We start from the raw sequence: 72,089 nt of genomic DNA, 5'->3' as shown, positions 1-72,089 counted from the left end.
GACTGGGAAATGTTTCACGTGGCTGCTAGGGACATTGATGAGTACACAGACTCAGTCTGCGGATTTATCAGGAAATGCGTGGAAGATGTCGTCCCATCCAGAACAGTTAAATCCTTCCCAAATCAAAAACCCTGGATTAACGGAGATGTTCGCGCGGCACAGAGCACCGCCTTTGCCTTCGCGAACACATCGGACTACAAACACGCACATTACCAACTCCGGAAGACGATCAAAGCAGCCAAACGTGAGTACAGGGACAGGGTGGAGCAACAGTTTGACAACCCTCGGAGTATGTGGCAGGGACTAAACACGATCACAGACTTTAGAGGGAAAACCAGCACACCGCAGACCACGGCCTCTCTGTGTGAGGATCTAAACGTATTCTACGCTAGATTCGACGCAGCGAACACCATGAGACCGGACAGTGTGCGCACCGCGGATGACGTCAGTGCGCACACTGTGTCTGAGGAGGATGTGCGGAGGTGCTTCAGGAAGGTGAACGCGCGCAAAGCTACTGGTCCGGACGGGATTCCCGGCCGCGTCCTCAAGTCATGCGTGGCTCAGCTGGCTGGAGTGTTCACACACATCTTCAACCTTTCCCTCTCTCTGTCTGTAGTCCCAGCCTGCTTCAAAATGGCCACCATCGTCCCTGTACCCAAATCCTCCACCATCTCCTCATTGAACGACTGGCGACCTGTAGCCCTGGCCCCCATCGTAAGCAAATACTTCGAGAAGCTGGTCAGGGACTTCATCTGCTCTGCACTACCCGACTCACTGGACCCTCTACAGTTCGCATACCGCCACGACAGGTCCACTGATGATGCCATAGCCCTGACACTACACACTGCCCTGTCACACCTGGAGAAGAGAGACACGTATGTGAGAATGCTGTTTGTAGATTACAGCTCAGCATTCAATACCATCGTTCCCTCGAAGCTGGACAGGAAACTGCAGGATCTAGGACTGAGCAGCTCCCTCTGCAGCTGGATCCTTAGCTTCCTGTCTGACAGACGCCAAGTGGTCAGACTGGGCAGCATCACCTCATCCCCCATCACACTGAACACTGGTGCTCCACAGGGGTGTGTACTGAGCCCTCTCCTGTACTCACTCTACACCTACGACTGCACGGCCACTAACAACTCCAACATCATTGTGAAGTTTGCGGACGACACTACAGTGGTGGGTCTTATCACCAACAGTGATGAGACAGCTTACAGGGAGGAGGTCAGCGCCCTGACCCACTGGTGTCAAGACAACCATCTCACCCTCAACGTCGCAAAGACAAAGGAGTTGATAGTGGACTTCCGGAGGTGCAGAGAAGTACACACCCCCATCACCATCAACGGCGCTGCTGTGGAGAGAGTGAGCAGCTTCCGGTTCCTTGGTGTACATCTGGCTGAGGATCTTACGTGGTCAGTACACACAAACAAAACAGTGAAGAAGGCGCAGCAGCGCCTCTTCTTTCTCAGGAGACTGAAAAGATTCGGCATGAGCCCCCGCATCCTCAGGATCTTCTATCACTGTGCCATTGAGAGCATCCTCACTGGATGCATCACCACCTGGTATGGCAACAGCACCGCCTACAACTGCAAAGCTCTCCAGCGAGTAGTGCGGTGCTCTGAACGGATAATTGGAGGTGAGCTTCCCTCCCTCCAAGACATCTACAGGAAGCGGTGCCTGAGGAAAGCGGGGAGGATCATCAAGGACTCCAGTCACCCCAGCCATAAACTGTTCAGACTACTTCCATCAGGAAGGAGGTTCTGCAGCATCCGGTCCCGTACCAGCAGACTGAGAGACAGCTTCTTCCATCAGGCCATCAGACTGCTGAACACGTCATAGACACCTCAGCTTCACTACTGGAACTTTAACATTATGCACTCCACACTGTACAGTAATGCCACTGTTTTGCACATGTCTCACTCTGTATATTTTATTTTATATATTTTATTTATTGTTTACTCTATTTAATTTGTAAAATATGTGTACACACACACACACACACACACACACACACACACACACACACACACACACGTAGAAAAATATTTAGTATACACATCCAGAAATGCATATACTATTATATATTGTACATATATTTATTAGTTTCAGATGTAGCCATTCTTGTATTTTGCTTGTTTACATTATTGTATTTTGCACAACTCTGTTGCTTGTGAAGCTCTGTTGCTTGTGAAGCTCGCACACAAGAATTTCACTCACATGTGCTGTACCAATGTACCTGCACATGTGATGTGACAATAAAAGTGATTTGATTTGATTTGATAGAGAGAGAGGCGTTGAAACGCTGCTCCAACGGAACTCATTGTTTTGGAGGAAAACACAAACACAGTTTCCAGTCGAGTCTTAATAGCTTACTTACAGCTGGGCTTGCGAGGCACTCTTTTTGGCTGCAGTGGTTATTATTATATTTACATGTTTCTGGTCGGTGACAACTCATAATTTTCGACTCTCCTTTTTCTTCCTCCTAGTGCTCACAGACACATAATGGGTATGGCAGTCCATTCTCCCTGCAGCACGGACTACACTGCCCATGAGGCTACATTCTTTAGGGCTATGCCTGTAACACTCTGCCTATTGCTTTCATATTAAATCATTTTTTGAATAATAATTTTTAAAAATATTTCTTCATGTCATTATGTGGGTCGCAAGCAGAGATGGGCAGTAACGCGTTATTTGTAACGCGTTACTGTAATCCGATTACTTTTTTCAAGTAACGAGTAAAGTAAGGGATTACTATTGCAAAAACGGTAATTAGATTACCTTTACTTTCCTGTAGGAACGCTGCGTTACTGCGTTACTAAAACCGTGAATCTTTTGCGAGAATGTCTCACGACAGTGACGTAAGCCAGTGCTCCGTTAGTGACAACAGCTGTGTGCAGATCAACAGTGGATCACATATCGAGTGCAGAGAGAGTATGAGCGTGCAGCGTTTAAAGTGTGGAAGTACTGACCTTACTTTGAGTTTGATTCCATAAAAAGTGACAAAAACATTAGTGTCCGCTGTGCGTGGGAAGAAAACTTCTTTTTACAGCGAAAAAAAACCCTAAACTTCCAAGCAAGCACCGAGTAGCTACGATGTAATGGGAAACTCACAGAACTGCCATATCCTTCCACTGACCGCAGCACACCTGCACCAGGGTAAACCTCCGCCTACCCAACTCCTGCTTTACAGGTGAAAATAGAGCAACAGGACCGCTGAGTCTTTGACTTTATTTATTTTCTGCTGTGTTTTACTTGCATCTATTTGAAAGACTGAGTGTAAACACACAAAATATTTTATTTTATGTGCTGGAATGTGCAGAAAATAGGTTTAAATGTTAAACTAATTTCTTCCAGTCAGAGAATGTTGCATATAATTAAATTTTTGCTTGATGCATAAAGTTAAAAGATTAAAACTAATAAAACAAGTTAAAAAGAGACTTTTCCATTTGATTACATTTTGTATGATGGATTATGTAGAAAAAGTAGAACTGGGCTGAAAGCTCTATCGCTTTATCACCTCTTCAGGTTGTAAATCGTGTTTTTAAAAAGTAACTAAGTAACTAAGTAATTAATTACTTTTGAAAATAAGTAATCAGTAAAGTAACGGGATTACTTTTTGGGGGAGGTAATCAGCAATTAGTTACTGATTACTTTTTTCAAGTAACTTGACCAACACTGGTCGCAAGTAGAGGTGACATGGGCCACAAGATTGAGACACAGACATTAGAGCCACTTAATGCGTGTGTTATTTGGGTTTCCACCAGCGTGGAAATCAAAAATAGAGAGGGCATAGCCTAACACAGGGGTCAGCAACCTTTAAGACCCAAAGAGCCATTTGGACCTGGTTTCCACGCAAAACAAAACACTGGGAGCCGCAAATACTTTTTGACAATCTAAAATGACTCTACTGCTCTTGACGAAGGCGGTCACACTTTTCTCCTCTCCTCCTCCTCTCCCTTAGCTTCCCTGCTTATCCTCTTATGTCCTTGTCTAGTCTTGTGTTTTTTGTATTACTTTTCCCTGGAACACTCTCTCACAGTCTGTTCTCTAAAACCTAAAAGAGAATTATGGATTGGAACAACTGGTCTCTGAATGCAATTGACACCCCTTCTCAACGAGAAGTCTGGGCTTGGGTGAGCCTGAGTGCTGAAGATATCTACCTATTCGGAACCATGATAACAGGGTTCTTGCTGATCAGAGCTGGCTTGGCCCTGGCTTATCGAAGAATTAAGGAAGCGGAACCGGCTGTTCAAACCCCCACAAGGCTGCCCGCTGGGATTGAAATGATGGGACGAGGCGTGAGTTTCTCAAAATGGGCTCATTGAGTGCAGCACGGAGAAGATCTTGGAGAGGCTACGGCTGCTGTGAATACTCAGAACAAGACCTCTGACTGAAAAACTGGATTACATATGGAGGGGTTAGCACGAATAACACCTTTGAGCGCAAATTCGATCACATCTTGGGGAAGTGCACTGCGGTCGTGAGTTCTCAGAACCTGCTCTTTGAGCAAAAAGAATGACAACATCACGGAACGTAAGTTTGGATAACATCATCAAAAGCTCGCGGCTCTCCAACGGGAGATTGAGAGACCAGTGTTGGACTGTTAGAACATCTTTGAAATTCATATGAGCTGTTCGCACTAAAGTAAAAAGCACCATCACTTCATGCGGATACCCTCTTGGCACCAGCTGCAGTCGCAAGGCTGGGGCCGAACAAAAAACACCCTGATAACGACTGTGTTTAGACTGTTCCTTCCCATTCCATGCAAGGCCACCTGGGTTGGCTGGAAGACTGTTTACTTAGCCTAGCAGGGCGAAGGACACTGTCTCAGCTGAACTCTGGACACACACACACACACATACATATATACACTGATATGCACACACTCATCCCGCCTCCCTTTCCAAACGCCTTCGATGCTTATTCCCTTCCGATGTTGACGGTGGATCATGAAGACCAGCGCACGCAGGCCCGGATGTACTGTCTAATTCGGCTGTCTCTCACCCTTTACCCACCCTGTTGCTTGTCATGTGTTTCTTTGGTGTATTAAGAGTTTTTTTCATGTGCTATGTGCAGAGGTGTTTTGATCTCCCTGTTGGAGCTCAGTCTGGGGGGAGTTATTTTTTTCTCCTTATCTTTCCTCATGTGGTGCATTCTCCATTGTTATACCTCTCTGACCTGTCTTCCTCATGTGATGTTTTGTGTAATGTATGTATGGTCGGAGGGTAAGATGGCGCCACCATTGCGTGCAATAGGTCGGCAGCCTTATGAAATTTCCCCTTGTGGGACTAATAAAGGTATCAAATCAAATCAATTAAGATAATACTGTATATATTGTTTTTTTTTTACCTTTATGCGAACAACTAAGGTGTGATGCTTATGAAATCCATGAAGTGCTACAGAGAAAATTACATTTTATTTATGTAATTAACACATTTTGAACTCTTAAAGAAATATAACAAAAGGAAAGACACCCAGTTAAACTAAAATGATCCATGTAGCAAACAAAAACTGTTGTGAGCCGCCACCCTTATATCGCCTTTGGGCTTTTGGAGCCTTGACCTGACTTTTAAAAAATAATTGGAAAAAAGCACTATGCTGCTAAAAAACAAAACAAAAAAAAAAAAAAAAAAAAAACATGAAAAATAGATATTTGCAAAATTCTGCCTAAATACACTCAACAAAAATATAAACGCAACACCTTTGTTACTGCTCCCATTCCCCATGGGATGGACGTAGAGACCTAAAATTCATTCCAGATACACAATATCCCTCCCAAACAGTGGTCACAAATCAGTCCAAATGTGTGGTAGTGGGCACATCTGCTATATTGAGATAATCCATCCCACCTCACAGGTGTGCCACATCAGGATGCTGATCTGACATCATGAGTAGTGCACAGGTGTACCTCAGACTGCCCACAACAAAAGGCCACCCTGGAATGTGCAGTTTTGTCTCACAGCAAAATGCCACAGATGCCACAAGCAATGAGGGAGCGTGCAATTGGCATGCTGACAGCAGGAATGTCAACCAGATCTGTCGCCCGTGCATTGAATGTTCATTTCTCAACCATAAGCCGTCTCCACAGGCGTTTCAGAGAATATGGCAGCACATCCAACCGGCCTCACAACCACAGACCTCGTGTAACCACACCAGCCCAGGACCTCCACATCCAGCAGGTTCACCTCCAAGATCGTCTGAGACCAGCCACCCAGACAGCTGCTGGAACAATTGGTTTGCACAACCAAACAATTTCTGCAAAAACTGTCAGAAACCGTCTCAGGGACGCTCAACTGCATGCCCGTCATCCTCATCGGGGTCTTAACCTGACTCCAGCTCGTCGCCGTAACAGACTTGTGTGTGTCACGGCTGGGGCGGCAGTCATGTGGAGGGTGAGAAAGGAGGATCCAATAGCAGACAATGGCGGAGGTGCAAGTGGGTTTGTTTACAGTGCACAAAACCAAGGTGTGAGCAGAACCGAACATAAACCTAAACTGGGAAAACTAATGCAAAAGGGAGGACATGAAACGAGGAGCAGAGAGACACTAAGAAACATGGAATAATGCAGACTACATGGAATTAAACAGACGACACGACAGAGAGCACAGGAAAACACAGGGCTTAAATACACGGGGAGTAATCAGGGAATGGGCCACAGGAGGGAGACACAGATGGGAGCAATTAGGCTAACGAGACAGGGGAGAGGTAAAACTGAACACACTGACATGAGACAAGAACTTTCAGAATAAAAGAGGAAACTAACAGACACAGAGAACCAGACAGGACACTGAACTTGACAGGCAGACTCATGAGCAGACACAATAACACCATGGACAGACAGAGGGAACACAGAGAAGTGGGAGCAGGCAGGCAAAGAACAGAAACCTAACAAATGGCAAAATCACAACAGAATACACACTCGAAATGAACAAAAGCATAAGGAAACAAAACACTGAGTCCTCAGACTCAGGACCATGACAGTGTGGGCAAATGCTCACATTCGATGGCGTCTGGCACGTTGGAGAGGTGTGCGCTTCACGGATGAATCATGGTTCACATTGTTCAGGGCAGATGGCAGCTGAGAATGTCCCAGTTCTTGCATGGCCAGCATACTCACCGGACATGTCACCCATTGAGCATGTTCGGGATGTGCTTGACCGGCGTATACGACAGCGTGTACCAGTTCCCACGAATATCCAACAACCTCGCACAGCCATTGAAGTGGAGTGGACCAACATTCCACAGGCCACAATTGACAATCTGATAGACTCCATGCGACGATGTGTTGCACTGCATGAGGCAAATGGTGGTCACACCAGATACTGACCGGTTCTGGGTCCCCAGACCCCCAATAGTGCAAAAAACTGCACATTCCAGGGTGGCCTTTTGTTGTGGGCAGTCTGAGGTACACCTGTGCACTACTCATGATGTCAGATCAGCATCCTGATGTGGCACACCTGTGAGGTGGGATGGATTATCTCAATATGGCAGATGTGCCCACTACCACACATTTGGACTGATTTGTGACCACTGTTTGGGAGGGATGGTTATATTGTGTATCTGGAATGAATTTTAGGTCTCTACGTCCATCCCATGGGGAATGGGAGCAGTAACAAAGGTGTTGCGTTTATATTTTTGTTGAGTGTATGTATTTTACCAGGTTAAGGTATGTGGCGGGGCGTGGTCTGCAGAGCCGCTGCAGGGGAGGCGGACGCACCTGAGCAGCACCCGCAGTCACGCCTTGCCGCCTTAACGTCTGTGCCATCTATGCTGTTGTGTTGGTGTGTGTCTGGCTGTGAGCTGAAAAGCTACAGCCGGCTGTATGCGTACAGCAACCGTGTGTGAAAAGTGGTCAATAAAGAGATGCTGAAAAGCATGTTCATGGAAACATCGTAGGGTCTGCCGTGATATGTTTACAATGGGATTTCTGCTCATGAACCTCTGCGCATATCCCATATGCGCACAGCGTCTGCAAATCGGGGCTGTACGAAGTCACTTTCATCTTTACGCAGGACTGTAAGCTGTCATCTGTGAGGCGTGAGCGGTGTTTGTTTTTAACATAGTTCACGGTGGAGAACAGCTGCTGACATAATGTGGATCCGAAGATCCATAACTGGCCTACTTGGGGTTGAAAGTCTCGATAAATGCACGGCGTTTCGACGGGTACACCGTGTAATCCCTTTATTTCAACAAAGTAACTGTATTCTGAATACCACCGGTAACTGTAACAGTAACGGTAACGTAACGGTAACTGTAACAGAATACAGTTTCTCATATTTTGTATTTTAAATACATAACGGCGGTACACGTATTCTGTTACTCCCCAACACTGTCAGCATAGCGGTGAACATGTATACTATGTCTTCCGATGATACTGCCTAAGGGAAGCATGTATAATGTGAACAGAGTGGTCCTGGCACTGAACCCTGTGGAACTTCATAATTAACCTCAGCATGTGAAGAGGACTCTCCATTTACAAATTGGAGTCTATTAGATAGATATGATACAAACCACTGCAGCGCAGTACCTTTAATACCTACAGCATGTTCTAATCGTTCTAATAGGATATTATGGTCAGCAGTATCAAACGCTGCACTGAGGTCTAGCAGGACAAGCACAGAGATGAGTCCACTGTCAGAGGCCATAAGAAGATCATTTGTAACCTTCACTAAAGCTGTTTCTGTGCTGTGATGAGCTCTGAAACCTGACTGAAACTTTTCAAATAAACCATTCCTCTGCAGATGATCTGTTAGCTGTTTGACAACTACTCTTTCAAGGATTTTTGAAATGAAAGGAAGGTTGGAGATTGGCCTATAATTAGCTAAGACAGCTGGGTCTAGAGATGGCTTTTTAAGTAAACGCAACAGGCCTGCTAATCTTGTAGCCCTGTTAACTTTTTTTTGACAACCTCTTACCAAATTTCTCCAAGTCCCCTAGGAGAGCTGCAGTCCTGGATGAAATGTGTGGCGGGAGGATTCCAGAGTGAGGACAAACAAGGTGAATCTTTGAAAGCTACACCTTCCATGTTTGAACATCAAAACACTTTGAAACAGTGTTATGAAAAAGTGTGGAATTATCAGTCCTGAAACAGCGTGCCAGTCCATCATGGGCCACCTGCATTGCAGGGATGTAGACTTTCTTTTCTCTTTATCTGTTTCCCCACACTGGCCTCATGCATGTTGATATTCTATGCAGTCTTCTTCAAAAACAAACTATGCATCCTCTAAAAACCCAGCAGGCTCAGGAGAGTTTTTTCCTGTTTCATAGAAGTAGTGAAGGACAAGCTGACTAAAGATGACACTCAGATGCTGTGCCTGCATCATGGTCTGATATAGTATCTGTTAGTATCTGTACAGTTAGCTCCACAATGCACTGAAATAATAATAAAGCAGTTAAATGATTTGTGACATTCTTGTACTGTAACTCATTGGTTCTGATTATTATTTTTTTTTGCTGTACAAGTGAACATTCGCCAATGATCTGCAGAGAGGAGGGTTTGAGTTTGCGATGTCATTTTGCTGACTTTTGGAAACCTTTTTTGAAACACTGGAATAAATGCAAACAGCCATCAAAACCCCTTCCATGTAGTCAAAGAGTGGTTAAAAAGGACAAAATAATTTCTTCACAGTACTATGGGACAGGATAGCATGAACACACTGGCTACACTGATGTCAGCGGACTTACAGGACAGTTCGATTAACTTTTGGTCATTTGGAGATTCACTTCAAGTACAGCAGGGCCCCATCTGTAGAGCTCTTGAACGATCATCACACATTTTCCTGTCTGTATATTTTCCAATTCTTCCCTCAGCCATGGTTGGTATTTTTTCTGCACTTACCAGCAGTTTTACATAGGACACAGTGTTTGACAAAATGAGTTACTTTGGGATAGAGAAACATCTGCTATAGTGTCTGATGGAAGCCATTAAAGTAGGTACAACTATTTGGAGCGAATCTCAAGGTGGTTTCCTTTGTTGTTTTCTTTTGTTTTTACACTTTAAAAGATGCGTCTGTCTATGCACTCAGTGATTTCACCGTGGATCTCAAACTTTGCTTAGCACCTGTACCACTGGATCTTAGTAACTTTACCCAATTTCCAAAATTGAAAATTTTAATGATTATTATTTTGACACTCTGGGGCAGATTCAGGAGACAAGGGTATGCAACACCATGCAATGTTGTTCTTAAGCACTTGTTGAAGAACAGTGATGTTGCTGTTACTTGGAGTCTTGTAAGTAAAACTTCTGTTGATGTGAGGTCATTGACTGACAGATAAAATGCATTTTGTTGACCACACCATCCAATAGCAACACTTGTTTCACTCCTGAATATAAAACAGCTATACGTGGAAACATTCGTTTTCACTACAGCCTTTGAATTCTTGAGGATATCACTAACAACTTCGATCAAAAAGAAGACCATAGACTAACTGGTCAGAAGTTTACTTGCCGTAAAAGACAACAGATGGTAGCTTGGCCCATAAGAGTGAAAATTTAACTTGGGAAACAGAAATCCATCTTTACTTAGGAAACAAAATTTGGTTTCCAAACAGTACAAACAGTACAGTCGTGTTGTGGGTGAACAGCTGTCTAACTTAATTACCTGCATAACACTCCAGCTCAGAAACAGTAAACACATCAAGAGCAGAGTTCTTATATTCTTTATGTTTTTGCTTCTGAATCAAGTCTTCTTCAGTTCTAGACAACTAGATGGGCATCCCAGAAGTGTGACATTTTAACTCTAGTGAGACAAGTGAATTTATCAAATGAAAAAAAGCTATGAGGACCTCATATGTTTTGATATACTGGAATATGCAAACCTCAGTGCACTTTTTACACAAATACAAGAAGGTATAATTCGTATTTTGCATACCGTTTTATTTCCACAGAGTGAAAATAAAGTGGTATAATTTCCATATTATCTTCATCAGCACAAATTAACTGATTTTTACAAGTGCTGTCTGTATTGTTAGTGGGTGAAGAAGAGCTTCATTATTTTCAAAAACTATTATAAACTCATCTTTTTATTACACCATTACTTTGGGTGAGTTTCTTCATTACTCCTAAAATTCACATACACACTTTAGCTTCAAGAAGTGATTAGGGATGTTAAGACAACCATCATAATTACAAATTAAATATCAATTTCATAAATCTTTGTGTAATTGTTGCATTTCTGGTTTTGTTTTTATGTGATAAGATCTGGAATTTGCTTTTACCATCAGTTCCAAAGCTCTGATTATCTACCTAAGTGCTGTATTTTGGAAAAGGAAGTCCGGTCTCACAGGACACCAAATGGATGGTTTGTTCTTATGTTTTATGTCTCTTTCAGCCTATGATTTTTATTGTTATTTTATTATTTCTACTCTAATATGCAGAATGATTGGATGAATATAGTCATTGATAGAAAGGCATTGGAACTGGCAGCACAGAGCTGCCCGTGGATAAAGTGGTTGTCAGAGGCAAAGGTGTTTCACTGAGGTTTGGTTCTTTTTGGTTGTTTCCCAGTTCCTTCTCTCTGTCTGATGTCTGCAGGTTGTTGTGCACACCACCATATTTTGAGTGGTTTTGCTGCTTCCTGTAAGGTTACTAAATTTATTCCTCTACATCTTTTCTTTTTTATCACCTTCTTGTTCTGCCATAATTGCTGTAGCACTATGTTTGGCATCTTTGTGAAATGGTTATTTTAAAAGCCTCATGCCTTTCTACCAAAAGCTAAAATGTGTGCGCATGTAAAACACAGTTGAAATATTTATAGCTTCCTGTAAGCATCCTGTTCTAGATCATTTACAGAAAAACAATGTGTGATAATGTGTTTGCATATTTTAAACGAATGAAAATCTATTAAATTGTGCACTGAACTGTAAATTGACGCTGAATAAAAGACGAGAAGAGTGGCTGTTTAGCTCTTATCTTTCTTCCAAACTTCTCAGTGGCATTTTGCACTTTCACTCTCTATTCTCATTTCTGTCTCTTTATCTCACCCCTCATCTCTGATCTCACCTATGTTTGCTCCTCTCCTCCTTCTCTAATAATTTTTCATCTCATATATCAAGCCAGAGAAGTGTCTCTGTGCTGTTCTTTAAAACCTGGGGAAAGAAAAAAAAATCCTTTTTGCATGAAGACTTCATGAGATGAGCTGGACATGTGATAATGCCAGAGAAGGATATTGGATATCAAAACTGTATTTCTAAAATTAAGACAGAGGAAATGAGTGAACTTGTCACGGTCTGCAGAGGCAGACCGTGCGGAAATGTGTGTGGTGGACCCAGGAGCGAACACAAGCGAGGATGCAGGAGTGGAGTAAAACAAAAGCGAGCCTTTTATTCTGGTTGATGAAAGGAACAAAACAGAGTGAGGGCAGCATAAGAGTAATAGTTCAAACAGAAACCTAAACTGGACATAAACTAAGGAAAAGCTATGGCTGGAGATCCGGAACACAGGGGGTGGTAACACAGACGACGCGACACAGACTACATGAAACACAGAGACTAAATACACAAGAGGGATGATCAGGGGAAGTGGCCACACATGGGAACACAGCTGACACAGATGAACATAACAAGACATGGCAGGAGTAAACAACACTGACGGGAGACTGTCAAAGTAAAACAGGAAGTACAGAGGTTCAAACAGGAGGAGAGAGAGCACGGGGAGAACACAGACATAACGGGCTGGGAAAACAGAAATAAACACAAGGAGAGACGAGGGCTCACAGATACACAGGGGCACACAGGAGGTAATCAAATAAGGACCATCTTAACTAAATAATCCAAGGCATGACTAGGGAATGAAATACAAAACACACAAAACTGCGAATACTGGGCCCACATGGCCCAGGACCATGACAGAACTGACTATTTAACTCCACTTTCATTTTTCACACATTTGTCATTTTCTATAAATATGATGTTTTCAGAGAGTAGTGATGAAAATGTTTTCATTTGCTATACTTAATGTCTGGTTTGCCTTTCCTGGGAAAATGAAGTGAGACCTAAGTAGAGAAAATAACAGCAGTCTAAGCGTGAGTTAAAAGTGTGGGGGACTTTTCCAAGATCAAGTCAAAATAAAAACATATGAAAACTATTTCTGAGTTGGAGAAAGCAGACTTGGTCATTTGTACCCAGACCATTTTTTATTTTTTATTATTATATGTTCCCCAAATTGCATTTCAGCTTTAGGCTTGGTGGGCAAATAAAGGGACTTACTTTGGAGAGACAAGCTTTGAGATTATATTTGCAGTGAAACAGTGAAAATTAATACTTTGTCTGACTCAAAGAAAGCATATAAATGGAGATTTTTTTAAAAAGGCGCGAGAATTAACCTGTGGGTTATATGAGAGGGAAGGTAAAGCAGAATCGAGCTCCCATTATACAGGAAAAAGAAAGACCTTTGTGATACGTAAGGGATAAGTATGCAACTTTCAGTCAAATCAAATGCAGATTAGATAAAGAAGAATTACAACAGTACACCCCCAGACTTCATAAACAATCAACTTTTACTTGACAATTGCCAAGTTCTGACTATGGTTCTCAGCAATGCTTGTATTCATGTTTGTACTTGATGATGCCATATACCATGAATCAGCAATGCATTGCATTATTCAGTATTTATACCAGTGTAGTGTCCAGTACTTTCATACTTACTATTCTTTGTCACAATAAAATGTGTACTTTTGTTGTTCCTGTTATCTGATGAACTATCAGATACCCCCACCAATTTTGCCAATAGTGACTGACAAAGTTAGGTGCCCTCTAACACCATAGAGGTTCTTAAAACATTAAATTCAATAGGATATGTGTGTATGTTTCTTAATTCAGGTCTATCCACTTGAACCCTGTAACCCAAAGGACGCTAGTGCAGCTCTGCCTGTCAACAGAGTAAGATCTGTGCATGTTTATTCTGTGTATACATAATGTAATGAAATTCTTTATTACTGTTAATTAGCATGGAGTTTTACTGCCTACCTGTCAGTACTATATAAGTGACAAACATTAATTCAGGTTCATGTTTTGTAGAGATGTCATATAAGACAGCTGATCGAATAAAAGCTTATCCCTTTCTTTCCCTCACTGGGTAATCCTCGACTTTGGCTGTGCAACAACTTATTCACACTAAAATATGTGGTTCTCATTTCAACATCCTCTTCTTTCAAGAGGATTTAATGAACCCAAAACAAAGAAAAACAGAAAATGTGGGATTATGCCAGAAATTATGGATTGAATGTTTTCTTTTTAAAAACACTAATCTCATTATATGATGAAATATGACTGTCCAATCTCCCCCAGAACCCCAAATCTATTAAGACAAGAGGTGTAAGTTAAATCACAATTGCATAAGTCCCTGCAATATATTTTCATAGTTGAGCTGTTTAAGACAAGACCGTTAACATTAATGTACTGAAAGTAGTCATGTGTGTGCTGCGGATGATAAATGTAAATGAAACTGATCAAATCAAACACACCCTCCTGCTGAGTTTTGAATTACGATTAATAGCTTAGCATAAAACTGAATATTTTTAATTTATGTAAAAGACCGATTATATTAGCTTTTCGTTTTAATTTGTTTGTTTTTACTTTGACTTCTCAGGTGTCCACTGATTTCAGTTTGTTTTAGCATACCTGAGTCTAGCAAAGACACTAGAGAGCAATTACGCACTGTCCCAAAAACAGTCACATATTTTAAAAAAATAATTAAATAAATACTTAACTTTTCAGTAAACAGAATTGGTGGTAAGTCTTTGTAAAATGTTTAAAAAACTGAATGCATTTATTTCCATTTTGGTCCCAGCTTCCCAACACTTACAATCGTATTAAAATAAGAAGTAATGTGACCTCGATAAACATGCCCAATCCCACCTTTTTTGAAATGTTTTGCATGTATTAAATTAAAGAGAGCATTATTCAAATTCATTTGAATATCCCATCTAAAGCTGGATGGATGGTGTGTGTTGATGTTTTGATTGTGGTGCATTTATTTTCCACCTTTCCAAGACGTGCCTCCAATTCACAAAGTTGAGCGTTGAGTAGATTTTTTTTTTCTCCACACCTAGCATTATCATTAAGAAGGTTAAGAAATAACAACATAAAATAAGTAACAACACCAAGTGAGTAAGCCAACCAACAGCAGAATTACAACTTTTCTACACATTAGACACCTGACAAAGGTGTGTATGAGAATGCAGCACAATCGGACTTTAACTCACAAACCTTCTATTGCAAGGTGTACGCAATCTCCCAGCACACTTGTAAGAATAGCATTGTTATTAGTCTGGTTCAGAGGCATGTATATTTTTGGATGTCGTCACCGGACAATTTCCTATGATGCTCCTATCCAAATAACTCTGTTAAAATGCCAAAACAACATGGCAAAACCCAAAACATTAAGGCTTCAAAAAGTAGAGTTCAAAACCATTTTTGTCATCATCTTCCTTGAATCAGTAGTATCAGATGGTTTTGCTGACAGTCACATCACTTTATTTTCAAAATATGTGTAAAGTTTGGCTCACCAAAGCAGTGATTACTTCTATTTTGCTTCTGGTATTAGATTCATTTTTTGGGTGTAAAAGAGAAACTGTTCACATATTTTTCATTCTAGGTTTTGTTTGTTAAATCAACATTGATGGCTCACATTTAAACTAACAGTATTTTAACACATTTACCTGGAGTTTCATTGTTTATGATTCTCAGAAAATGTTTGTCTGTTTACATTGTCTAAAAAGCAGGTTTTTCCCCCGTTTTCAAATATTTTTAAACCAGAAACACAAGACTGTGTCACGGGAAATAAAACACATCATTTCCCCCTAACATCATGACTTCATATACATTTTATTTAAAATCAATTAAGCAAACAAGAGAAAAAAGAAAAGTTGGGTTGAATGGACTGAAGGAAGTGTTAGTGTGTTACAGTGTGTAGTTTCACTTCTGCTGTTGGTTCTTCATCTTTACTCTCTCCACTTCACTTCTTTCTCCAATTCTGTTCTTCCATTCGTCTGTCCCTTCTCATCATGTCAGCCTGTGCTGACAGAGCACAGCCTGTCTGTCTGTCCATCTGTCCAAACCTCTCTGTCAGCACCCACCTCCTCCTCACACCCGCTGTCTCATCCTTGATTAGCTTTACTGAGGGATGACTTCTGTCACAGACTAAAGAAAATAAAAATAATTCTGGGATTAAAAAAAAACAAAGCAAACAAACAACAAAACTCAAGCTAAACGTAGAGGGACCCTGAGAGGACTGTACCTGTTAAGTAATGATGATAATGACACAATATATCGATGTAAATACTATTATATTTTCTTTGTTATTTACTGTGCTAAGTGCCTTCCTTTTACTTTATATCTTATACTTTTACTACAGTTATTTATTACTATGCTGCTTCTTGTTTAATTGCTGCTGGCCTCTGTGAGCTACCAAACAAATGTCATTGTATAACTACAATGACAATAAAGTTCTTCTTTATCTTTAGCTTTATCTGTGCAGGAGGTCTGGTCACAAACTTACAATTTGCTTTGCTGTTACTGGTGCTAAGTGCAGAAACACAAACAGTTTGCACTTATTTGAATGACTATTTAACCTACGATATGGGCCATTTGGTAAAAGCGAATTTTAGACTTTATACTGTATAGACATCTCAGGAGCAGGTTTTTCCCACGTATCAGTCTACTGGAATGGTATGATAGTACCAACAAGAGAAAAATAAAATACTTGATATGCAGCTATGATGTTTAAAATGTTAAAAAAAAAACATTTCAGTGACTGCCCAGCTAGTAGATGTACTTAAAGAAGATTTTTTCTGTCATCATGGAGGGTAACTTCACTAAAGCAGCATTGATCTATGTGGTTCAAATCCAGCTTGTGAGAATTTTTTGTTTCTTCTTTGTTTTGTCTACTCCTCTCTAAGATGTTTTCCCACAGACACATTGATACAAAGCAGTAATACAGCATTAGACCCACACACAGACAATTGACAACAATTCTCACAACTGTAAAGAGTTTGCAACTATTTGAAATCCATGGTAGAAAGAGATTCAGTGCGACACTGATAGCACATGGGAGTAAAGTTATCTCTTTGAAGACGCCGATTTCAAACACTGCTTTATAGATTATCCGTCCTTTAGCCTATGCGACTGGCTCAGATGTATCAAACATTTTAGGCTTTGAGATCTCACTGCTCTTCTTTGAGAGGTGCTTCTCTCATTGTTTCAGCTTAGAGGAAAACTCATGACTCTTATCTACCACCCAAAGTGCATAGGGCACAGCTCACTGTTTACTTGCCTGTACCATCTTGAGAGATTCAAGTTTTGGGAGCTGCTACTCAGTCGAACATGACTGAAACTTTACATATCTACTGTATAGCTGTATAGCTACTAAATACAGAGAAGTGCTTTGAAAATCACCAACACCTGTTTCATTTCCCACTGAGTTTGATTGATACATTAATTAATGTATGTATTTATTTATTGCCATGAGTTGATCTTTGGTGAACCTTGAAGCATAATTGTTTGCAAGCAGCACTGACCTTTGAGTCATCATTAAACCAACAAATCTAGAACAAAGGGAAAAGAAATGATTCGTTTTGACCCTGATCTGATTGCTATAATAGTTTCTTCTTTTTCAAATTTACCCAAAGGTTGATTAATGTCTGATATGGAAACAATGTATGTCATTTTAATGTTGTAACATGTTTCACTCTAAGGGCCACTGTAGCTTTTCATTCATATTATATGTATGGATGCAGAAATGTTATTATATATCAGCTGGCCCTACATGAAAAAGTATTCAGTAGTCCACAGCATTTGCTTAGGCTCTGGGACTCTACACATTCACACTAAGAGAGGAAGAAAATGGCCCAGCTACATCTGGTGTAAACCAAACACATCATTCTCGAAAAAGTACATTATACCTGAAGTCAAGCATGAAGGTGGCAGTGTGATGTTGCAGAGATAATGTCCTGTTTCAAAGCCAGGGTGACTTGCCAGAATTGAGGGAAACATGACTTCTGCTCTCTGACAGCAAATCTCAAAGGAAGACATCATGTCATCGATCTGAGCTGAAGCTCATGTGCAGCCTGTTTATGCAGCAAGACAACGAACCAGAGTAAGTTCACCCTTGAGATGCTCAAAAGGAATAAATACAAGTAGTGCTGTAGTCTAGACTTGAAGCCTATTATTAAGTGTAACAGTCGGATCTGAAAAGACCATTTCATGCTAACAAATCCTTCAGTGTGGCTCGTCGTGTGGGCCACAGTTTCACTGGAGGTGTCAGAGGCCGCGCTCTAGTTTTAAAAAAAGAGTTTGGTTGCAGTCCTTCCTATTCAACCTTGCTTTCATAACCATTGTTTAAACTTATATTGTCTTTACTAAGGTTGCCTTTGATTAATATTGAATTTCTAACACAAATATAGACACAAACATAGAAATGAATCGAAATCTATCGATCCACCTGTGGGGATGAGAATTGATAAGAGTTTAGTGATTCCGATCCCATTATTGATATCACTTATCGATTCTTTTGATTGTCATTGGGTTCTCATTGGTTTAGTTTTTAGAATCACCGCTATTGCTAAGCAGCAATAAAGAAATTACATTCCTGCAAATTAATTGCATGCTGTGGGTCAAGTGTTCGTGTATGTTTGTTGAGGCATTTCCCCTCTTTGTTGTGATCAGCGTTGGACTTGTTTTATTTTTTTTTATTTTTTTTTGAGTAACAACTATTACACATATTACACAGAAGGCTTTTCTTAAAAGTAAGGTACGTTATTTAATTATGCCGGGGAAAAAGTAATTCATTATGCTACTCGTTACATTACTTTCATGTTACTCTGTGAAATAGCTGAAACACACCTCCTCAAGCTTTTTTGTTGTTGTTTTTTGGGGTGTTTTTTTTGGTTCATGCTTCCCAGAAGGCCCATTTTGACCACTTCTACTCTGTGGTCTGTGATCTGACTACTGGCCAAACATAAACTACTTTTCAGACTGAATTTAATTTTGTGCAGAGCATCATTGCTGGTGGTGAAAGCTGTGTCTCCAGCTATACCCAAGGAGTTTTCAGTTGAAGAGCCAACAATTTTATCGGACTGTAGACTGTAAATTTACCCCCAGGGATGACAACGGGCTAAACTGTGGTATTTTTCCGTGTGTGAGAGTTCAGTTTTTACAACACCAACACAATTTTTGCACAACGACTTGACCACTTGCCAGATTTATCTCTCTGCAACCTCATCCACTTCCTGATACTGAAGATGAACTCAAAGAATCGCAGTTTTGACAGATAGGAGATCAAGCACCCACTGCAGGGGCGCTAGTGCAAGGGGAAGTTTTCAAGTTTCTTCACTTAAAAACATCCACTGAGAAATGTTGAAATAGCAGCCCTGCTGAAAACTGTTCATGGGTGCACATGCTGAAGACCTTAAAAGAATGTCCAATTTTAAATCAGGTAATATTTTGGGTTTTTTTAAATCTATTTTTAAGCTACATACACTGGAGGCAATTCAGCTAGTGGCAAATTATATTTTGCAACTACAAATACAAACAACATACTCTCTGCAGCTGTAGGACATTTTTGATCACGCTTTTTTATATACAAAAACAAAACAAAACCAAAAAAAACTGAATACTTTAACATTTTCAGCATTTATCAAGTCATTTTTCACTCTGTGTACCCGTCTGTGCTAATACCTTAATGTCTGTCACCTTGCAACAGTGTTTCCCCTGCCTTCAGTTAGCTGTATTCCCCTTTCTGTCCCTCATCATATTTTCTATCCGGACAGCTGTCAGAAGGCTACCTGGGTTATTATCTTGATATGAGATACACCATGTTGGCCTTGAGCATCTCGCTCTCATTTTACCTCTACCTCCCATGCCCCCTCCACCCCGACTCCCTGCTCACTCACTTCTTATATCAGGTAATAGGTGTATTGATCTGTGGCTACCTCTGTTGCCGGGTGACAGAAGGACTAGTGGGAATTAAGTGGTCAATCTGCATTATTGACATGCTTGCTCTTTTATAGCCCTTCATCTTGATGTGTGTATAAGTGGACATACACAAGTTCAGATAAATTCTTACATGTTTATATCATGCTATCAGTGTGCACATTTCAAAGATACTTGACCAACCCCGACCCCCATTTTTCCCTAAAAACTTTATTTTTGAGCCGCGAAAAAAAATGATCCAAGGCTGATGGTATGCTGATTAATAAGGTGTCAATTGAAATTGGACAACCTCCTCTCCATAATGAGAACTGCCCGCTTACGTCAGCTCAGAATGCCCAGACCAATTTGAAGAGACAGAAAAGAAGAGAGGTTTGCATCAGCCGTGAGTGTTGTGTCCACTGGGGAGCTCTTTACAACGCTGGCTTATTTCTTCTCCTTGTTTACTGTGGAAAGGACACACTGATGACAGCTCTGAGGGCTGAGTGTGTGCTCATAGCTCCAGGCTTCTAAAGTTAAAAAAGAATCTCAGTTTAAATAAAAGAGTGCGTTGCTTCACAGAGGTTTTCAGTACTTGGCGTAGTAACAGCAGGAGCAATGACATGTGCTTCCCCAAGTGGCTGGTGTGCACTGAGAAGTAAAATGGAGATGCTTTGCAAATGCAGGACCTCAGTGAGTGAAACATTTTCAAACAAACTGCACCGCATACTGCCAAGGATACAGACACTACATTCACTGTAACTAATAATCTTTAAATATTTAAAGAAAACTTTAACAACATTAAATTCAGAAATGACCCATCTCCCAGTGTATTATACAACACTGAGGATCATCTCAGACAGTGGGCAGCTCCAGTGGTTCTGGACAGAAACTGCCTCACAGTCATTTCCCACTGCTGTCAGAATTTTTGATGGATCAATTTTTCTTACTCTGCAACTGCCGATGAGCAGTTGAAAACGACACTAGTTAAGAGTTTTGGCAGTGACTTAAGCTACTTTGTTAAAACGTAGGTATGACTGAAGGTTGTAGTATAGATGGCTGTGTTTCATCTGGAGCTAAAACATATATATACACACACACTCTCACTATAACCACGACTAAGGAAACCCGCCATGTCTTTGTGCGACGCAGAAAAGGTGAACGGATGGTCTCTATATGCATGGTTTTCCACCGCGAAGCATGGAGGAGGAGGTTTGATAGTGTGGGTTTGCTTTGCTGGTGGAGAAGAATCAGAATCCTTTAATAATCCTTAAGGAAATTAAATCACCCCAAACACACCACCTATTTGGAAGAATCTAAAATATGTTTTGAGATATTTCACACTTTTTAGCTTACTACATAATTCCATTTGTGTTCATTCATAGTTTTGATGCGTTCATTGAGAATCTAAAATGTAGTAAACAGTCATGAAAATAAAGAAAAACCATTAAATGAGAAGGTGTGTCTAAACTTGACTGGTAGCGTATGCTAAAAATGTACAGTGATTCAAGAGTAGGCAACACTTTTCAAAGCAGTGTTGGCTCTGATATGCTGGGTCAAAACTGCAGTGAATTATGTTTAGATTACTCATGGACTTATAGTTCATTACATGTACCTGTTGTGAAGTTAGTTCACTGCCAAATAGACTGTGCCAGATGGAGTAACTTTGTGCATCAGTTATATCTTCTATTCTTTTTGATGCACTTACTTGACCATTACCCTGCGTAACGTTGTTTTGTGGTGTCTGTTAATCACATTGATCGCTTATTTTCATGCTTCATTAACATTCAGTCATAGTGTTAGCTTCAAGGACCCAATTTCACTGTTTCATTTGTTTAGCCCAGCTGTTTTTAATCTTTTATAATGAAAGCTTTTCAATCGACTATGAAAGTACGTGCACATTTAATGATTCTATCCACTGTTTAAAACAGTAGAAACTACATAATCTACAGTAAATGAAGAGAATTTCTATCCTGGGCTCACGTCTTTCTCGTGGAATGCTCTCCATCCTAAATAATGCTCTCTGTATTCTATATATTGACTTGTACATTGACTGAGTTCAGTCACTAAAAGTGGGCATGTGGAGGTCTCCATCTTCCACGAGATGATTATACTGTTATTCCACCCAGGCTCCCCAGGTACTGTACTACATATTGTCCAATGAGTTGGGCAAAGTCTATGAATTGATGGCAATCTTTTGATAGACACCTCCCATGGCAATAGATTAGGCATTACATCGCATGGGAACTATCAACCGGATGTGCTGCATTCTCTGCCTTCTGCAATGAACACTCCAACTCCCACAGGATTTAATTAATCACTGCCTTGCTTGACTAACACACACACACACACACACACACACACACACACACACACACACACACACCTCATATTACTGGAGGCTGTCTTGTGAATTAATAGCCTATCCACTATAAAGTCTTTTGGATTTGATAGGTCGTTGCCCTATCAAAATTCTCAAAAGATTATTATTGTAATTAGACAGCTATACATTTTCTACTAAGGCTAGAATTACCTTCCATTGCATACATGCTGTTATTTTTAATATATAGTTGCTGACCTTGTACTAGACTTTATAGAAAGATTGATGTAACCGTTATGGCTTCACCCAATAGTTAGTCCCTCTGTGAAGCCTTACGCTGAGTGGTTTCACCATTGCAATCTTTGTGTTTTGAAAGCAGATAGGAAGAGCAAGGGGTGAATGTGATTGAGAAACTGAGGGACACTGTAAAGTTATATTCTAGCAACTTGCCAATCACAGAGTAAATCACACCCAGCTTTAGCCTCCCTATTCTAAGGGCCTTTGTTCACTGAAAGCAATTGTTGTGCTCTCAGCATCTATTTTCTACACAAACTAAGAAGAATTTGAATATAATGGAGGTCAAAGTTCTTGCCACAAAAACACACCTGACAGTTCAACATTTGGAACACTGCTGCACTTATCGATGTCACTTTCCCTGACAAACCAATCAAAATCAAGAGTGAGCAAGACTTGCGCTATACTTTCAGAAGTAATGGCAAAAACATTTTTCATTTTGCCTTTGTACACCACAATACTGGATTTGATATCAAACACTCAATAAATGATTGATGTGTGGATTTAAGCTTTAATTAGGGTTTAACAAAAGTATATTAGAAATTAATTTGGAAATCAGAGAGGATTTTTTGTTGTATTTTTTTTTTTAATTTGGATGAAAAAATGTCTTCCTTTTTCCAAGGCTGGAAAGATGGCACTTGATCTGATAAATCTTGATTTGATGTGATTATGAAGCATAGATAATGAATGACTCCATGGACCAAGTAGTGAATGCTTTCCCATGCACACTTTGGCACACTTAAACCACAGCCAAGAGGGGTTTTTTGGGGTTTGTTTTTTTTTTACCTAAAGAATGATTCCTAAAAACCAAGGGTTCAGTTTGTATGAGTGAAAAACCATTATAGACTTGTCAGTATGTCATCTAGGTACTAGTTTTTTTTTGGGGGGGGGGGTTTGCTTCTTGTAGAAGAATTTAAAATCCTTCTCACATACAAGAGCTGGTATAATCAGGTCCCACTGTACATTAAAGACCTCATAGCCCCAGTATAGTGCTTTGCTATCAGATTCTTGGCTTACTTGTGGTTCTTAGGATATTTAAAAGCAGAGCCTTCATCTTTCAGGACCCTCTGCTGTAGAACCAGTAGTAAGGGCTGGATCAGGTAAGCATGAAGTTACACGGCTATTAGCCTAGGATGCTGATGGCTTCCCATGAGTGTTTCTTCTTCATTCCCCCCTTCAGTTTGTGTTTATACACCACTCTTCAATTAATCATTAGTTATTATTTATCTCTGTTAATTAATCTCTTCCCTTATCCCCAACCAGTCTTGGCAGATGGCTGCCCCTCACTGAGCCTGGTTCTGCTGGAGATTTCTTTATGCCAAAAGGGAGTTTTTCCTTCCCACTGTTTCCAAAGTGCTTGCTCACAGAGAATCGTTGGATTGTTAACATTTCTCTCAAGCTCCTTGAGGCTTTGTGAAAGTCTGGAATTATTCTACAGCAGCCTCTAACGTGACATAAAGAAGTGCTGCTTAATAAATGGCACTGTCTACTATTGTTACAATCACCTGTCTTGTTCTGCTCCCACCCCTGACACCAACCAGTCACCTCAAAATTACATGTGATTCAAGGTTGTCCCTTTGCATGGTAAAGAAATGCAGTATAGAGGGAAATTAAATGTCATTTCTCACCAGCCTCCACAGTCCAATAATGAGTAAATCACAAAAATAGTCATAAAAAACTTAAACTAAAGGATAAATAACAATCAAGCAGCTGAGACACTCAGCAAACCCATGATGATGGAAGACACTTATGTTTTGGTTACACTGAAAGCATAATACTATATTAGCTCAAACAGTAGTGTTGGAAGGTTAGTGGCTCGATCCCCAACTTCTTCGGTTTGTATGTTGATCTATCTTTAAAAAAAAAAAAAAAGAACTGGACTTCACAGTATAGTGAATGTGATTTTGTGTGTTGAGCTGAGTAGAAAAGTGCTATATAAATATTGTCCATTTTTACTACACCTCAGTGCACAAACCAAACATAATGCAAAAAGCTGATGAATAGAGAAGTGATGGGATATGCATGCATTACCATTACTGGGAACTGTATAGGTATACGTAATTAAGAAACATACAATTACTTCCCAATCATGCCTGAAAGCTCCCTGCAGGTCAGACGACCTTTACGTTCACAGAGTGTCACAGGGTAGCTTTCAATGTTTCATTGTGTCAGGAGAAATGTCTCTGCGGCCTCCTCCTCCAAACATTTAACTGTTAATTGTGTACCTAGTCTGAGCTGTGTAGTAGTGATTTCCCCCCCTTAAAAACACTTCACACTGCTTAATCCAGATTGGTCTATGTTTGAATGCCACAGTCAGAGTATTGTCATCAAGCAAAGGTCATATGAATCTAGTTTTGGGAACATCACATTGAGTTTAATGAACTACAGGCCCTGCCAGTCACCCAGAATCCCTTTCACGGTGTGGTAATGGTAGCAGTTTGGAAACACTGATCTTTAGTTGAAAAATCTGTGGAAATTAGGCCATGTGATGCAGCCATATCAAAATAGAGCAGTTTCTCTAAGGAATGTTTCCAACATCTTGCAGATTCCATGCCGCAAGACTGAAAATGAATAATACGATGTTCATAAGGAAATGCTTGGGAGTGTATCCGATCAGTCATACTGAGCCTCAGTTTTGATTCAAGATATCTCTGTGTGCCAAGTAGAAAAAAGAAAATAAACAAACTAGACGAGTCACACAACTGTGACTCACGAGCACCTCAAGTATTTTTCTAAAAAGTGAATTTGTAGCTATGAAGCATGAAATGCTGAGAGACATGAAAGGCACCAGATCAGGAGCTGGGATTTGGGAAAGTGCCACAGTAGAAGTGCTTAGTGTTTGTTATGCATAAAGCTAGTAAATGAATACAAGTAATAACAGAACCTAAAAGTTTTTTTTTTTTTCCATACTCTTATTTTGATTATTGCCATTTCAGCTTTGAAAGTAGTTCTATTTACAGAGACATTCTGGGAACTTTCATATTATGAGCTGTACAAGATTCAGTTTTGATTCAGATTTCTCTGATACACTTTTTCCTCTCCATATGTCATCAGGAGAGTCTTGACTGCTGTTTGTATTGTCTAATGGAAGGCACTGAATGCCATATCAGCACGTAGCTCAAACTCTATTGGCAGGTGTGTAGGACAGATGGGCAGATGAGTGCTAGTGTGTGAATGATTATTGGCTAAAGGACTTGCCGACTGGGGTCTTCACCAGCGAATCAATCAGGGCTATTTAGCAACCTCTGGGTGCAGCATAAGACCTGCTAAAGTGTTTATAATGAGCCCACAAGGGCAAAGCTGGTGTGCGTGTGCATCTTGTTCTGACCACAGACTTGACTTAACCTTATAGATCTAACAGAAAAGGGCACAAACCACAGATAGCCCAGTATCTCTTCACATTAATCCCTGAGTGGCTTCTTAAACTCTCAAATTCCTGTAGTTGCGTAGAAAATATAGTTTACTACCTAGCTATCATTAGTGACTTAACATACAATTGTATAAATAATCATTTTTGGTGTTAGTCACCAGCCCGGCAACAGGCTGGCGACCTGTTCAAGGTGTACCCTACCTCTTGTCTTATAGTAGCTGAGAGACTCCTGGAGTCACAAATCATAATCTAAAAATCACTGATAAAAATGTATAAAGGGTAGTATTGGCCAAAATACTAGAAATAATAGCGCATTAATCAATACATACATAAGACATTACACTCATAAATAGTCAAAATAAATATGGACATCAAAATGAGGACATTAGTTAAATATATAACTTTTTTTAAATCTACATTTATGTTTATAAATGTATCATTCCTTGACAACAATTTATGTCCATTTATTTCACAAAACCATTTCTGAATTTTTTTTTAAACATGTGAAATGTCACTTAAAGTGTGTGAAGAGGTAGAATTTTTTGCCCATTGACTTGCTGGTATCATGATCATAATTGGTGCCTCAAGTCAGGAGATTTTTATTCAAAAATCACAAGAAAGTAGAAATAACAGAGTTGAGCATAGATTTTGCCAAATGACATTCAGCAACTTAGTGCTGCAAGCAATTGCAATTGCTTGCTGTAAGCAATAAAATTCAATACAACAGCAGATTTTTTCCTAGTCAGACGGAAAGTATCATCCTACATTTAGTTTTGTCTGACTGGGACAGACAATATGACAATTTATTTAATTTTATTTTTGTCTAAAAGCTACTCTGTTTGAGATTGATAATGTCTACACCTCTCGTTAGTGAAATACTGTATATAAAATATCACAGATAGAGACAAAGGATTTATTCCATTTCTCTTGTGGGAAAGCTACTTTCTGAACTATTTTCTTCAGCGCTGGCATGTTGTCTGAAGCAGTGCAGTAAGGCAGACATAATTTGTTTGTCGTCTGGTTTGAGTAAACTGCTGAAGGTGTATTGAATGGTTGGCATTTAAAGTGTTCTTTTGATCTGGCCATTGCAATTTCTTAAATTGCTACTTTTCATGAATACGGCCAGGACTAAACTAAACTTTGTACAGCTCAGAATGTAAATGTTCTTGCTTTACCCAATCCAGCTTTAGTTATAAAACTCTTTAAAATAGCCAGCACGGGACCAAAGTGCTGTACGGTAAATAAGTTAAGAACAATAAAATAAGACAATACAGGAAAAAATAAAACATAATTAAAATTAAAACAGCCCTACATTTAAAAAAAACAAAAACACAAACAAACATATTTGATTTGATATACCTTTATTAGTCCCACATAGGGAAATTTCATAAGGCTGCCGACCTATTGCACGGAATGGCGGCGCCATCTTACCCTCCGACCATACATACATTACATGGGGAAGAGAGGTATAACAATGGAAAATGCACCACATAAGGAAAGATAAGGAGAAAAAAAAAACTCCCCCCAGACTGAGCTCCAACAGGGAGATCAGTTTGAGAACAGAAAAAAAAAAAAAAAAAAAACACCTCTGCACATAGCACATGAAAAAAAAAAAACCTCTTAATACACCAAAGAAACACATGACAAGCAACAGGGGTGGGTAAAGGGTGCAGCATCAGAAGGGAATAAGCGTCGAAGGCGTTTGGAAAGGGAGGGGGGATGAGTGTGTGCATATCAGTGTATATATGTATGTGTGTGCGTGTCCAGAGTTCAGCTGAGACAGTGTCCTTCGCCCTGCTAGGCTAAGTAAACAGTCATCCAGCCAACCCAGGTGGCCTTGCATGGAATGGGAAGGAACAGACTAAACACAGTCGTTATCAGGGTGTTGTTGTTCAGCTCCAGCCTTGAGACCGCAGCTGGCGCCAAAGGGGTGTCCGCATAAGTGATGGTGGTTTTTACTTTAGTGCGAACAGCTCATATGAATTTCAAAGCAGTTCTACAGTCCAACACTGGTCTCTCAATCTCCCGTTGGAGAGCCGCGAGCTTCACCATACTTACGTTCTGTGATGTTGTCATTTCTTGTGCTCAAGGAGCCGATTCTAAGAACTCACGGCTATTCCGAGCTAGCCCTTCCGAGATGTATCCAGTCTGCAGTCAGAGATCTTATTCTGAGTATTCACAGCAGCCGTAGCCTCTCCAAGATCTTATCCGTGCTGCGCTCAATGAGCCCATTTTGAGAAACTCACGCGTCTCCCATCGTTTCAATCCCAGTGGGCAGCCTTGTGGGGGTTTGAACAGCCGGTTCCGCTTTCTTAATTCTTTGATAAGTCAGGGCCAAGCCAGCTCCGATCAGCCAGAACCCTGTTACCATGGTTCCGAATAGGTAGATATCTTCAGCACTCAGGCTCACCCAAGCCCAAACTTCTCATTGAGAAGGGGTGTCAATTGCATTCAGAGACCAGTTGATCCAATCCATAATTCCTCTTTTAGGTTTTAAAGAACAGAATGTGAGAGAGTGTTCCAGGGAAAAGTAATACAAAAAACACGAGACTAGACAAGGACATAAGAGGATAAGCAGGGAAGCTAAGGGAGAGGAGGAGGAGGAGAGGAGAAAAGTGTGACCGCCTTCGTCAAGAGCAAGAGCAGAGACTTTGAGTTTGATTCTGTAAAACGTGACAAAAAAAAAACAAAAACATAATCACCCGCTGTTCACTGCGTGGGAAGAAAACTTCTTTTTACAACAACCCCCCAAACTTCCGTGCAAGCACCGAGTACTCTGCCACGGGAATGTGAAATTCACAGAGAAACTCCCAGATTCTTCCACTGACTGCTGTGACACACCTGCACCAGGGCAAACATCCGCCTGCCCCACTCCTGCTATACAGGTGAAAATAGAGCAACAGGACCACCGAGTCTTTGATTTTATTTAGTTTCTGCTGTGTTTTACTTGCATCTATTGGAAAGAGTGAGTGTAAACAAAAAAAAAACTAAGGCAAGGCAAGGCAAGTTTATTTGTATAGCACAATTCAACAACAAGGTGATTCAAAGTGCTTTACAGAGACATTAGAAACAAGAACAAATAAAAAGCATGATTTAAAATTGATTAAAACAAACAAATAAACTAACTAACTAATTAACAAACAAACAAACAAACAACAGTATATAAAATCAAAACAGATAAAATCAGAACAGTAGATAAAATCAGTAGTTAAATGTAAGTTTTGAAATTTAAGCTTAAAGTGTGGATTTGGTGCTTTATTCAAATGCAGCTGAGAACAGGTGAGTCTTCAACCTGGATTTAAATAAACTGAGTGTTTCAGCTGATCTGAGGCTTTCTGGGAGTTTGTTCCAGATATAAGGAGCATAAAAGCTGAATGCAGCTTCTCCGTGTCTGGTTCTGACTCTGGGAACTGATAAAAGACCGGATCCAGATGACCTGAGGGATCTGGATGGTTCATACTGGGTCAGGAGGTCATTGATGTATTTTGGTCCTAAACCATTCAGAGCTTTATAGGCCAGCATCAGAACTTTAAAGTCTATCCTCTGACGGACAGGCAGCCAGTGTAAGGACCTCAGAGCTGGACTGATGTGGTCCACTTTTTTGGTCTTAGTGAGGACTCGAGCAGCAGAGTTCTGAATGAGCTGTAGTTGTCTGACTGATTTTTTAGGTAGACCTGTAAAGATGCTGTTACAGTAATCAAGCCTACTAAAGATGAATGCATGGACTAGTTTTTCCAGGTCCTGTTGAGACATCAGATCTTTTATCCTTGATATATTCTTGAGGTGATAGTAAGCTGACTTTGTTATTGTCTTAATGTGTTTTTCTAAGTTTAGGTCTGCATCCATCACTACACCCAAATTTCTCGCCTGGTTTGTGGTTTTTAGATGTATAGATTGAAGTTCTCTGGTGACCTGTAATCGTTTTTCTTTGGCGCCAAAGACTATTACCTCAGTTTTGTTTTTGTTTAGCTGGAGAAAATTGTGGCACAACCAGTCATTGATTTCCTCAATGCATTTACCAAGAGCCTGTACAGGGCCTCGGTCTCCTGGTGACATTGTGATATATATTTGTGTGTCATCTGCATAGCTGTGATAGTTTATTTTGTTGTTGTTTATAATCTGTGCCAGTGGGAGCATGTAGATGTTAAACAGAAGGGGTCCCAAGATGGAACCTTGGGGAACTCCACATGTGATACTTGTCTGCTCAGATGTGAAGTTACCTATTGATACAAAGTATTTCCTGTTTTCTACGTATGTTTTGAACCAGTTTAGTACAGTTCCTGAAAGACCTGTCCAGTTCTCCAGTCGTTTGAGTAATATGTTGTGGTCAACTGTATCAAATGCTGCACTGAGATCCAGTAAAACTAGGACTGACATTTTTCCACTGTCTGTATTCAGACATATGTCATTAAACACTTTGGTCAGAGCGGTTTCAGTGCTGTGGTTCTGTCTAAAACCTGACTGGAAGGCATCGTAGCAATTATTCTGTTTTAAGAAGTAACTGAGCTGTTGAGAAACTGCTTTTTCAATGATCTTACTTAAAAACGGGAGATTTGAGATCGGCCTGTAGTTGTTCATTTGTGTCTTGTCAAGATTGTCCTTTTTCAGTATAGGTTTGATTACAGCAGTTTTTAGTGATTCTGGAAACACACCTGATAATAAAGAAAAGTTGACGATCTGTAACAGGTCTGACTCTAAAGTCTTTGAGACCTTTTTGAAAAAACTTGTTGGCAGGACATCTAAACAGCAGGAGGAGGAGTTCAGTTGACCTAAGATGTCCTCCAGGTCTTTGCTGTTAATAGGTTGAAACTGTTTCATGGTGTTTAAACAGTTTTTTGGTGGACACAGTACATATCCTGGATCTGCTGTTGATGTACCAATTGCTTGTCTAATTTTTTGGATTTTTTCAGTGAAGAATTTGGCAAAGTCATTGCAGGCCATGGTCGAATGAAGTTCAGCTGCCACTGACACAGGAGGGTTTGTTAGCCTGTCAACTGTAGAAAATAAGACCCGAGCATTATGGCTGTTTTTAGTGATGATGTCAGAGAAGTAGGACCTCCTTGCATTCCTCAGTTGTAAATTGTAATTGTGAAGTTTCTCTTTATAAATGTCATAATGAACCTGGAGGTTCGTTTTTCTCCATCTGCGCTCAGCTTTCCTACACTCTCTTTTTTCATTTTTCACCAGTGTGGAGTTTCTCCATGGAGACTTTTTCCTTCCAGAGATAACCTTCACCTTAATGGGAGCAATAGTGTCCATTACATTTAACATGTTAGCATTGAAGCTATTGACGAGCTCATTGACTGACCCTCTGGACAGGTCAGGTGTTAATGGGAAGACCTGGTTAAAAATTGCACTACTGTGTTCAGTTATACACCGTTTTGTGATCACTGTTGTTGATATATTTGTGTGGGCTGAGATTTTACTTTCAAAGAAAACACAGTAATGATCAGACAGGCCCACATCAGACACAGTAACCTTTGAAATGCTCAGGCCTTTGGAGATCAGTAGGTCAAGAGTGTGTCTTCTATTATGTGTGGCCTCTGTTACATGCTGAGTCAGCCCAAAGTTGCCCAGAGTGTTACTCAGGTCTTTAGTCCCTTTGTCCTGAGGGTTGTCCACATGAATGTTAAAATCCCCAGCAATAATTACACAGTCAAAATCAACACAGATCACAGACAGCAGTTCACTGAGGTCATTAAAAAAGTCTGTGCAGTATTTGGGAGGCCTGTAAACATTAAGAAACACAACTTTGGATGGGGCCTTCAGCTGTAAAGCCACATATTCAAAAGACTGAAAACTTCCAGGAGATAGCTGCTTACATTGAAATGATTCATTAAATAAGACAGCAACCCCTCCTCCTCTCCTGCTCGCCCTGACCTCACTGATAAAACTGTAATTAGGAGGGGTCGTCTCGATGAGAACATCTCCACTGTTACTTTGGTCCAACCAAGTTTCAGTTAAAAACATAAAATCAAGGCTGTGCTCAGTGATTAAATCATTAATTAAAAATGTTTTCCCAGCTAGAGATCTAATGTTTAATAAAGCCAACTTAAGTGTTTTAGAGGCATTACTTGTCCCCTCGTGTTTGGGAGCAGTCTGTGGCACACAAGGTATGTTTACTATGTTTAAAGATCTTTTAGAGTGCAGCTCTCTGTGTTTTGACCAGGCCACATGTCTCCTGTCACCTAAAAGTACAGAAATTTTAAAACCTTCTAGTAAACAGGGTCCCAGCTTCTCCTGGGAAAAGTCATCACTGCCATAATCCTCACAGCCCGGACCCTTCACACATCACGCATCAGACTGCGGAGACAGGGCATGAAGAGGAACTAAGGGGGGCGAGGCTGGGCAATGTGACTTCGATTGCTCTGTTGAGGGTGGGGCTCGATGGCGAACCTTTGGCCGCTCTGGTGGGGGGTTTATGGGGGACAAAAAGGGATTGGGACGGGGGGTAGATCTGAGCCCAGCATTGACCCGCTCCATCATCTCCTCAGTGAATTTCAGGTGTGGGGAGGAGGGAGAAAGGGAGGGGGAGGAGGGTGATGGCCTGTCAGGGGTTTGGGGGACTGGGGAAGGTCGTGGTCCCTTGTCCTGGTCGTTGGTGTTGTTGAGAGAGTTGGAGGCAAATAGGGACCCCTCTTCTTGCCTTAGATGTCTCTCCTTTCTGAGGCTCTTCCTCAGATGCCATGGATGTCTCTCCTTTCTGAGGCTCTTCCCGGGTGGGGGCAAATGGAGCTCCTCCTCAAGGTTTCTGCTGGGCTTTGTCTGTTCTTGGAGTACTGTTTGTTCCTCTTTATGAGATAACTCCTCGTTTATCTCAGCCTTGGCACCAAGCACGGATGGATGACGTATGGAGACAAAACTAAGACTAAGACAAAACTATTTTATTTTACATGCTGGAAGGTGCAGAAAATAGGTTTAAATGTTAAACAAATTTCTTCCAGTTAGAGAATGTTGCATATAATTTAATTTTTGCTTGATGCATAAAATTAAAAAATTCAAACTAATAAAACAAGTTTTAAAAAGAAACTTTTTCATTTGATTACATTTTATATGATTGATTATGCAGAAAAAGTAGAATTGGGCTGAAAGATCTATCACTGTATCGCCTATTCAGGTTGTAAATCATGTTTTTAAAAAGTAACTAAGTTACTAATTACTTTTGAAAATAAGTGATCAGTAAAGTAATGGCATTACTTTTTGGGGGAAGTAATCAGTAATTAGTTACTGATTACTTTTTTCAAGTAACTTGACCAACACTGGTGGCAAGTCTCATGTTTGTTCATCTTTGGTAATAGTGTTCTTAAAGTATTCCAAAAGCTCTCTGCAAAAAATGAAGCCCTTAGTCTTACTCCTTTTGAGTTGCAGTCTTGGATAAGTGCAATCAGAAAGTAGGTCATTATCTGGTTCAGTTAACTTGTTCATGTGAAGAAAATGCAGAGGTTTACCATAAACACAGCCTTTAATTAGGTACTCCATAAGAAATAAGATAAAGCCGTGATAATCTCAGAAAAATATGAGAATTACAGCAAAAATGTTCATTAGTGAAATGTCGTGTATACAAAATAGTTTTGACAGAACAGAATAAGCTGCAGAAAGACATAATATCAAAAATATTACAAGACTAGACAGAAACAGAGCAAAAACCACCAATCTTTTCTTTAAATATTATATTCTCACCAAGTTACTTATTAGGCCTTGATAGAGTAATTAGGAGCAGGTCGAGAGTTGTCATTAGAAACTGACAGCTAATACATTTTCTTTTTGTTCAGATTGTTTGGCATCAGTCAGCATAGGCTTGTCTAAGTAACTGCCTGAGAATGCATTGATACAAGCTGCAGTCAGAAAAAAAATGACTGAGGGCTGAGGGTTAACCAAAACAGTGAAGTTGCAGACTGACAGCTAAATAATGAGCAGAAACTCCCTGTGAAGCTCCATAAACCTGAGGTGAGCTGCAGATTGGGGTGATAATTCTTATTGCCACATTGTTTTTACAATGAATATGTTGGTATAATAAAAACAAAATTGATTGTAGCTACTTGATGCTGATCTTAGTGTGCTACCAGTTGAAAGCCCATCACAAAACCCGAGTACATTCATTATTATCGATCTGTTTCATTGATTTAAACACCACGAAAAACAAAACCACGTTCGGGTCTCAGTTCATAATAACCTCAAACTGGAACTTCCCACTGAAGATGTTCAAGTTTAAAAATTGCTCATGGATATATACTTTTATCTTAGCTTGACTTTATTACAGGTTCATCAGTGCATTTTTCTGAGATGATAAATGGGAGTAAAGCCTGCACTGGGGCTGTTTTTGGTGCTTTGTATATTCTGCTGCATAAATGTGTCTCCCAGTGGAATAATGTTGCTCATTAATGTGTTTTTAATGCTTTTTTAGACAACGATGGAGCTCTATGACAAAAAGGAATAAGATAGATGAGGCTTCATATATAAAGACAGCACATGTTATTAAAAGACATTATTTTAGAATTCAAGTTGTATATGCCATTAAAGTGCTTTTTCATATTATGTTCTAAGTATATGGATATTTAACCCTTATTAGTGCCTCAGTTGATTCCAGCAGCATGTCTGTCTGTGCATTCCACAGTGATGATTGCAGACTCTGAAGAATGGGACATTTCTGAAACAAAATACAGGGGAGAGGAGAAGTTGCAGGATGTGTCTTTAAATTAGCCAACAGAAGTAAACCTAGCATTTCAGGCAGGTAGTCCCAGGTTCATCTGCCTTGAAAATGAGAAAGAAGAGCAAGGCAGAGTGAAAGGACATCCTCAGTGACAGAACTCAAGTTCAGACTAATTTTTCCCCCCTCTCTCTTGGCTAGCCTTTTTCTTTCTTCTTCTCTATATCTGAAGCCAGGAAGGGAAGATGGCTGCAGCTCCTAGGACAATATGAAGGCTCACTCAATGCTTCCACCTGGAACATTGCCGTCTCTTTGTGTTCATGACTGTTTTAAGGACATGTGCCCCTCAGTGTGTGGATGTCTGTGTTTATGCCATCCAAGCCTGGTCATTTGCATTTGCTTGATGTGAGATAAGTGCATGGAGAGATTTTAGCATACAGCACATCAAGAGACTTCTGGTGTGCATCCTTCTCTCACCCAGCCACCCCATCCTTTCAGTCCTTAGCAACTTTCAGGATGCAGTATGTATATAGGTTCAAACTGTTCAGCTAGTTATGTGTTGGTAATGTGCCATTTAGCTTAAACAAACACATGCCAAGGAAGTCTCTTGCCAACTTTACTTCCAGGAAGGCTTCTGCTTCACACTTTAAGAACATTCATATATAATTCTGTACATATCATGGATCCTCTGAAGTACTTGCTACAATATACCCTATGATTCTGGCTGGTATAGCATCAGAAGCTACTCATTTGCAAAGTGTAAACCTTACTCCTCACAGCCACAAAATTATTCAAGCTTTATTTGTAGTTTTCCAGTATGATTGGAGCAATCTAAAGTGTATTTTTGAGAGGCTTATTAAAATGATGAGAAAATGTAGACCTGATTTGATCTGGGCTTTGAGGCCTGTGTGTGAGTACAGAGTTGGATGTCTGTGCTTCTTTGTAAGACTCATACAGAACTAAATGCTGTATCCCTCTATGTTTTAATATTTGAACACTTTGATTTATAAACTAATACATGACATTCTCATTGCCTTTTAGCATTTTGTTACCAGTCTTAACACAAAGAACCAAAATTGTGACCAGTTTTACCTAACAAACAATAATTTAAAAGTGCATTTTTATGTAAGTTTATTTCACTGATGTAACTAAGAGGTACAGCCTTATTTTCCTTTCATACATTTATTCTTACAAGAACATGTTCAGGTTTCATTCTGGTTCCTCTCGTAGGCTATGCTACATGAGATTAAACTTATGGAGAATGACATCTGTGTGATGTACATGCCATACTTTGGAAAACATGATGATACGTGATTACGATGAGTTTGCTGATGGCTATTCCACCATTTTAGTTTAAACTGAAATATCGCAACAAATACTGTTATTAAATATTTGGACATTCATGTTTCTCATATGATGACCATTAATGGTTTTCTAAACAGTCGAAAACTGAAAGTATAGCCTTAGCTTAAATGTTTCATGGTCATATTGCCCAAACACCACCCCACAGTTCCTGGCTATTGATTCTTGTTTACACTTTTAACTTGTTGACGGGACAGCATCTCAATAGATTATACTACAATCGCTCAGCCGCTGAGTCACTTATTGTTTCCAATCAGTAATCTGCAACATCAGTTTTCCAGAAAATGTGTGAAGAAAACAGAAAAATGATGATTAGAAACAAATGGTAAGGACTAAGGCGTGACCAGGCGCTCAAACATCGCAAACTGCAGCAAATCAGAGAGTTATGAGGAGCAGAGAGAATAGCCAGAGCAAAGCAAAGAAGTTAAGATGTTAGTCAAAATAAGGAGAGAGATAAGGAGTGGTGTGAAAAGCAGAGCAGAAAGGAAAACAGAATAAGAATGAGGTTCTACAAAAATCATAAATTCCAGATTTTTTTTTGGAGGTATTCCTTAAATAATTGTCCTACATTTGTGACACACTGTACAAAAACATCTAATGTCCATACTAAGGGCACATTATTTTTTGCACTAAAAAGATATCCTACAAGGTAGTTCTTCGGGAACTTTTGTCACAAAATTCAGAATTTCTTCTTTTGTGTGTTGTGCATTGTTCATTTTTTTTTTAATTGACAGAAGGCAATAAAACTGCCTGGTACTCTCTCTAGGCAACTGCAGTTTTGAGTTTACACTATTCATATACGTCTTGTCTTCTTCATGTACTTTGTTTGGGAACACTGAAAATGGATAAGGATGCCACAACAATGAGCTAACAAGTAGATATAGACAGGGTTTGTGTTGAATCAGCCATAAACATGACTACAGAGAAAATGAACAGGATCAGTAATACTAGAACTCCAGCATCCATAAATAACTTGCTTCTCCAGCTAAAGCAGTGTGATATAAATTTTATACTCAGAACTTGATTTGCATATTTAGGCCTCATATGATTATGTTGTAAAGCCTAAATTGAAATATATATTTATATATCTATATATATTTAAAAACAAAAAAATCATTATAAAACATGTTCCTTCTTGGTGTTAAATTGCTTGATGATTATTGCTGAGAAGTAACTGCTGCAACGCTCAGTAGGTAAGTAAAATAAAATAGGATCTGAAGTCTAAAATCCAAATCTTTAATGTAGTAGCTTTAGGTCTTACTTTGTTTATCACTCAAAGTGAAAAATAATACAGAACAGTGGTAGGCAAAATGACAAATTCCCCATCTGCCCCAAAGAAAAGCAAACAAATGACAACCATGACTGTCTATCAGTGAACCGAAAAAGGAGTAAATATTCTGATATACTGCTTGCATTATTGATGAGAGGGGATGGAGAAAGCTGGCAGGAAGAAAAAGACATAAGGCACAGCTGAATGAAATAAAACAAGGTGAGCGGTTTCAAATTTAAACAGGAATGACAAATAGAAATGGCAACAGAAAATAAGGCAATGATAATAATCACTTAGTGTACCTCAGTTTTTGAAAGCTCTCCATTTCAGAAATAGCAAGAGGATAAAAGTTTTGGACAACTTTGTTGCAGTAGAACACAAATACTGGGGGAAAAGGCGTTCAGTGCATACTACACAAAGTAGAGGTGTTTCTCACCTCAATGTACTATTATTTTCTTATTTCAGGACACTTCTACTGATATAGGAGTCAAGTTCTGATGTAATTTCAGAACACCCCACTGAAACACTTGAATGCATCAGTGGAGTCCTGAGAAATGGCATCTCTACCTTGGGAATCTGAAACTCTCCCCTGTGAATTGTAATGAAATTATAGTGGAAGAGATGGCGATGTGTCCGCCTCACAACCAGAGATCATAAATCCCCCAGTATAAGCCTTAAGCCCCAGACTCCTTCCTACTACCCCCTGCCTCCTTTTTGTCCTTTGCTGCACATCTCTGATCCATCTTGACTTTTTTCTCTGTTTCACATTTTTCTTTAATAGACTATGATGATATTTTTCACCTCTCCTCTTTCTCTCCTTCTTCCCCCCACTTTACTCATTTGCACTGCCCCTCAGACCTTAACATGAACTTTTCCAACAATCCCATTTATCATAGATTGGATTTCTCTTGTTATCCAGTTCCTCTGGAGGGTACTCAATCTGTGTCCCTCTGCAGGAGTAGAATCTCAAACTTCTGGTACTATCACGTCCACTATCATAAGAACTATGACACTAGCTCCTATACTCCTCCTATACTCAACAGTCATCGTGACTGAAGGAAAAGAGAGGACATCCAACTCAAATAGGAGCCTCATATACATGCAAATGTATATTCTTTTGTTGTGTATTTCTTCCATCCTTCTATTTTGTTTGAATTAACAACTTCACCATCCTCCAAAACTGTCATTTCAAAGCAGGTAAAACTTGATCTAGATCAAAAACACCCAAGACTGTGGAAGTTATTAGCGATGATCTTCAAATTACTTCATAACAAAAGCAGTAAAGCTTGCACATTCAGTTCTGCGGCTGGTTTTTAAACACTTCTAGTGATACTTCTTGAAGTAAAATGTCTTACTGTTTGATATATCACTTAAGCCATATTCATAGTTCACAATCTTATAATGATCCAGGTTTTTGAACAGTGATTAGCAATAGTTTGTTCCAATGGTTTTGTACAAACTGCTACTATACCCATTTAGTCCATGGAAAGAAAAGAATTCAGATTCATCTGATTTCCCCATTTTATGCCACATATTTTTAAAATAAAGCATTAAATAAATAATACATTCCCTGACAAAAGCTTACAGTTGTATTTTAACAAATATTATGCCTTGGAGTTAATATAGGCTAGCCTACTGTGACTCAGGTGATAAATTACAGTCAGCATCACACTGGGTGCTGTTAATGTACTGCCTGGACTAGAATCAACAAGCTGCATTCTGTTAAGCAGCCAAAAGATTTAACTCCTTAAATCGAGGCAGATTCTAATGCAAGTTGTCCTAACGCGTTCTGTTCTACCCCAACAGTACCTCATAACTCTGGGTTTTAGGATCAACCTGGGTTTGAAGATTTACTCAAATATATGTCCCTATCACACAGGTTTGTGTACCATATACTGTTAAACAGATCACCTGTACTTGTGTATGATGGCAGTACACTATTATATACATATTTATTCCACCAATAAATAAATATAACCAAGCAGTATATCACAATTCACTGAACCGATATAGACAGTTATGTGGAAAACTACAAATTCTGGATGTAGACACAAGCGCTAATCTGTTTAGAGTGAATCTGATGCTGATGAAGTGCAAGAATAATGTCTCGTAAGATAAGAATGAACTTCAAGTAAAATATTCATGCAGTCAAAAAGCTCATAGTTTCCTTTTTTTAATATATATATTATTTATTTCAATGTCCACTTTGTCATCAAGTGGATCTGAAAAGAGAAAAAAATTGAGTTGAAATGAAACTGTTACACAATAACTAATTTTGCCAAAATAAATACCTTCAACCACATTATTTTTAAGCATTCTAGAGACCTATTTTACTTCCCAGCCCCACCCACCCTACATCACTTAGAGTAGGCTGCATAGCCACGCCTCACTGCCCCCTTTACTTTACACAGAAAGCAGTTAAGTGGGTCAGAGCTGCTCGGGTTGGGGGTAATGGGGTTATCTGCTCCAAAAAGGGAAGCAAGCATGATTTAAAAAGAAATGGCCATAAGATACATCCTATTGTGTGTCTTAACCTGGTTAGCCAGGCATACCAAGACATGTCTGCGTTAAGCAGAAATCTGTTTGCGGAGTCATTTTGAGGAAAGTGGTTTCTCTTTGAGGTCACCATAATTTAAAATAGCATTTGGTTGTGACATGGTTCAAGGTTTAGAGTAAGTCACTGCACATGTGTGACTCTTTTCTTTCATTTGATAAAAACACAGTTGTGCACATGTGTACATTAGGGTTTTGCACTGCAATGCCTGCTGGCAGTTTAGAGGCTGTAGTATTACACATTAGCAGTCTCTTACATGACTTATAACATGCACAAGTTAACAATGTGAAGAATATATGAGTTCACAAGGCTCCCGGCAAAGCTTATCTGAGCTACTGCTGGAATTTGTAAGTAACCTGAATATGATATTCAGCTGATCACTGCCGTCTTTGTCTGCTCTGTGAAAAGAAAAAGGTGCAAATGGAATGATGTTGCCACCAAATCAACAACAGAAAGAAGAAATGAAACCTCTTTGTACAATTCTGCCCATCCTGGATCTCTTGCAAGCAACACAGATTAATGTTAGTACAAGAACAAACATGCAAACAGCTCAGGTAACTGCCAAGAGTCTCAAAGGTTTTAAATAAACACAAAATCACACCCTTGGTAAAGCCGGGCCCCAAGGCTGAATTCAATTATAAAAGCTCTTTGACTGATGATGTAACCATGCACCCCAAGCATGCTGTGATGAAACACCTCTGCTTACTTCAGATAAAAATATAGACAACTCAATAATGACAAACAAGCAACGAGGTACCACCAAAGAGTAAAACTGAGTTAGAGAGTGTTAATTATTAAAAATATTTTGTGAATATTTGTTTATTTGGTAGAAATAAAGCAGGTAAAAAAAATTAAAAATGCCATCAGAAACCTAATTACCAAGGGAAGTAGAGCCATTTACACTCACAAAAAAGAAAATGCTACAGGAAAAAAGGAATTCAGTAATAACAGTGTTACATTTGAATAATTTTACCAAAAGTTAGAATTTTTTCAGGTTGGTAATGCTTTTCAGTCTTTTTTAGATTGATCCAATTTAAATGTGATTTAAATCTGCCGTGGTCTTTTAATGACTTTTACCAAGAGTTTTCTAAACATCAAAATTTCATGACATAGAGAAATGTACCGATTGCTTGAGTCTCATATTATTGCAGGATTGTTTAATTTATTATTATTATTATTTTATTTTTTTTACACTGTCTTTCAAACAGAGTGTCACAACTCGCCTCTATAACCAACCTGTTCTCAAAGCCAGACTGATACAATCCACACATCCTTTAGAATCTTTTATAGGACTATGTAAATGGAAATCATTAAATGGGTCTTACAGCTAAATTGTCACATATGGATAATTGGCCCTTTCGCATCACATTTAAATGCAATCTGTACGTGGCATCTTTCAATCTGCAATATTGTGAAAGGGCAACGCGATGTTATCTTAAATACAGATGCTTGTAGGCACTTTACTTCTCACTCTTTTAACTTATGACCTCCTTACGTCTCTGTATTTTCAGAGGTCTTGGGTTCTTCTCCTCTTTGTCCTCACTTTCCCTGTTGTTGTCCCTCAGACACAAATTCAGATGCTAATATAATTTACATATTTAGCCATTTAAATTCTTGTGCTCCTGCTTTTAATCATAGCCAGATACTCAGATTTCCTTTTTAAATGAGTAATTCTTATTGTTGGCTGTTACACAGCAAGCCTCAAGTCCAAAATCAATTTAATACTTTCACACTATTACAAAATTGCAATAAGGCACCTACATTATAGTCGTTTACTTAAACCCGTCTACTTACCAAATGTTGATCCAGTTTTTCTCCCCAGAATTCAGATTTGTCACCAGGCATGCTGTATTTGTTGGAGTGGAGCCTTTAGTAAGGTTTCATGTCCTGCAGCGAAAAATCAAAATGACTGGTTAATCTCAAAATCATGTTCATGTATATTGTGTATTCAGTGCATTTCATTTCACTGAAAATGGAATTTATGGTACACAGTGAGTTCAGCAGTAGTGCCTAGCCAAACACAACTGCTTCAGAGCAGGTAATGGAGACTAAAATACATGAGGGTTAAAGACAGATCAAAGCAAAATAAAAGTGCAGTGCAGCACAGAGGAATATCAAAATAATGTGGCCAGTGTTTCAGTTTGCAACACAGAGGTGATAATGAACCAATGAAAAGCTCTCAACACAGAAAATACATCCATAGACACTTGAACACAGACTTTAATCCTTCACACGTCTTTTTTGTTCTGGACTTTAGACCACAGGAAATGTTGTATGCCACGGTGTAGTAAAAAGGCACATGAAGAACATTAGATCCAAACAAATACAGTTAATGCAAATGGTTTTTCACAGAAAGTTAATGTAGCCTACTGAAGAAAAACCACACTAATGAGCCAGCTGCCCAAATAAAAGAATTTATGAATTCAACCAAAAAAACCAAACTCATCCACCATGGTTAAAAATAACAAAAACAACAACAAAAAACCTATATGGCAAAGCATATCACCTAGAGGACTGAATAAAAGGTCTATAGCTTCTCAAGCTCTGCTGTGGTTTCCCCAGTTTTCACAGTGCAAGAACAATGGGAACATCTGTTAAACCAGTGGGCTCAGTAATTATCTTGTAGCATTCTGGACTGTTGAAACTGTTGTGTAAAGGGGGAATTTTTAGTTACCAGTTTGTTTATTCTTGATGCAGATATGCTTGAATGCTCAGGACAGCTTTTTCTTTAAATGCCAAACTAAGTTTCTGTATTTGTGTGAGGACATTGCTTCATGTAATGAGTTTGAGCCTTAGTGCGTTTGTGTGTCTCTACCCTGAGGCAGCCACAGGATACACTGGATAGGGAAAATGGCTTTTCTTGTTCGCTTTATGTACTAAGAAATATAAAAAAAATTGCCTTTGAACTCTAACGCCCTCCCCAAATGTCCATGTATCTTTGCTTTTTCTGATGTTTGTTCTGCTCTTACTTCTCAATAATAGTACTGTTCCCTGTAACACACAGACCTCGGGGAACATGCATGTGCTCATGTCTTTGTTCATACATTACACGTTATTTAGACTCCATTAACCTCTAACTTGGAGTTGTTTGGGACCTGAAGACAGAAAAAGAACATCAGATTTTCCAGCGGATTCTTTAATTATTACAGCACTGAGTGGGAAAATCTGTGTGTGCGGGCGGGTGCACTGACCCCAGGGCATGGCACAGTGACCCACTCTTTGCGGTTTCATTGTCTGCAGAATCTCAAGTTCAACATTTAGAAGAAAAACAAACAGAAGTCTATCAAAGTCTTCTTATTAAATGTAAAAAGCAACATAAAAAAAACAAAAATACAAGAAGCAAGCAACAAAATATCCATCCATCCAGTCGCTTCCGCTTATCCTTTTCAGGGTCACGGGGGGCACTGGAGCCTATCCCAGCTGTCATAGGGCGAAGGGGGGGGGGGGGGGTACACTCTGGACAGGTCACCAGTCTGTCGCAGGGCCAACACACCAGGAAAGACAACCATTCCCACTCACATTCACTCGCACATTCACACCTAGTGGCAATTTGGATTATCCAATTAACCTATCCCCACAAGCTGCATGTCTTTGGACGGTGGGAGGAAGCCGGAGTACCCGGAGGGAGCCCATGCAAACACGGGGAGAACATGCAAACTCCACACAGAAAGACCCCGGCCTGATGTTGGAATTGAACTCAGGACCTTCTTGCTGTGCGGCAAAAGTGCTAACCACCGTGCCACTGTGCTGCAACAAAATATGTACTATAAATAATGGTAGAGTAGTTTTAAAGCACATATGTAAATACTTTATAATGATAATAATAATGGATTGCATTTATATAGCGCTTTTCGGGACCCCTCAAAGCACTTTACAATTCCACTATTCATTCACTCTCACATTCATACACTCAAGCTCAAAGATCAAATTTAAATGTAGAAGCTGTGTTACTTACTGAGAAGGTGACTGGAAATCATTAGGTTTGATGTAGACTGTCATGATTCGGCTTTGCGCAGCAGGCAGGTCTCAAACGCAGACTCGTAGGCGGAACGAGAAATCAAAACAGCTTTATTTGCTGAAGATTGGGGGGGGAAAAATCATATAAACTACACTGACACAATACAATGACACATTAACACACAAGGAACCGCACAACCATGAGGGAGATTGCAACAAAGGACCGAGGGAGACGCTGACATAAATACACAGAAGGATAACGAGGGACGTGAGAACACACGGGACACACAGCTGACACGAATTAACATCACGCCACAATCGAGGCACATCGAACACGAAAACACGAGACTTTCACAATAAAACAGGAAATGGAGTAACATGACGCAGGAGAGGAGGAGGAGAGGAGATAAACATGATGGAATAAAACACAAGGAGGGGAAACGAGGCACGAGAACTCATATAAACACAAGGAGAGGCACAGAGGGGAAAGACACAAGGGGAGACTAAAAGTACAAACTCTAACATAGAATAAACTCAGGATTACCTATGTGAACCTTAAATAATAAATCATAACACAAATTGTCATAAAAACCCAAGAAACTCAAAATGCTGGGTCAAAAGGACCCAGAACCATGACAGTAAACTCTCTTTCCCTGACTCTTTTTTAAAATGCAGTACATACCAACAAACAGATCCATATCAAGTTACTGAATTCAAATTCATCAGTAAATTATTAAATGATGAGGGAATTCAGATAAAGTAAAATGATAATCTTCAACTTAAAGACATCCTAATGTGATCTTCCTTAACTGGCTGCTTTCGGTGGAGAGGAGCAGTGGATCTACTCTAAGAATGTCTGAGCTCCTCAGGTGGATTTCTGCCAATTATATGCACAATTCATTATTTTGGTCACTTCTCTCAGTCCATGGCCGTGGATGGTAGGACTGGTGATCTATCAGTAAACCGACAGCTTTTCTTCTGCTGTTCTTTACATGCCACTGGTACCACTGCAGACATGGCAGTTGAGAACCATTTCCTATAACTTGGAGGTGCTAATTCTCTTTGACGTCCCACCACACTTAACTGAAAATTGCTCCAATGTGAACTGGATTATTATTCAGTGGAACCAGCAGGACCACATCTTCTGCAAAAACGCAGACACGCGGTTCTGAGACCATTAAACAGGACACCCTCCTGCCTTTGACCGCATTATACACTTAACCCTTCAGCATTTTGTAATTGAAGTGATTTGGGAGCTAAACCATTGCACCTCCTCTGGCCTTTGAAAAAATGTGGATCTTTTCCGATGAGATCAGATGAGGTATAACGGTACTAAGGTGAAGAGAGTCAACAGAGAACTTTAACACAGTAAAGCAGGATTTTGATTATGTGTTAAGCACATGCACTGTACTTTCAGCTATTTAGAGTGCATATGAAATGTGTATATATGGGCCTATGCTTGGGTATGTGAGGGAAGAGCAGGATGAGTGCAGTCAGTAATGTTTTTTGCCCTTTTTCAAATTTATGCCTAATGCAGCTTAAATTACAGAAATCATTTTCAAACAAAACCTGAGTTCCTTAAAATACTGTATACGATATTATGTCACAAATTAAATGCATTTATTTGTTTCAGTATTCGACTGGACAAAAGGTTTTTTTGTTTGAAAAGAGGAGATTAATGTTTGCAGTAGATTAGTTAAATATTTAGTCTGTTTGACAGAGTATGAAGGAAATCTTTGATCCAGCAAGTCTGTCTGCAAAATGTGGTTGTTTGCACATTTTTTTTCTGCTCAGTGAGCAATTTGGTAACCAATGAAGTTGTGAAAAGTGAAGCTGTTTACTTAAGATTTTATGTCTAAATTTACTTCAAACGTGTAATCTTCTGGTCTCAGATAGAAAATGGCAATATAAATAGAAGGGGTACAAATAACAACATGAATAAAAGCGCAATGTTGTTTAGCCACTTCAGTTTCTGTGTTTGGGTACTGTAAAAGCTGAGAGACTGCCACGCTTAATGGCACACTGGGACACTTGAGTAGAACAGAGCTCATGTAAACACCTGAGCTTTTCTTACTGGGAGTTGGCCTTCTGTGAACTGTGTGGAAATGTTGTCCAACAGTCCTCATTCATATCAGTGATGCATCCTTATACATCAGCAGCTGTCCGCTCACTCATATCAATGTCACTGTAGTCCCTTTGTTACTCAAGCTATGGGCCTTTTGTTCAGAATAGCATGCAGCCTTTCAAAAGCCCAGCATACAGGCATAAAAACATAATCAGAACACTTAACAGCAGGAATCAAAAAACATCAAAGAGCTGCAAAGTGGTGGAAAACTGTCACCCAGCAGGATAAACATAAGGGGAGGGGGTAGAAGACACAGCAGACAAGAGTTACAATGCAACATCTCGAGTTTAATCACAGCTTTGTGTTCAACATGTTTGTGTTTGGGGTGGTACCTGAGGTTTTTAATTTACTTTCCATTATGTGAATAAATACATGAATATATGGATAGACAGTAGAAGGGCAATTGCTTATTTATGCCTTAAAAAGGCATAAATAAGCAATTGTGATTTTAAAATTGAAACACTCCCTTATCCTAATTACAACTTAGCCTTTGTTGCCCTCATTGAGTTTGCTGATAAGCCTCATAAGTAATAAGGGTACAGAATTTACGACAGAAGCCTTTCTGTTCAATTAACCAAATTCATGGGAAAAAAGAGCAGAGCAGAAACTGATTAGGCAGGTAAATCTCTATTCGCCCATCTTGCCAGTGCATTAATCAGACATTATGAGGTGGTGTCATCCAGACGCTTTGCCAACATTTGGACTTGGTGCTGCTGGAGCTTCACTGCAGGCATCATCTGTGTGTTTTTCAGTAATTATTGACTCCTTTAAAACTGAGCCAGTTCACCCAGCCTCGCTGAGACTTAGCTGAAAAACAATATGGGATGGATTTATCTGAGGAAATCTGTTGCTGTCATCAACAAAGAAACAGCTTTTTTTCTTTGGCTTTGTAATCTGAAACACTCGCCATCATGTCTGCCCTGAACAACTCCCTGACCAGGTGGTGCCAGCTCGCTCCCGTTGAGACTAGCTTTTGGCTGCTGAAAAAAACTTGCCAAAAGAAGCCAAAAGACATTATATGCTAATTTGCATATAATACTGTCCGTATGCTAAAAATCTCTTTAAGCAGAAATAAAGATTTACTGTTTACAGGAAATGCTGCATTGAGACCTCTATAGATTTGTTAAGAAAGCTGTGCACATCTACATGCAGCAGCATCAGCCTTTCCAATTTGTCACCAAATGCTCGAAGACTGAGCACATTAACGATGTTCCCTGTGGTTATTTGTCAAAACTTACTTACAATGTCTCAAATCTGCTAAATGTGGCAACAGAGTCATCAAGTTGGCAGCAGCTTATGTGAATAACAATAAGTGGTCTGGAAACAAGCCTGCAGTCTACAGCTAGTATCTCTGTGAGGCTGTTTTATAGATATCAAAAAATGTACAAAGTTGAGGTGACACTAACATATACTGTATACCTACAGCCAGGCTAAAATCACCAATTAACCTATGTATGTTACATGTATGTGTAGCAAGGACCCAGACCGACAGACAGTTTTTCTCACACGTTAATGTCTTTTTTTGCAAACAATTTCCAACACAGTCAGTGGAAGGCTTTTCAGCCGACTCTCTCTCCAGACCAGGTGATTGAGAACAGTTAACAGGGTTAACCTAACTAGCCACACACCCCCATCGCCCGACCTAGGGCGGGAGCCATTGGGCCTAGCCTACGCTCTACATTTTCTCTACTTTACTTAAGTATTTTACTTTCTGACAACTTTTTACTTTTACTCCCTACATTTTTAAACAAGTATCTGTACTTTCTACTCCTCACATTTCCAAAACAGGCTCGTTACTTTTGGTTTAAGGCAGGGGTGTCGAACTCCGGGCCTCGAGGGCCGGTGTTCAGCAGATTTTAGATAACACCCTGGGTCAACAAACCTGAATCAAATGATTAGTTCATTATCAGGCTTTTGGAGAACTGCAAGACACGTTGAGGAGGTAATTTAGTCATTTAAATCAGCTGTGTTGGATCACAGACACATCTAAAACCTGCAGGACACCGGCCCTTGAGGCCTGGAGTTTGACACCCGTGGTTTAAGGCATAGGAGGAAATCTGTTAGTACTGCGAGCCTTCAAACATTAAACCGATTTGTCTTGATCCATGCTCAATCACCCAGGTAAGTAAATCCCAAAAGGTTGATCCTGTTCGTCTGGACATAGCGTTTTCAGTGGAGAAACGTTTCGTCGAAGTGAAGTCACTTGGATGACTTCTTCAGTCTGAAGACTTGTATTTAATTTGCAGCTGCACTATAGGATACAGTGGGGCAAAAAAGTATTTAGTCAGCCACCGATTGTGCAAGTTCCCCCACGTAAAATGATGACAGAGGTCAGTAATTTGCACCAGAGGTACACTTCAACTGTGAGAGACAGAATGTGAAAAAAAAAATCCATGAATCCACATGGTAGGATTTGTAAAGAATTTATTCGTAAATTAGGGTGGAAAATAAGTATTTGGTCAATAACAAAAATACAACTCAATACTTTGTAACATAACCTTTGTTGGCAATAACAGAGGTCAAACGTTTACTATAGGTCTTTACCAGGTTTGCACACACAGTAGCTGGTATTTTGGCCCATTCCTCCAAGCAGATCTTCTCGAGAGCAGTGATGTTTTGGGGCTGTCGCCGAGCAACACGGACTTTCAACTCCCGCCACAGATTTTCTATGGGGTTGAAGTCTGGAGACTGGCTAGGCCACTCCAGGACTTTCAAATGCTTCTTACGGAGCCACTCCTTTGTTGCCCGGCCGGTGTGTTTTGGATCATTGTCATGTTGGAAGACCCAGCCTCGTTTCATCTTCAAAGTTCTCACTGATGGAAGGAGGTTTTGGCTCAAAATCTCACGATACATGGCCCCATTCATTCTGTCCTTAACACGGATCAGTCGTCCTGTCCCCTTGGCAGAAAAACAGCCCCATAGCATGATGTTTCCACCCCCATGCTTCACAGTAGGTATGGTGTTCTTGGGATGCAACTCAGTATTCTTCTTCCTCCAAACACGACGAGTTGAGTTTATACCAAAAAGTTCTACTTTGGTTTCATCTGACCACATGACATTCTCCCAATCCTCTGCTGTATCATCCATGTGCTCTCTGGCAAACTTCAGACGGGCCTGGACATGCACTGGCTTCAACAGCGGAACACGTCTGGCACTGCGGGATTTGATTCCCTGCCGTTGTAGTGTGTTACTGATGGTGACCTTTGTTACTTTGGTCCCAGCTCTCTGCAGGTCATTCACCAGGTCCCCCCGTGTGGTTCTGGGATCTTTGCTCACCGTTCTCATGATCATTTTGACCCCACGGGATGAGATCTTGCGTGGAGCCCCAGATCCAGGGAGATTATCAGTGGTCTTGTATGTCTTCCATTTTCTGATGATTGCTCCCACAGTTGATTTTTTCACACCAAGCTGATTGCCTATTGTAGATTCACTCTTCCCAGTCTGGTGCAGGTCTACAATACTTTTCCTGGTGTCCTTCGAAAGCTCTTTGGTCTTGGCCATGGCGGAGTTTGGAGTCTGACTGTTTGAGGCTGTGGACAGGTGTCTTTTATACAGATGATGAGTTCAAACAGGTGCCATTCATACAGGTAACGAGTGGGGGACAGAAAAGCTTCTTACAGAAGACGTTACAGGTCTGTGAGAGCCAGAGATTTTCCATGTTTGAGGTGACCAAATACTTATTTTCCACCCTAATTTACGAATAAATTCTTTACAAATCCTACCATGTGAATTCATGGATTTTTTTTTCACATTCTGTCTCTCACAGTTGAAGTGTACCTCTGGTGCAAATTACTGACCTCTGTCATCATTTTAAGTGGGGGAACTTGCACAATCGGTGGCTGACTAAATACTTTTTTGCCCCACTGTATTTGTGGATTTCCCCAAGCATACACCGAACCTCCACCCACCCTGCTTCCAACAATGCCCCAGACAGGCACCTGTCTCGCCTCCATCTGTGGACAGACACAGCGGACGTGTCCTGGTCGTCCTCACCTCTAAGACTCCTGCCACGATCCTCCCGGTGAGTGGGGTGCAGTGTCCATAGCCACTGGGACCAGTGGAGAGACAGCAGAAGGGGAAGCGTCATTAAGTGTTGGCGACCACTGCTCTGCGGCTGCAATGGGGACACACCACAGGGCCTCCTCCTCAGGGCCGGGATTGACTGACTTCCTGCCACCAGCTGTGGCTGCCCCAACAGCCCCAACATGTGACCCATGGCTGAAAGCAGACCTACTCCACTGTTCCCGCTGGGAGCTCCTCCATGAACTGCTCCAGCATCAGCATGTTCAACAGCTGAGCTTCCCTTTCCTTTGAGCAAAAAAATCAACCATAGACCAAAGTCTAGATAAATCACCAATACTCTAGTGCAGGGGTGCCCAATCCCGGTCCTCGAGAGCTACCGTCCTGCAGCTTTTAGATGCATCCTTGTTCCCACACACCCGAATCAAATGAATGGCTTGTTATCAGGCCTTTGCCAAACATGATGGCATGCTGAAGAGGTAATCAAACCATTTGATTCAGCTGTGTTGGAGTAGGGATGCATCTAAAAGCTGCAGGATAGTAGCTCTCGAGGACTGGGATTGGGCAGCCCTGCTCTAGTGGATATTAATATGTTAAAAACAAGTTGGGGATATTTGTAATGAAACCAGATTTACACCAATGTCCTTCTAGAAGCAAGTCTCACAACTAGCCAGCTGGCTTGAAACACCTCCATCTGAAATGAGTGTGGGAGAGAGCCATAACTTTGTCTTTGGTGGTCACCAAAACATGGAAATTATATGTGTCTGGATAATCCACAGTCAAATTCAACTTAAAAAATCTCTGAAAGTTTGTTGGCTTTGCACAAAAATAAGCGTTAAAGATCAAGTTATACCCATACCACACAGCTTCATTAACTGCTCAAGCCAAAGTGCTGATATGAACCAAATTTCTGCTCATTCCACAAGAGCATTGAACAAAATCTGCGACTGGATATTTTTCCTCTTTAATCAGTTGTGAACTTTTCTGCAAACACAGCAACAGACTCTGCCATTCATAGGATACTCTGTCAAAAGTGGCTGTCGGAGGAACCCTCTTTTTGACATTCTTTACACACTTTACACACATCACTTATTCTATATACCACTGGCTGCAACACTGGGGGTGTCTATCCTGCAATGTGTGCCTTTATTTCTGCATTTAAATCATTACAGCTTTACAAGAGTGGTGCAATGCCAATACGGTTTTTCCCATCTGTGTTTGTGTAGTTGTATATGTATCTTACTATTTGTGCATCGTCTTGTCAGTTGTCACTTATGGTCCATTTATGCCATCCATTCACTTGCACCAACTCTAACCTGTGTGTATTATTCATTGTGTTCCTCCCCCAGTGAGGTGTGTATGTGGCTCGGGGCTGATTGAGTGCCTTTACTATGGCAGTCTGCTGGTTAAACTGGGCTACCACAGAGCCCACAGTACCATAATGCACTGCTGCCACAATCAGCTTGCCACCACTCCCTACCTGTTACAGGTCACCACACAGAAGGAAAATATATTGGTAAACATCTGTATAATCTGTGGATAGGTATGTAATACCCAAATATTTATGCTTTAGCCCTTAAAGATGTGGGTTTTTGATGAGTTGTACTAAATCTGGATTTAACAAGCCTCTGGGATCACATGAAACTGCAAGCATAATAACATTTGTTACAAATGCTTGTAGTTCAGGAGTTGCACATCATGACAATTTACATAAAATACTAATCAATATCTCACTTCTTTTTTTATAGTTAGATGGTTTAAAAATAGCCATAAGACTGAGTCTGTTCTTTTGTTTTTCATTTATTTATTTTTTGTGCTTGGTGTCAGTCATTCCTCCTTCAGGTGATTCTGCTGTGAAGAACTTGAGGCTTGATGTTTCCTCCAAGGATTAAATTCTTTTAAGGGGCAAACATTTAAATAGTAATTATTGTGTTTACTTTTGTGATTTTTCTTTTAAATGTCCACTCTAATTTTGATAAACATTTTTGCTGTTAAATGAACGTGTGAGAGGGAACAGCAAATTATTGAGAAATATGAAATGTGATTTTCTTTGATAAGCGACTTAAATCAGGCATTTTTCTAAATGTTTTTTGAATAATTATCACTAGGTTTATGGGTAAACCAGCCTACCACTCCAGCAGAAGGTAGCTTAATTTATTCAGAAGGACAAATTAATATATCAGGAGATAAATTGAATACTGGCACATGTGTAAGAGCTAACTGTATTTTTTTTTTTAGGTATTATTATTGATTAAAATCTGGCCCTGTAACCATCAGCATTGATTGTGTAGGCAAGGAAAGTTTGGGGGGATGGGGCCATGTTGGTTGATAAGTGTAGTAAAGAAGTAAGCAGATATCTATACTATGCTGATAAATTGGCACATTGGAAGAACATATCTCATTCCTAATTTCATTTACTCAGCCAGAAAATTGTAAAATAAGCGTTGACCATTAAAGTTCCTTTTCATTTCTTTCTGTTGTTTTCCTGTCAGTTAACAAAAAAGATGTATAACACCATCCTCACAAATGTCTACAATGGTTAAGCACCACGGATCCCTCACATACAGTATATCCATGTAGGTAAGTTTCAGATGGAAATGTTCTTATTTATCCAAGGGGGTTAACATCATCTTAAGTTATGGTTAGAGAAAGAAAATGTCTGGCTTTGTTGTACTGTATGCCTTTGTGTATATATATAACTTTGTATATGAAATACTAGTTCAGGGTGGTGAGTTGAATCAGTTGACAAGGGGAGGAGTTCAGTGAGGTCATGGAACAAGACTTTCGGACTGCCTTTAAGTGATTTTGGCAAACCGTCAGGCAACTCAGGAGGGGAAAGGGGCACTGCTGACTTCAACTGTGGACATAGTCTGGTGATAGAAGGAATACTTTAAGGAATACCTTAATCGCAGTGACACCTGTTAGATCCCAGTTAACCCAGTGCAGAGGTCTGGACCAGGTCACCATTCAAATGGTTTGAGTGTTTTATCCTATGGGTATTATTCTAATAGGTCAGAAACTAATTTAAGCCAGTGGTGCCAGTCAAGCTTCAGATAAATGTAACGTCACTCCCAAATCAATGACCAACTGTCACTATACTATAACATATGCAGTGGTGTGGTAAGTGCAAAATGTGGCTGTTGTCAGTAAGGAAGCACATTTTCTTTCACCAGTGCAAATATTCCTCTATATCATCAAGAAGTAAGCAGCATGGTTCAATGGTGGAAATGAGACAACTCCTGGAGTCTCACCCATTTTGTCACACAGTAGCTGTTCTAATATCAAAATATAATAGGAGACAGTGAGGTCTAGGTTTACAAGTATCTGAATTAAGGTCAGTTTTTGGTAAAGGGTAAGTGTGTGTGTGTGTGTGTGTGTGTGTGTGTGTGTGTGTGTGTGTGTGTGTGTGTGTGTGTGTGTGTGTGTGTGTGTGTGTGTGTGTGTGTGAGTGAGAAACCCAACATGGCCTCCAGTGAACCATCATCAAGGAATACTTTTAAGCAGCACCATAGTTTTAATAAAGTCTTGTATTATGCAAAGCAATAAGCAGAGCCTGGTTTTGAATATTTATGAACTCACTGAAAGAGAGGGAAAAAAAGGCAGAGACTGTTCCTAATCTTTTCACATGTTTGTGATTCTGTGCATCTGAGAAAAACCAAGTAATGAGTGGGGTATATTGAGGTAGGGGGGTGGGGGGTTTGAAAAAGTAGTCTTAGGTAGAAATGAAATGTGTGTGTGTATGTGTGCGTGTGTGTGTGTGTGTGTGTGTTACCCTATGTGCATAAGGGAAAACGATGCAAGTGAATATCCACTCTGCAGCTGGGTTGACTTGTGTGAAATTAGACTATAAGCACGATTGTATCTGTATGTTTAAAATATTAAAGCTTAAACATCTTGAGGATAAATATGACCAAATATTACTGCTTGTATGGTTATTAGAAATAATAAGGAACCCCTCAATTTACTGCATTGTTGAAAGCATGACAGATTACAGTTTTTTCTGATTGCTTAAGCACATTTGTTGTAACTATTGGCTAATTTTGCAAAACTCTACACACAAATAAGAAAACCTGTCACCCAATTATCAAAACATTGTAGTTCTCTTGCAAAAGCAAACACAGCTAGATTAACTCTTCACACCTTCGTAAAAATGGTGTTTCCGTATCAAACAGTACACACAAGCCATCATCTACTAAGCACACAATGCGCCAACTGCACACTGATGGTATGAATACAAAACACATCTGGCTTTTGCTTTCTCTGTGCACAAGGTAGGCTATGTCAGTTTGAGCTCATACTTCTGTCATAGATCCATAAGCATAGAGGGATCCAAACTTCAAGTACTGGTGTTTATTCAAACACATCAAAACAAACACAAGTGTTTATTTCCAAGTATAGGATTATTTGCAATCGCCATAATGACTATATGGGTTACTTGGTCTGCAGTGAACATGCTTCCTCTGCCCCCAGCATCTGGTCATCTAGCAATTCTGTAAAGTAACAATTTCAGTATTTTTACATCAATGGTATTGGTGTGTTTCTCATTGGCATATGGAAGTGCTACAAATCTTTGTGCGAGGTGACTGTACTAACCGATTCTCATTTCAAGATGTCCTTATGGTACTTGCTACAGTGTAGCGGCTCGAGTTAGGCTGGACCCGTTGGCCAGCTACCCTCAGGGTCATTCCACGGTTGATTACATGGTCCACTATTGTAGCTCTGATGTCATCAGCAATTCTATTTCTTACTCTTCCTACCCTTCCTCTCCCCCCTCCTCGTCTTCCTCTTGCTCCTCCTTGTCCTTGTCGTCCTCTTCATCCTACTTCTTCACCTCCACGTCCTCTTCCTCGGCCTCCTCTACTTCTCACTCTTCCTGCTCCCTCCATTGTACTCCGCACACACAGCTTACCTGTATTATAGTGCTTAGGCTGATTGCAAAGTGAACTAATTATCTAAAAAAGTTTTCACATGTGAAAGTGTGCCAGACAGTTGGCAAATTAGTGTTAATGATAGCCATACATGTGTATACTTTTGCTAGGAGTGTGTTGGAAATTTGGTAATTGAGTGTTGTGCAGTGAATTGTGCCTACAGTTTTGCAAAGTGTGTGTTACAAAATTGCAAACTGAGTGCAAAGCAGTTTTTGTGCTTTTAGTTTTGCAAACTCAGTGAGTGGTTTTGCTATAAGTCTGAATAGTTTTAGAGATTGTGCTACAGGAATCACAGTTAGGGTTTAAGCATTCAGAAAAAACTGTAATATTGCAGTTGATCTTTTTTCCTTCAAGCTCGGGTCCTCTACCAGAGGTCTGGGAGCTTGAGGGTCCTGTGCAGTGTCCTTGCTCTTCCTAGCTTCTCATGTTCCTTTGTCCTAATGATGCCATCACTGGTATACTTACATTTATCACTACATCCTTCTTCTGCTTGTCAACCACTGCTAAGTCCGACTGGTTAGCCATCACCAGTTTTTCCCTTTTTATCCCACAGAATTTTAGCTTGATCATTCTCAACCAGCCTGGACAACTGCTCAACATGCACATGGGGTATTGCCTGGTGTGTAGGACTTGCCTTACTCTGTGCAGGTGTTTGGTGGTTGCTGCTTTCCTAGTGGCCTCTTTATGGTCACCATTTGTCAGTGGGTTTCCTGGGTACTCAGTGTCTGCAATGTTGCCTTCAAGTAATACAGCCCCCTCAATCCTGACTACCTTCCCTCTCTTTGTTACAATCTTACAAAACCTCTCCAGTACAAATGAAATTTTGGTGTTGTTTCCATAGATCCTAGTTGTGTGGATCAGTGAATCAATGTCTTATTCACTTCTGGCATACAGTTTAATATCATTCATGTAGAGGAGGTGGCTAACAATTGTTACATTCTGCAGCCAGTATCCATTCAGCATTCCAGGATCCATGTGTGGAGGCACTGAATCACAGGCTTTTTTGTAGTTAACCCAGGCGGTGCACAGGTTGGTCACTCTGGTCTCAAGCAATGGCTCTATTTACCGGTAGGTGGGGGTTTTCTCCTCCCCTGCCACTTCCTTTCTGTGCCCCACTCATGTACCGAGTTACTTGATCTTGTTCAGGGAGGTCTGCTCATAGCTCTGCTAACCACTGAGCATTGCTGGCCATCTCCCATATGTTCTTCCAGTATTGCTCAGTCTCTAGCCTTGGTGGAGCTATTCTCATATTGTTCTCCTGCATCGAGAGTATACCTTGGATGGTTCAGTGGACTACAGCTGGTTTATTTTCCTGGCTTCTACCTCTCTGGTCTACCTTTTCAAATAGCTGGCCAAGGGTGTGTGTCTTTGCTTAGCAGTTTCAAAGGCCTCAGGTATAGGCAGCTTGCTGTACTTCTTGGAAATCTCTTTCTTCATCACATGTTTCTGCAACTCCAGTAGTTGGCTTGACTGGTCAGTTTAATTAATGGATAAGGCAGAAAGAACACAAAAATATATAAATAAAATACCTCAACCAGTAACCTTTAGCCAGAGCCAAAGGAAACTCACTTATAACAAAGCAACTAATAAAAGTCCATCCATTCGCTTATCCTTTTCAGGGTCACGGGGGGGCGCTGGAGCCTATCCCAGCTGTCATAGGGTGAGAGGCGGGGTACACTCTGGACAGGTCGCCAGTCTGTCGCAGGGCTAACGCACAGGGACAGACTACCATTCACACTCACACCTAGTGGCAATTTGGATTATCCAATTAACCTATCCCCACAAGCTGCATGTCTTTGGACAGTGGGAGGAAGCCGGAGTACCCGGAGGGAACCCACGCAAACACAGGGAGAACATGCAAACCCCACACAGAAAGACCCCGGACCTCAGGACCTTCTTGCTGTGCGGCAACAGTGCTAACCACCGTGCCACCGTGCTGCCAATAAAAGTAATGTGATAGTGTCAAATAGTTTATGATTTCCAAAAATTATAGTTGAGATTAAAGACTGCATGAAAACACTGGAAATACCCAAGATTATCAATGAACTTTATAGTCATTGTAGACTTTGGAAAGTTTCACTTTTCTGATGTTTATCCACTTTCAGAATGCGCTAGCAGGGCTGTTTCAGTTTACCACAACAAATACAACAAAAGTAGCACCAAAACCTGACCAAAGTTGGGTTGGTTAGACGGGCCCTATAAGCAGTTAACTACATTTATTTCAGGCACATATGTATATATTTTATATAAAGCTGCTGCATCAACAGAGTGTGTATATTATGAGGACGATGACACTGGTTACACGTATCACCAACCATTAAAAAAAAATTCAGACTTTCAGTAGGCCAAATAAAGCTCACTATTACAGCACCATGCCCAGGCATTGACAGCCTTCTTAAACACACACTCACACAATATCAATCATCCTATTTAAAGGTAAAAACTCCCAGTCCAAGAAAACTTATTCCTTTCTTTCCTTCCCACCACCACCTTGTTTGCTTTTCTTCATTTATTTTCCACCCTAGTCCTCTGCTTCTGCTTCCAGTCCGTTTTCTCTGATCCTCTCCCCACCTGTCCCCACCTCCCCTCAGAACTATTTCCCGCCCCACCATTTTCTCTGTTGCTGTGAAGATAGCGCAGGAAGTTAATTTTCATGTGAGTGGACTCTTTGCCGCTTCAAGTGTTGCTTTCCAGGCCTCGAGCACATCCCGGCCAGCCTTATTCATCCTAGCAGTGGGTAGCTCCATGACTAGGTTGTCAATTAATGATACACTCCACTGGTGCAAGGAGAGAAAGTGTGCAGAGGTCTCCATCTAATAGCAGACATCTTGTTTCCCGCTAGCCAAAGTTTTCCCAGAGTCATGTTGTGGCTCTCAGTTAAGAGCATTTAGTGTGCATGGCACAGTAATGGCAGGCCTTGTTATAGAAGTTAATTTACAGTTCTTTTTCCTAAAAATGCATGACTGTGAGGCATTCCCCATCTAATCTGAAATAACAGTTTGAGTGACCGTTTATTTGTGAGAGTGTGCTAATCACATTTTTTGATTTAAATACAGCTTTTGGACAGTTTTTTGAATATTAAAGAGCACTGTTCGAAATCTTGCCTCAAGATAGTTCTCAGAACAGGGAGATGGAAAGAAGCAGGAGAATAACTGAAATATTTATTTTATGTCAACTCACAATAAACAAATCTGGTGGCTGATTTGTGTACTCTGCCAGCCAAGCTGTGTCAATATTACAAAGTTGTATTGGCAGCTGTTAGGTTGTTTAATCTGTAATGTTACAAGAGAAATTGTATAATTAGAAATGAGAGATACCTCAGGTTGAGCAGTTTGGAGACACAGTTAGAGAGGCAAGGATAACATGGTTTGGGCATGTACAACTATTTTAAATTGAATGTAATTGAAAAAATATGTAACTCAAACGATGCAACGCAGTGTGACATCTAATACAAAGTGCAAACAACATACATACAATATATACACAACCCATTCACAGAGAACACTGACCAGAACTAGGCAGAGACCATATTTCTCACTTATTAGTCTCCCCTCAGCGCTTCTGAGTTAAATCCAGAATATAATTTATGCACTTATCGTGTACTTAACATTGATTCGCCACTCCCCTCTTTTCACTACCGATGCATTTACAAACACAGTTGCCAAAAAAAATAAAAAATCACAAAAACTGGCAATCTCTGGAAAACGTAAATAAAAATGGAATGTAACTATTTGCAAATGTCACAAACCAATAAAATAAAAAGTGGGATTCGGCAGGTAGTAGAACCCTGAGACTGGTGGTAGTGGCTCAGGGTGTTGAAAAGAATCACAATCTTTGCAGAGGTCCAGTAGATTTGTTTTGTGTACAGGCTGTGATCAGCTGACCTGTGCTGCTGCTCCTGCTGCTCTCAGGTTTACTGGATTTATGCAGTCAAATCCAACGGGCTGTAATGCCATATTTTACAAGTTATCTTGGCTAATTTAAATTCCCCACACTGATGCCATACTGTTTACACCAACTTTATACTAGACAATATAAGGTTAGTATAAAGGTTGAATTCAATGACTGAATCCAACTATCATCAGCTTAAACTCAAATTGATCATATTCTTAATGTAACCTAACACTGATTATGAATACTAAATCCTTGTGCACCGGTCCGGTTAAACAGACGTGTGTGTCTTACACTAAACTGCAGGAAATTTTCATGCAACGTCAGAATCACACAAAGTATAAACCTCAGGTTCTTTTGCAGGATGTTTCACAATATGAAAAAACATCATTTCACTTTTTTGATTTAAAAAATGAGCACATTACACGTAATATTTTAAGCTCTAGTTTTTCAAATGCCCCTGAGCAGTCTTTACCTTCATAACTATATTTCAAAAAGGGGAGATCATTAGAAAGAATGAACATGATTTATTGATGAGCAGAATATAGATAGGAGTTTGGCGGTTAGACTCTAATGGCCCGTCTTGGTGGAAGGGAACCCCAGCTGTGAAAGGGATCAGAGAAGGAGCCTAGACACTAGTGGTGGAGATGAAGGTAGCTGAAATGGAGCTTGAGTGATGAGAGGTGGAGACAGGCAGAAGGTGGGTTGCACAAAGGAGTCTGGAAAGGAGAATAACAGTGGCGCAGTGAGCTGATTGGACTGGAGAAGGCCATGAGAAGGTGCTTTAGCAGCAGCTTTACCTTTATCTACACTGTTCCAAAAAATAGTAATGTCAAATTATGTTACTGTGTATGTTACAGTTGTGTACTGTTTTTCTAGAATATCATTACATTTACATAAGTAGACTGTGATCTGACACGTCAAATGTACAATAACATAACATCACTGTAAATGTAATAAAACACAATTTACTTGTTTTTTAAATATAGTTTTTGTACATATGCATATTTAGTAGGGGTGCAACGATACACAAAATTCACGGTTCGGTTCGGTTCGATACTTTGGTGTCACGGTTCGATATTTTTTCGATACAAAAAAATGTTCATGCCTTTTTAATTTGTCATTTATTAAAATTATAAATATATATTTTAACTCAAAAGTACAGTTTTTAAATTTAACCCTAACCCTTGTGCGCGTTTTTTATTTTGACAGCGAATGCGCACCTGCGGACCACTTATGTGCAGCCCTGGTTATTTAGCTCGTCATATTGCAGCCACAGAAATTCTTTTGTCCATGAAACCATAAAGCTGCACTTTCTTTTTGCCTTATAGTCTCATTTGTCATAACTTCTCCGTTTTGTGGTAAGCTTTTCTTTGGCTGTCACTTCTTCACCCCGACCTGTCTTATTTGGCTCAGCAGAACTAAAATATATATATCCTGCTACTTTTACACACGGACTCACATAAGCTCAGCGATTCTCTGCGCGATCAACCTCTCACATGTTTAAGCTTGCTGCGGGAGATTTCACTTGTCATGTTTGCATAGTAAGCTAACGATTAATAAGACGATGTCAGAGGAATTGGTGCACAAATTATCATCACTCACAGATCAGTGCTGTCATTGCAAAGTGAAAGCAAAAAAACAAGCGCAAATTCAAACGCGATTTCAATATGTCACATATTGACAGTGGCTCACCGATGCCAATGACATAATTACCCAGCTACATTTCTGAAAGAATGCAAAAGCATTGACATATATTTTTCCTACAATAGCCCGACGGGCAGGGCAGAGAGATTTTTGTAGCCCGACTGGAAAGATCGCTAGCTCCGGGACGTCGGGCTAGCGATTTTGCAAGCCCTGTATCTGATTGAGGAATCACTCATCTTTGGAAAAGAGAGTTTATTACAGAGAAATGTCTCTTTCCAAAATAAAAGCTATACTATCCGCTTCTTCTGGGCTATATTCTCAGCAGCATAAGGAGAATCACGTGCTAACAGCTGTCTAAATGACTCGGCTAAAGTTAGTAGCATGCTTGTTGTTTTTGTCTTTGCACTAGGATGATGTCGGCGTAAATGTGCAGTCATATTCGTTGTGTTCCCACTAGTGCTTTCAGGTTAATCTCGTTGAAATGACCTTAACGCCACAACACGGCAAATCTCCGTTAACGAGCTACCGCCGATCGCCCCGTGCATGGGGCTAGACGGCCAACACGTTAACGAGCTAACTGCGCTAACACACTAGTTCACACCAATGTAATTAAGCATTGCATGGCACATCCAACATACTGTTTTACTTTAGTCCATGACTCGCTTACCTTCAGGGTCATACGTCACATGAAAACCAAAATAATTCCAAACGCCAGATCTGAATGAGGGTGGGGGAGGTCCATCTTGCAAGGAGAGCTTAACTTCTGTCTCGCTAGCTTGCCCTGCGCTCTTCCTCCTGACTATGCTGTCTGTGTTGAGCGCTCAGTGGATCTGCGCTCGACAGTGCAGCCTAGGCGGAGTAGTCGAACGCAGATTCACTGAGCGCTCAACACAGACAGCATCGTCAGAAGGAAAGTTGATAAAATAAATTACAAATGTTGTATTGTTCGATACATATGCGTACCGAACCGAAAGCACTGTATCGAACGGTTCAATATCGATACGAATATCGTTGCACCCCTAATATTTAGATTGTAAAAATACATCCAGAAATGTCTCCCATCATGCCTTGGGACATGTGCTGCTGTTTAGATGTTCTTGTTTTATTGTTTATGATTATGTTACTTTTAACTGTTATCTTGAATGTTGTGTTTACGCCGTGGTGCAGAGTCACTGACAGTTGTTTTGTAGAGAGAGTGCTGTACCATGAGTGACTTCTGTTGTGCTGTTGTTGAACCTTGAGGCACATTATATCACCAGCAAGTGTTTTAATATAGAGCTCCCCCTACCAGCTCGGGGTTAAATAACAAGCTCAATGTCTCTCTGTGAGCTTCTTTGTTAAGATTTCTCTGCATGCCACAATGTAAAACATTGCACGGCCACGCTGTGCTAATTATATATTTTGAAAAAGAAATGTAGAGGTAGGAATTGCAATTAATATAAATAACATGACGCGAAGCATCGGCCAATGAATGTGAACTAACAACAAGGTTGTCTGCGACCGTAGGAAAAAACCCTAATATGAAGGTATTTTACTGTGCATTTTAAAGTAATGTTCTGTTCTTCTAGAATATCATTAAAGTTACGTAAATAGACTTTGACTTCACATTTTGAATGTAAATTAACGTTAAATCACTGTAATGTAATACAACATAATTGTCATGATTATTAAATGTATCTGTCTGTACATATGCATATTTAGATTGTTAAAATACATTCACAAATGTATCATGGTTTCACAAATATCTGTCCGTTATTTGAAAGATTGAACTGTTGAATTCAAATGTAATGCTATGGAAAAGTATATAACATGATCCCTATAAGCTTGTGTTACATCACATGAATATTATTATCATTGCTAGTTAGGGCGATCGTGGCTCAAGAGTTGGCAGTTCGCCTTGTGATCTAGAAGATTGCCGGTTCGCGCCCCGGCTCGGACACTCTCCGTCGTTGTGGCCGTGGTGAAGAATCTTCACCTACCGCCTACTAGTGATGGCCGATGGTGCGATATGGCAGCCTCGCCTCTGTCAGTCTGTCCCAGGGCATGCAATCAATTATTATTCAAACCAACTGTTAACTGTATATTTCTGTACATTTACATATTATGATTCATATTTCCACATTCAGTGACCTTGTTTATAGGTAATTTCATTGTTTGATCACGTAAAAATGTTCCTAATTTAATGTCTAAAAGCATTTGGAAAAGGCAGAATCCCATGTCAAATTAGCGCAACAAACTCTATTTTCATTACTGAAAATAACTGTATTTTTATGGGACAGTTATTTTCTGTTGTATTTTGGCGCCCCAGCTGCCGGAATATTACCGTTTTTTTAAGATGTTTTTTTTAACAGTGTAGCAGACACGATGTGCGACAGACTGCGGAGAAACATTTTGTGTGGTTACTGTTGTTTGTCGAGCTGATAGAAATGACCTGCCACTTTTAGAAAAACGTTACTTCCTTTATACTTGCTCTTGTGCTGTTGTGCTAGCTTGACGCTGAAGTACAAAGACCACACCTTATTAACATCAATGCCAGAAACGCTGTTCCAGATAATTCCAGCCCACTTTAACCCCTGAGTAAAGTGCTCTAAACATAAATTGCCATTTATTTTGTCATTCTTCCTTCGTCCCTGCAATAAGCACTGGTGATGGATACGCCAATAGGATTGTCTTTTATATATCACTGTTTAAATGATGTTTAAATGTGCACACAATAACAATAATAATAATAATAATAATAATAACTCCCCTTCAATGTCCTAAAAACCTAAATTGTCATTTCCCCGTTTTGTTTTTTAATGCTAGGAGAATGTAAAGTACAGATATTTGTGTGAAAATGTAGTGAGTAAAAGTGAAAAAATGGTTAGAAAAATAAAAACTGAAGTACAGTACAGAAACCTGAAAATTTTACTTAAGTACAGTAATAAAACATTTGTACTTCATTACTTCAAATCCCTGGATCTGGCACTGTATAAATAACATTGAATTGAATGGAATCTTTACTGACAAGTCGTAAATAATTAAAAGGAAAAACTCATATGAGCCAAAGAGTGAGAGTTAAAAACAAAAAAACCCAAAATTTGACATTTTTAACCTCAGCAGAAACAAAACAATAAGTTGAGAAATAAAGGGATTTTCATGAAGAATCAGTAAATATTGTTGAACTTGTTCTAAGTTCAATACCTCTCTCTCGCATTTAATGCAAATTAATTGTAACAAAACAAATTCCGCATCAAAGTTTTTGTCATAAGCAGCCACTTCAGTGAATGTGTCACTTCTGATAACCTTTAAAAAATGTGTTTGGTTTGGTTTTTAGAAAAAGTACAGGGAGCGTGAAAGTGAAAAGGGTCAAATGTGACGGCCTGAAGTCATTCAGAATGCTCTTTTAATGTTGTGAATCACCGAGGACACCAAAAGAATATTTAAAATGATCATTTACAAGAGGGAGTAATAGGAAATATCAGAAAACATTAGTTATAATTATTTTCATTATAGTTGGTTTTCTGCACACTAGATAGGAAGCAACTCTCAGAGTATGTCCTCTTTACAACTCTGTTTGTGTTTAGTAGTTTGCCCAGAGGGAAAACTACTAAACAGGGGGGAAAGCATTCAAAACAAACAAAGCACCTGTTCTGTCCTGAACAGATAACAAAATAATTAAATGGTAAATGGCCTGCATTTGTATAGCGCTTTTCTAGCCCCTAAGGACCCCAAAGCACTTCACACTACATTCAGTCATTCACCCATTCACACACTGGCGATGGCAAGCTGCATTGTAGCCACAGCTGCCCTGGGGCACACTGACAGAGGCGAAGCTGCCGGACACTGGCGCCAATTAAATGACACAGCCTGTAAAATATCCACGATATCTATCCCATGCCCCCAGATATCAAGACTCAGAGGCATAGATCGCGCAGTCACTTCCAAAGCAGTGTCAACTACTTTGCAAGTGACTGTGAACTTTGACCTTCCAGTACTTCCAGGGTACAATCTGAAAATTTAAGATGAAAATATCAGTACCAGTGGAACTGCATGTGTACATGTTTGCCTCTCAGTTAGCAGTGTTGGAGAGTAACGGAATACATGTACCGGAGTTACGTATTTAATGATGAATACGTTGATGCTCTAATGCCTGGATCTCAATCTTGCAGCCCATGTCACCTCTACTTGCGGCCCGCATAATGATGTGAAGAAATATTTTTTAAAATTATTTTAAAAATTATTTAATATGAAGGCAATAGGCAGAGTGTTACAGGCATAGCCCTAAAGAATGTAGCCTCATGGGCAGTGTAGTCCGTGCTGCAGAGAGAATGGACTGCCATATCCGTTATGTGTCTGTGAGCACTAGGGAGGAAGAAAGGAGAGAGTCGGAAAGTACCAGTTGTCACCAAGCAGAAACGGGAGATGGAAGCATGTAAATATAATAATAACCACTGCAGCCAAAAAGAGTGCTATAACTAAACTGGGAAAACTAGTACTGTGACAGACTAAGAAGACTCAGAGACTATGGTGATAACTGCAAAGACTGACCGTGAAAACATGTAGGGTGGGAACACAGACGGCGCAACACAGACTGCATGAAACACAGAGACTAAATACACATGAGGGATGATCTGGGGAAGTGGCCACACATGGGAGCACAGCTGACACACATGAACCTAAAGACAGGACAGGAGAAGTGAAACTAAATACACTGACATTGAATACAGACTTTCAAAGTAAAACAGGAAACATGGAGATTAGACATGACATGAACTAAACATAACCACGCAGACATGACTCATGACAGGTAGACGCACGAACCAGGGAGACTGAGTACAGGGGAAGATGACAGAAACGACAACATGAACTTGGCAACATAAGACACACAGACACAAACACATGAAGGGCAAGGGAGACTTAACTTACAAATGAGCTAGAATAACTTAATGAACCTAAACAAACAATAAACATCAAAATAGACTAAAACTCAAAACACTGGGTCGCACGACCCAGGACCATGACAGGAACCCGACGTATTATCCAGAGGTCCCTTTACTACGGTTCGGCGCCGCGGACCTGTTTTATATACGCGCAGAATAGTTTTCTATACGAGAACGCTGCAAAAAAGTGCAGCCTTACCTAATGTCCACCCTACTGTTACTCATTTTATATTAAGATTTAAAAATCTAGTTGATATTGGTATGGCGAGTAACCTTCAGTAATAATAATAAATCACACAGCAATAGTACATTCATGTAGTTGTAAAAAGCAGGATAGAATATTAAGTAATCCAAAGTATTCAGAATACGTTACTCTCATTGAGTAACATAATCTGTAGTGGAATACATTTTAAAAGTAACCTTCCCAACACTGTCAGTCAGCACTGCGACTGTCTGATACACCCTGTACAGAGATCACCATGGTATGGAAAGTTACACATTGCTGTAGATTTGTAATTAGGGATTTATGTGTGTGTGTGTGTGCGTGTGCGTGTGTGTGTGTGTATACATAGAGAAACTGTATGTTTGGTTGTGTCTCTTAGATAGAAAGTGTAATGTTATGCTACAGCCTCTGATCCTGTGCGAGTGCCTGTGTGTAAACTTCCACAGCTGCAGGCTCCAGGCTCTATTGACAGATATCATGGATGAACTAGGAGGATGGAGGAGTTCAACCGAACGTGTCTGGAATAAATTGCTCAAGGTAAAAGAAGTAAAGTTGTTTGTGTGTGTGTGTGTGTGTGTGCGCCTGTGTCTGCGTAAGAGAGAGACAGAGAGATGCTCAGTGTTGCAATTCCTACTCCACTGCTTGCGCAACAAGCAAAACAAAACCCTGCATAACATTCAGTTGCAACAACTTCTAAAAAAGTAGCACTGCCAAAATATCACACCTCATGTGGTTAAAACAAGATGAAGCTTCCGAAACTATATTACTCTGTAAAGTTGTATTTTTATATTGTATATTGATTTTATGCCAATTTTCTTATTGCTCTTTTTGTAATTATTAGTCAATTTTATTTTCATTTGCATTACTAAAACATTGTGCAACTATCGTGGCCTGACTTAAGAAAAATGCATTCTAAAAAAGAAATATTACTGAAACCAATATTACTACACTTACAGTATGTAGCTGTTCTTAACACCATAACACTATTCTCATCACTGTTTTGTTGTGTGTTACCTCTAAACAGCTGTCATATAACCACAAAGGTGTTACCACTTCCCTTGAGCTTGACACAGAACCTCTCCATTGGTAGAACCATTTAACCAATAAATTACATTTTTTTTAATGAATCAGAATTAGTTCAACTGTTTCTAGCAAGACACACGTTATAACTTCTAATATCTATGATGCAACTGATGCAACTTTATATTCTTTACTTTGTGCTAGTTATACATAACCACAGTAAAATGTCTTCATGTCTTTTTTTTTTTTTCATTTTTACGTGAGGTGTTTTGTACTGCCTATAAAATGTATATAATATATTTGTTCTAATTTAGTAATTCAGGCAAGTAAGTAGCCTGATTTTAACTTTGACAGTTGTCTTCAGTATAAACACCCTGAAGGTCTTTTTTCTAATCATTTGAAAAGCTTTTCAAAATACGCTTTACATCTCTGCAAACTATGTTAAAAATACGAGATAAAATTTTTATGTCAAATTAGTCCTGACAAGGTCGTGTCATATATTAGCTTTACATTTATGATGTGATGAATGTTTTTATTTGTTGTTGTTGTTGTTGTTGTTGTTGTTGTTGTTGTTGTGTGTGTGTGTGTGTGTGTGTGTGTGTGTGTGTGTGTGTGTGTGTGTGTGTGTGTGTGTGTGTGTGTTAAAGGACTTTTTCATCAAAACAGCTATTATCCATCTCTTGCAATTCAGGTCAAATGTTTGCATACACCGTCATCACGGGCATGGATGTCGTGGTAATTCGGGCATTTAATGATTTCTTGGAACTGTTCTTTTTCCAAGGTGAAATAATCTTACAGTATACATCTTTAATTATTTAAAAGAAAAAGAACTGGGGACATACATTTTATTTTATTTTGGATTTTCTCTAATCCACATACACAAGTATACATAAGTGTCAAATATTTAAATGTGTGTACTTAAAGAGGACATAAAACGCTATACATATAAAGGTTCATTTAAAATCAGTTTAAGGGGATCACTTTTGTGCTAACTCCTGCTGCAGGAGTTTTATGTTAGGAAACTGAGGATATACTGTCCTCTTTTACTGTCTGTCTCTTTAGTAGTAAGTGGTTGTCAGCTGGAATTTTCCGCATGTGTGCAGCTAGTCAAACAATGGAGAGCCAGATACTGCTAACGAGTCAGTGAAAGTGGACAGTATATCCTCAGTTTCTTAACATAAAACTTATTGCTGCAGCTATTGGCAGCACAAAAGTGATCCCTTTAAACTGATTTTTACTTTGACTCTCCTTATTTTCCTCTGACTTATTGATTCGATAAACTCATGTAAGTCTATTAGCCGTAACCAGCCAACCAATCAACCATATGAAGTAACGTTCTGTACTGACAGATGATGGTGCTACCTATGTTCTCAATACTTAAACACTTAAGCACCGATTCTTTTAAATCCAGCTTCACAGACAGTGTTACATCTATGTGAGTTTTTCAAGGCAGGGCTCTATGATCTAAATTAGCCTTTATATGTGCAGTGTTTCATATCCTCGTTTAATATTTCTATAAGTGTTGCCCAGAGTCTTCCAGTGTCTTTTAACTTGCCAAATCCAGGGTTTATTCTCATCAGAAATCATAATTGACTACAGCTGGTAGTTTCTCTTTGAACCACTGCCTGAATTTACCAATACTCAGAACTACGTGAAAGTCCAAGGACCTCACTGAAGATCTAAGAAGGAGACCTGTAGATTGATATTCAAGGTCTCTTGATTTATCCGTTATGTGGAAAATCTTAGTGTGAAACAAGATGTCCATTTAAAACCAAGTGAGAAGATGTTTCCACAGGATAGGCTAATAGATCAATAAAATGGTCAAATGTACTGTAAGACAGTAAAAATACAAATAACAGCATAGCTGCAGTGCGGCTTCTTTAATTAGTGAAAACGTCATATCTTTTAATTAGACATGCATTTATAGTAGTATTTTAGTAGTTCTTAAACTACTTAAAGTACTAGCAATAATGTTTTAGATACGATCTGAAGAGTACTTATTTGATTCTACCACACGTGTAATACCAGGAATTCCTACAAACACAAAAACATCTGTTATGGCAGTCTGTCTTTCCAGCCTAGGAAAAAAAATAAATTAAAAATTTAAAAAGTAGAGGTGTGCTTGCGTGCATGCACAGGTTGGCAGCCTGAATCAAGGCCTGAATATCCAGTTTGGTCCGTGATGAAATGCTCTACTTATTTATTGATCATCTTCAGAATCAGAGTTTGAAATAAACAAGCAAGTGTTGAGTTTTCTGGTTGAGTGATCTTCAATCTATAAAACGGCAGCTTAAGTTAAAGGGGAATCCAACTCAAATACAGCAATAAACAAACAAGTTTAACAATCTATCATATTAAACAATACAAGAGCAAGCAACAAGAGCAAGATTGGCAGCACCACATCTTGTTTTTTTCCAACATTTAACACAACCTCATCAGCAGGCTGTATTTCACTGTTGGAAATATCAAAACTGGAATGTTGAGCGAATGTTTAATATGTTCTCTGTGTCACTAGTGCACTTGTCAAAAAGCTTTCTCATACCAAACCGGACTGCTGATGAATTCAGTGGTCTGTCCAAATCCTTGTTCATTTATTCAGAGCATCACCTCCAACACCGTGGGAGATAAAATAGTCGGGTGCAGTCAAGTGTCCAAGTGTGTGAAACAGCAGTGAGAGGTATCAAACCAGATGCCCAGTAGACTGAAATCTCTGCTGTCAGTGCGTGCTACATGTGCTTTTTTTTTTTTTTTGCAATACATACATATATTTTTGACCTTTTCCAAACACTTTTTTAAATTTATTCATCTTAAGGACTTGTTTTCATAAACTACTGTTTGGATCAGTTAGCAAAGCTGTACATTTGCTAGACATGCCAGTATAGTAATGTATTGAGAACTGTGCATTTTACACATAATACAATCAAAGAAATAAGTCTTTGCTGGCAAAACAAACTCCACAAAATCTGTATAGTTTAAATTACACTGAAACATTGTGCACATTTCTAAACTTAAAATGTGTTTTTGAAGTTTCTCTAAACTCATATTCATGATATGATGCTGAACAAAAGCTAGGTACTCATCTCCCAAGGTTGTGGAGATAGAGAAACGGACCCAAATGCAGGCAATGGAGATGAAGGAGAGTGTTTAACAGAAAACAAGCCTTTATTTGTGGCTGAAAAGAAAAACTACAAAACAACCTGCAAGAATGCTAAATTGGGGACACTAAACATGAATCTGGAAACTTAGAGCTAACAAGCTAGAACCTGGAAACATAGCTGGAGACACACTTGGGCAGAGAAACACCGGGGATTATACACAGACGCTCTGACAAAGAACAGAGGTAACTACACACTAAATATACACACAAGGTAACAAGGAAATGGAAGACAGGCAGGGAACACAGAATACATGACCTGAGACACGGACCTTCAAAGTAAAACAGGAAATACAACTGGCTCAAGGGCACGGACTTGATACTACACGGAGTACAGGGACCAAAACCTAAGAACTGGAAATACAAAACAGAAACCATCACACTAGCAGTCGAAACACATATGAAAACAAAGATCAGTAATAATACAAAAACCAAAACACTGGGTCACCTACCCAGGACCATGACAGTTCTAATGCAATAGACTGATACTTGTACTGATAATCAGTACAAGAGTTTATGTACCAGGCCCAGTTTATATCAGTTAAAGTAAAACATCCTTCAGCAAGACGCATTAACTGACAAGGATGTACCAAAATGTGTGCAGCATTATTGTGCTTTTAGGAAAATTGACAGAAATGCAGATGATTATTTAATCCCAGTGTCACTGACTTACTGGCTATCACTTAGTGTTAAAATCTGCTTTTAAATATAAAATAAGAAAAGTGATTCAAAATAAGCAAGTAAAATTACTCAAAATTATTAAAATTATTACATTTATACACATACTACAGTAGAGACCTGGATACCAGTTTGCACTACTGGACTTATGGCGGACAAAGAAGCACTTTTAGTAACATTTTGTGGCTTTATTTCAGATTCATAATTAGAAGTGTTAGAAAAATGCTACTGAAAAATGAATAAATTTTGGAACTACCGTTTCTGTGTCTAAATGTTCTGCAGCTTTGTCCATAAAAACAGCCATACCTGATTTAAATGTTGCCGTTGTCAATTGCAAGGTTATCCTTCACCTCTCAAAGTGCAGTGATCACATTTGCTTTTCCACATTTCCAGTTTTGCTGTCAACCTCAAACTGGAGAAAGCAAAAACCCTCTTCTGATTTAAACTGTCACATCATTGATGATGATGAGAGCTTAGTCTTCACCTGTTATAGAGACAACAGTGTTCACAGGAAGCATTTGCAGCATTCAGCGGAAGAGTCTGCAGTGTCCAAGGCTGAAGGTGGCACACACAAGATCAGGAGCCTATTGTCAAACTGTGACATTTACAGGGTTTTGTCCGGTGAGTTCATCCCTCAGCGTCTGACTGTGTGCAAAGAGTTATGTTAAAGGAAACTGATGTTTTTGCTGTCTTGCCAATATGCACCTGAACCCAGCATGCTGAAATTTGACCCTGTGAAATGTCATCATTTTCTAGAAAATGAAATTAGAAGTTTTCAAGTTTTGATATGACCCAACACCAGTAAGCAAAGGTTCGGAGCAAAAGCAGTGGAAACAGTCCCGAGGTGCACGCAAGGACAGTAGTTAAAGTTTAAGAAGGTTAGATTTGTTTACACTCTGTGTAAAAATTAATAAAACCTTCTGGCTACATCTTGCACACCAGTAATAATAACTGGATGTGGGCAAAGGTCTAAACAGACCTTTGCCCACATCCACTACATCCATTACGATGAAATTAGAAATATGTCTTCCCTGAATATGATCACATGCTTTCAAGAAATAAATAGGATTATTCCCTACAACAACCAAAACTGAATCTTTTGTATGAAGCACATCACTCTAATAGATGTGAGAGAAAAAACAAACATTGTCTTAGACATACAGGATTGTGAAAAATAAAGTTTTAACTCTGTACAGTGTTGTGAAAAACTACTGAACAGCAAGTAATCATTTTGTGTTTAAGTTTATCAAGCTCTCACATCATTATGGAGGAAATTGGCCAACTCTCTACTCAATTCTTTGCGATTTGCAGACATTTATTTGTGCAAAGCTACATTAAGGTCATGCCACAACATTTTTGTGTATGGGCCAAGCTACAGCTATTGGACAGATACTCAATGACTGTTAGCTGCAAAACAAAACCAAATCATCACCCCTCTACCTCCATGCTTGCATGCTTGGTATGAGGTAATTTGCTGATATGCTTTGTTTTGTTTCCACCAATGGTTGTGCGTTAGAGCAGACATCTCCACTGTTGTTTCTCTTCTGTTTCAGTCTTTTTCAATTTGTACCGACATGAAGTTTCACTTTCACTGTAGAGTCTGAGATGTAGCTCCGTCTGACCTTGGGTTAATTTGCTGAGACGTCCACTCCTAGGAAGATTGTGGCACTGTGTTAACACACACCTGACGGCAAACTGCCCAAACTTCTACTTTTATATATGTGGTCACACTTGCTGATGATCACTTAATCAAGCGCATTTCAGCATCTAACTTCTACTTACCCTTTTAATTACTATGGAAA

The sequence above is a fragment of the Rhamphochromis sp. 'chilingali' genome (genome assembly GCF_963969265.1).
Source record: "Rhamphochromis sp. 'chilingali' genome assembly, chromosome: 3".
Lineage (NCBI taxonomy): Eukaryota > Metazoa > Chordata > Actinopteri > Cichliformes > Cichlidae > Rhamphochromis > Rhamphochromis sp. 'chilingali'.
The sequence above is the reverse complement of the archived record's forward strand: the minus strand, read 5'-3'. Positions refer to the sequence as shown.